At 34.9% G+C, this 61,029-nt stretch overlaps 2 protein-coding genes across 3 annotated transcripts; one reads left to right on the top strand and one right to left on the bottom strand.

Moving 5' to 3' along the window:
* The first annotated feature begins 3,036 nt into the window (after nt 1–3,036).
* LOC146160308 (uncharacterized) lies at nt 3,037–28,102 on the top strand. 2 transcript variants are annotated; one of them, XM_083385444.1, is made up of 8 exons: nt 3,037–5,472; nt 5,561–5,773; nt 6,322–6,606; nt 8,551–8,648; nt 8,813–8,914; nt 13,305–13,394; nt 25,700–25,864; nt 26,692–28,102. In XM_083385444.1, the coding sequence occupies exons 1-8, from the start codon at nt 3,267–3,269 to the stop codon at nt 26,902–26,904; spliced, it is 3,372 nt and encodes a 1,123-aa protein (XP_083241570.1). In that variant the 5' UTR covers nt 3,037–3,266; the 3' UTR covers nt 26,905–28,102. The 2 variants fall into 2 exon arrangements, with proteins under 2 accessions (XP_083241570.1, XP_083241569.1); XM_083385443.1 differs by having other exon boundaries at nt 5,552–5,773.
* A 13,757-nt stretch (nt 28,103–41,859) lies between these two features.
* Nucleotides 41,860–57,223, bottom strand: LOC146160307 (glutamate dehydrogenase, mitochondrial-like). Its single transcript, XM_083385903.1, has 16 exons — nt 57,097–57,223; nt 56,751–56,870; nt 54,675–54,783; nt 54,325–54,418; nt 50,411–50,491; nt 50,106–50,225; nt 49,804–49,979; nt 49,591–49,627; nt 48,380–48,485; nt 48,148–48,241; nt 47,899–48,039; nt 46,195–46,275; nt 45,969–46,092; nt 45,158–45,249; nt 45,020–45,082; nt 41,860–42,747 (listed from the first exon to the last, which is right to left on the bottom strand). Exons 1-16 carry the CDS (start codon nt 57,168–57,170, stop codon nt 42,628–42,630), a joined length of 1,632 nt encoding a protein of 543 aa, XP_083242029.1. The 5' UTR covers nt 57,171–57,223; the 3' UTR covers nt 41,860–42,627.
* Nucleotides 57,224–61,029: the final 3,806 nt, after the last annotated feature.

The following is a 61,029-nucleotide window of genomic DNA, read 5'->3' as shown; positions in this document are numbered from 1 at the left end:
AAGTTAAGACTTTTATGCGAGTATTTTCAAAACAGTCTGAAAGTATAAAGTGTAATCAGTAAATTTGCGGGTTAGTTTGTAAGTATTTTAAGGCTTATAATAGTTGGCTTGAGAAAACTTACTCTGGATTTTTTTGTTTGATGAAATAATAATATTACTTTTATTTTTTGTTAATATCGGGATCTAAGCCTGCTCCGACATTTCTAGATGTTGATCTTTTTGACATATCGTAAGATCAAAGCAAAACCACAAAGGTTGTAAAAAAGATCCAAAACAACTTTATTCAGCAAAAGCAGAATACTATATAGTTACGCAAATAGAATTGTCAGTTCTGCTAAGATTTTGCAAACACAACCAAACACCAAAATGATATATAAATAAAACTATTTACAAGTCTTAAATGATAAGACCAGAATTACTATATATTTCAGTCCAGATGTAAACCAACACGGAAGTCAAAAATGCAAAAGAAAGAACAACCATAATAAAAGGAATCGCAATGCCTGAAGCAAAACACCGCCAAGAAATCGCAAATAAATTATGAGGTCACGCAAAAAGTAGGTCAAGTAAAAGAGATAAAAACGGAATATAATATGTTGAATATTGATGGTAGCTCCTATATTGTTTAAACAAATATCTTCGTGAAAATCCTGTTGGGCCATTTCGGGTTGTGCAAGTATATTACTGTGATGTTTGGCGTAGTGTCGTAGAAGGGCAGCTTGGTCGTTGTTGCCTGAAAAGTGGAACTCTGGAATGATGTGGAACTTTGGAATTTCCATTTACCGAGCGTGTATTGCTATAGCTCAACTTTAAGGGCGGCATATGCTAAAGGCTGTTTGCGTTACCCCCTCTTTATGAAACCTATCCGATAATAACGTAATATGCCATACGTCCGCCCGGCATTACTATACCTGATAAGCTTAACGTTTATGACTCAAAAGGGTAATAAAAGATTTGTTTTCTAAAAATAAGCCATCAGTCACATGTAGGTAAATTATAAAATAGTAATTTTTTTGCTATACTTAAAAAAATATTTCTTTTTTGGCTAAGTTTGCCATAAGATTTAATCAAGGCATTTCCAACATTTGAATTTAAGTTACTAGTTGCAAAGAAATGATAATACCTCAAGTTGAAAATAGATCGGGTCGCCACAATGTAGTGATAATTATCCCCTCGGCGCAACAGCTGTCAAAGTGTCACTTAACGAGATGACGTCTGCGGTAAAATGTTTAAGATACTGTACAAGGTCTGGTCTATGTTTTAAATGCAATGGTCAGACTACACTATGACGGTTTCTTTTAGAAAATACAGTAGAAAGCCTAATTGCAAACCTAAGTCTGTAAGGAAAGACACACTTTTGCACTCAGTTTTGCTTAGTTAGAATTATCGTCGAAAAAACGTAGTGTGTTAGCCAGGCAGCTGTACAACCTGAGAACATAACAGCCTACTAAAGTTTATAAAATACAGAAGTTTGCGCTGAAAATGCCTAAACTGTACTTGCTGCTTTTACTACAAGCTAAGGTTAAGAATATTGATGACTGGGTACTTTTTTGCGTTTTTATAACGTATAACGTAGAAAATGTTAGTAAATTTACACGATGATCAATGGTTTAAAAAAAATTTGAAACGGGCCTTAAAATATAACATTATGATGTTTTTACAGAATTATATAGAAAAATAAAAACTTTATTAAGCTTTAAAAGTTGAAATTTAATACATCTTTACCGGTAGAGATTTACCTCAACAAAAGTTAAACTTCAAACGCTAGGCCTATATGTTTTTTCGCTGCCAACTAAATTTCTTTCTTTATTTAACGCAGTATACAGTAGATCCTCCTCGCTTTTACCCTCGCTTTAACGCAGTATGGATCATTACCTCTCCCAAATTAAATCATACATGATATATGTACTTCCATTCTTTCTTTTGTGTATAGAATTTTAAGTAAAACATACAAAATATGTAAAGGTTTAAAACATTTTGTGATAACGACTGTTGAGCAGTGGCGGACCTAGTATTTTTTTGTAGCCAAAAAATGCGTCTAACTACACTTAAAAAGGCGACAAATGCGTTCAAAAAACTTTGATGTAACATGTAAAAATGATACACTCGTGCCAAATATGTAAAGAAGTGGCGGGCAATTTACATAAGCGGAAATGATTTACAAAGGCGGGCCGAATATGGCGTAGGCTGCCGACCCCTGGTCTAAATATAATTTTATCTTTTTTGTTTAAACGCAAATGTTTTGTCCCGTTAGGCAAAATCAAAATCAATCGACCAGCTGCTGTTGCATTTCCCTGCGTATATCGTAGAGAATTCCTTGGTGCTTTTTAGAATTGTCACAGTATTCCTTTATACACGAACATTTACGGGTAGGGCAAAATTATGGTACTAAGAACTTCGGTTTGGTATTTCTAATTTTCTTTGTTGGGTACTGAATGAGCTTCGGCTTACGGAAATTTGTAAATATTGGCATGAACGATTTGAATCAAAAACTCTTTATATACCATGTACGTTCCGGGGCATTTTTTTATATCCGAAAAACGGATAGTCCACTAATTGAAACCATTTAGCCTGTTTGTAGTAATAGTTGAACAAAATATTTACATTGAACATGATCCAAATGTAAAAAACAATAATATTATATATTAAATATTTGGGACACAAAGATATTTAAAGTTTCCTAAAATTTTCTTTCTTTTCCTAAAATTTTCTTTTCTAAAGAAAACAGTACTTTTAAGTGATTTGCACACGTCAAGGTAAACCCCGCCTGAAGTATAAACCCAGGTATACAAATAAGTGATCTAATGTCGTATAGGCTAACAATGACAAAATAGCGAGACTTGGTGTTCTATATTACCTAGCTTTCTATGAGAACAATTTGAAGATTTTGATGTAGGCTAGCTATGATAAATTGTTTCAATTTGCTAGGATTAATATAGCCGTGCGCAAAGTTTAAGAAATAAACTTCTAAACAATTAAACGCCCCGAACAAATTCGTTTATAGGTCTAAATATGTTTCAGAATTTTGTAGTTATTGATAAAATTAATTAATATAAAAAGCAAGCAGTACAAAACAAATAAATAATAGACTATGTCACAAAAACAACATTTGTTGTTGACAGAAAACGGTGTTTAGATGGTTATATAAAAAATATGAACAATATCACTACCGACAGCCTATATGTAGTGAACCTAATTGAGTCAGTTTGACTTTTAACTTCTTTAAATATATATCAGTTGAATAAAAAATAAACGCTATACCTGAAATGTCAACTAACCGCAACCAAACTAAGGACAATATTTCTGGTTACATTTGGGATGGAAAAGGTGTCATTAGTATGGACCCAAAGAATGAAGATCGATGTTCTCATACAACTATCCCTCCATCAAAGATGATGGCGCTCGCAATGGAACTTCAGTTATCCAACAGGGGAAACGCGTCGAAAATATTTCGAAAAGCAAAAGAGAAAGATTCGTACTTTCATGTAGGCGCAACAAAACATGATCATGAAGAAGCAACTTCCAAACTACCAGAACTATTAGTTGTTTCTAGCGCAAGGATTGAGAAACAAGAGCCAACTACAGCATCGCATTTGCAACCAGATTTAGTAAATGCTGACTTTGTATTCCGTCAAAACGTCGTTCCTCCAGTTGAACCTGATGATATTGCTTTGGGCTCGCTAAATCAGCAAGAAAAAAAACTTATCCAAGACATTGATGTAGCTAGTTTAGTAGGTGCGAAAGACAATGTTGTTACGTATTTAGAAACAGACGAATCTGATGATGACGAACAAAATGACGACGTGTGTATTGATAAACAAAGTTCAAGTAGGGATATTCAGACTTCCAACAGCTGCACTGATACTATGAAGGGCAGCCGTGAAATCAACCAAGATCAAACTTTAAATAATACAATATCACACATCAATGACCTATCGTCAAGTGAAAAGTCATTGGTACTTGCATCATCTGACGTAATAGGTCAAACTCATGTGCCTTCTCAGGTTTACCATCAACATGAGACTAACAATGTTCCAAAGAAGATAAACGACAGTTTGAGGATTAATCAAGGTGAACTTCAACATTCAGATAAGCAAAGATCAGGTAAGTTTATGAACAAAGAAAGCATTCCACCATGTCGTGAACGAACTCAAAGCCTGTCGGGTGTGCAGCAAAAGAACCCAGATTTTACAAGAACCATCTCTCAAGACAGTGAAGCAACAGCTATGACGACTTCAACTCCGACTTTATCGTCATCATTATTTTCGCTTTCATCTCTAAAGTCTGTTTCATCAACGTCTTTGAATTTAAATTCAACAGCTGAAAGTTCAAGAAAAGTGAGCGTTGCCTCCAATGTAAATGTTGATGGTATTGACACACAGTTTGATTCCCCAAATAGGTCAGTAGATACGGCTTTAGTGAGAAGAAATGTAAAAGGAGATTCAAATATATATAATCCTACAAGTAAATGTCCTGAGAGTAATAACAAAGCGCAAGACTGTCAGATATCTACAGAACACCCAAAAGTGCAGTTGGGAAACGTGCTATTAAGATCTAATGCTCGTAATGCTCAAGGAGTCGACGAGTCTACAGATTACTTAAACGTATGTCGACTAGGTGGATCACGACCTTCCAGTCCGTCCCGGAGAGTGTTGTGCGAGTATGTTACCGACAACACGACAAAAGATGGAACAGATAGCGTTAAACCAGAAAAAATCGTGTCGAAAGCAGTTTTTCCGGATTCTAAAAAAGGATTTGCCAGTCCAGTGTTACATTTTCAACGACGTTCAAAGAAGGTTGTTTGCTCTGGTTGTTTTGTAGAACATCAGCCAGTTACATGTGGTAAAAAAACTGCGTGCGATTGTTCAAGCACCAAGTTTGAGGGCGACAAAAATAATAATATTCCAACTTTGTATAACGATTTAAGTCAATCTTGTTTAGACGATGAAACCTGTCACCGTACTTCACATCGAATTAATACAATAAAAAAAGAAAATAACAATGAACGCAATGTAAAAGAAACACCAAAGAAGAAAAGTATTTGTGGGTTCTCCGAAAGTTGTACGCACAAAAACTCTATTGTTGAGTCAGTCGCGTCTAAGTCAGCCCATGTTCTTCTAAATCACCACAACATCTCCAATGAACACAGCACATCACGCAAATTATCTTCTGCATTGTTACAGGAAAACAACAGCTATCAAAAAGCAGGATATCAAAAAGAATCAACAAATATCCAACAAGGAAGAGTAACAGTTGTTAATGGATCAAAGATCACCCTAAGCAAATGTGATAAAACTGGTTCTACTGAACCACGAAAGGCCAACGCCATGCCTTCCTCAACATCATGCCGTGACAATACGCCTCAGCAAAGATTGCATTCTGGTGGGCTATCATCTGTGCCTCCGACGTTTCAAGATAACTTTGATTGTGCAATAAAAAAGACTGGACATGATGCTGGTGTCAACAGACAAAGTAAGTATGGTATTCTCATCGTTTTTTATCGTTACTTTAAAAACTGTTGAACTTCTATTCAACCTAACTGTTGTATAAGAATATGTAGGCCTGGTTCCAACAGCAGCCAATGAAACGCAGGAAAGCAAAAACTTAAGTGGCGCTCCCTCACATCTTTACACAACAGATGTTGCAAAGAAGCGGCTTGCAGCCACAAAATGCAATTCAGTTCACAGTCAAACTTCAGTTAATCAATTTTCCTGTGGGAATCATGCCTCACAAAACATTCAGTATTCACCAAATAAAGAAACTACATCACTTGGTAAGAACACAAAATAAAAAAAGTATATTACAATTAAAACATTTGCTGGGTTTTATACGAAAATCTAAAAATCGGAATGCTCAATTGCTATGTGTTAAATTTGTAGATTAAAAGAGACGTATAAATACAGCTATAGACGTATTAATACAACCTTTACCGCTCTACTCAGTTATTTTCTGTCATTTTTGTGTAGCGACCAATTTTTAAAGTGTAGCGTAAATGGTCCATTTGGAATAGGATTTAATATATAGCAAACATCCAAATTGTCAACTAAGTCAAGCAATATATCCAATGATTATATCCTCTAGGGCTAGACTATGCGCCTCGTTATATACATCCGTTTTATCGCACGAGAGCTTGCTTTTCTTAGTAAGAACATGGAGATTATATAGTTAGCTCAAATTAAAATGGTTGAAATACCTGGTAATGTATAGGAAGATGCACTGTTTGTACACCACAGGTTATACCACATAGGCGTATATTACATATCACCAATATAGAAAATATTCACATAGCTATGTAATAAATTGCCTTGATGTCGGTTTTAGAAAAACGTGGAATGTATTCAACTACTGTTACCTTATCACTCCGGCCACCGGAATTTAAACAAAAGAAGCAATCCCTTTCTCAACCATTGATTTTTACAAAAGCGGAGAAGTCAGAAGCTTCTTTAGCAGGAAATCGACACGACAACTCTACTGAACAACCGGTTGTTAAACCAATAAGAATAAGAAAATGTTCAAGTACAACGCCCAACCAAAACAACAGAGAAATATTGGAGAAGCACTTCACTAAAGACAGTAACTATTTGAAAAACACTGATAGAAAGAAATGTAAGTTGAGCCTCAATATGAATACCGTCTTACATTTACAATTGATTTAACTACCAGTAAATCGATATAGAAAGCTCAATGGTCTTAAAAATGAAAAAAAACTCTTTTTAGCAACATTCGATTGGAAGTGTGGATATGTGAAACAAGATTTTCAGATGCGAAAACTTAAATAGCTACAATTAGATAATTTATCTACAAAAAAAAATACTTGAGTACCGATAGCTGTAATATTTACTTTCTAAATGTTGGTCAAACATTTTAGGAAGGCTATTAATTGTCAATAAACCGATATTTTCTGCCAGGTGTACACATCGTATGAAGTATAGACTCTACAATTAACACTAAGTTGTAATGACGAAATATGGTGAAATATTTCACACTGACGTTATCGAAGATTTTGTAGGGTTTAACTAAACAAAATCAAATAAGATTCTAAACGAATTTGAAACGCTACTGAATTTATCCCACTCGATTAGTTAGTTAAACTTCCCGTCAGCGTCATTCATCATATTATAGACGATAGTACATAGCCACAATTACCTGAAAGCGAGCCAAAGGTTGTTTGGGGATTAGCAATAAAATTAGATTAAGAGCAATAACTTGCTATTCGAAATCGAGCTAGTTTAAAATTAACAAATATTGCATATTTCCATAGATGTAAACCTGGGAACAGCTTGTCAGTGTAACTATAGGTATCTGAAGAAGCAATACATTGCAAGAATTCAAGGTTAATGTAAATCCAGACATAGCTCGTGTAGATAATCGTATTTAACGTAGCATTTAATGAAATGGCAACTGTGCAAGCGTAAATGCAAAAATTAGGCGAAAGCATTTAACGGCATTGTTTGCTAAGCTGCGCGAGTGTTTGCATAGTGCGTTAGATATTGACTGGTTTTGTCGGTCGATGTCGTTGAATGCATTTGTGAGAAGTGGCTTTATTTTACGCGTCCGAAGTTTGTTTTCGACGAATCTGCGGATTAGCTTTACCTCGAAGTAATCTCTTATCGTGCTGCGCTGGTTTGTACTGTTTTCACGTAAAGCTTATTACAGATTTTAACATCGGTTTGGTGAGAAATATTACGAAAGCTAGCAAGCAGATCGTAAAACTGCCATGCCTGGCCTTAAACAATCAGTAACATATCACTGCTAAACTTAAAGGCGGCGTAAATCCGTAGCATAAAACATAGTGTTGTTTGTTTAGTGATTTGAGTCGGATGGACTTATTGAAATTGTTTCGGGTTTGTGCCGCACTTTTGTAGGTAAAGTTGTTGTAGGCCTTGTTTCAAAATGTTACAAGAGAGAACTTCAAATGTTAAGTTGTTGAAGGTAAAGTGTTTGCGTAAGTTCCAATAGGTTTAGAGTATCTATTGTGGGTGTCCACTGACCAGTGACATTTTGCCACTCGTGCCTATTGAACTCAACACAAACCATATTCACGCAATACGCACAAAGGTAGCCTACTCAGAAATCGTCCAAGGTAGAAAATTGTTATTGGTCAACCTGCTGTAGAAATCAACCATTGGTAATGAAAGCCCAGACATGACAGAAAAGCCCAGATATACGTGTTTGGAATTCTTAGGCCGATTTAGAAAATAAAGAAATTACGCACATAACCCACATTTTTACCTAATTACTATACACATTGGAACTGTTTAAGTATTAATGGTTAATTCTTATGCACTTTCGAAATGTTGTGATGTATTATTTTAACCCTATTATTAAAGTGGAAACCTCGATTGTTTTTGACACGAAAATTAAGTAGATTGATAAGCAGATCTTAGTAGTAGATTTAGCCTTGCAAAGACCGAAAACAGGCAGAAATATAACTTACGTTACAAAACCTTATTCTAACATCTGTTCGTTCCCGATTTTTCATCTACGACATTATTTAGGAACTTTTAAACACATAGGATGAAGTAAAAACCATTTGTTCTGCGAAAATAGATATGGTTGGAAACAAAGATGAGCATCTGGAAAAGCGTGAACTTTGTCAAGTTTCAACCGAAGAAACTAGTGGAGTGGTTGAACCACCACCCGTCAAGGTATTATTGTATTGTTTATGGGTATATGCTATATGCAATACAACATATATATATTTTAAAACGTATTTCTAGATATTAGATACTTTTTAAATCAAATAACTCATATGACCGAAATATTTTATTTCTTCAATGTCTAAAAACTACAAAGGTTTATTTCTTTATAGGTAAAAGACATCCGTGCAATGTTCAAACGTGGACCAGATTATGAAAATTACGCGAAACCCAGAAGTGCAAGCTCAAATCTGTTGGGGCGCAAAAACAGTAATGTAAGTTCAAAAGACAATTTTAGTTTATTTTATCCAAATCTACGCCTATCAAAGGCTTAAAACGCGCTGATTTGATGAAATATGGGAGGCATTTTTTTCAGATGTGACGTCACGCCACATTTCAAGATAATTTATAAAAATAAATTGTGAGGGTTGTTGATCCCACAGCTGTCACAAAGGTATAAGCAAAGCGCAAAAATATCCATTGCGTTAAGCCTATTAAACTTTCAATTTGAAGAGATTTAACGTATGATACAATGGTGACGATCATATCCGAAAGACGTCATAGATTCAAAAAGTCACAGTCAACGCGGCGCTAGCTCATCACGGTTACAAGAAAATATGTAATTGAAAAAGTATCCCGGTAAATTCTATCAGTTATTCAGTTGGAGTTTCTTCAAATAGTTAACAGAGGGAGAGAGAGAGAGTGCCATGTTGTGCATAGCTCAGTTAGGCTAAAATATTTCTTTAAACGGGTTTAACACTCTACAAAGATAGGCTAAATAGGATTCAAGCAAAGCCTTTCAAATAGGCAACAAATATGACTGAGGGCTGCACATGCCCGTGTTTTGTTTGTTTTAGGTAATAGTTGCTCATGCAAGGAATTAAAGAGTTAATAATACCCCACATTCATAAATTTTGGTTAAAACATAATAGTAGACCTAAATATAGGCGAATACATTTTGCGAATGCTCTTGCAGCTCAGCTGCTGTACGTCTTCAAAAAGCATGCGAGTTGCATCAATAATTTGTGATTGTCACATTTAGTCATGACTCATAAGGAATCAGAGTTGGATCAATTACATTAATTAAGTTCAATTACAATGACAATTACTATTACAATTGCTCCCTTAAATGTTTCAATTACATTAAAAACGGTAATTCATTACATCAATTACAATTTCCGGCATTGAAACTTCAATTTTTTCAATATCAATGTATTGAGCTAAACTTAATTACAATTACACAGAATGAAAATGCCTCAATTACAACCTGTAAGTAATTACATCAATTACATTTACAAATTACAATAGATCCAACTCTGCAAGGAATAATTTCGAAGATCAGTGGTTCTTAAATATTTTAGCAAGTGGCACACTAACGAAATAAAGCTTTGCATACATGTCGATTTGTTATATAATAACTAGGGCGATTATTTTTTGAACTAAAAAATAAGAAATTTTGACCTACAAATATATTTTTTTGACCTTGGAAAATATAAATCTTTAAACACGACGTTGTTGTTTGAAGTACTGCATTACTGTCTTGGCGTCTTAAACCACACGTTTTATATGTTTTACTGACTACCGGTCGAACGCAAATCAGTTATTTTTTATGCAAAACTGATGAAAATCCTTAGTTGATATTTTTGTCATTTGAAAAAGACAAACAAACAAGACGCTAATTATTTTAGAAAAATGTTGTGTAAACAGTTAAAATACAGCATAAAAATTATTTCATAAAATTAACAAAGACCTAGTTATCGAAATAGGAAATGGAATAATTGCAAATCACAAGCGAAAAAAGACAGCAAATACTGTTCAATACATTTGTCCAAATCAGAGATAAACAACAATATAATGCAAAAACTAAGTTCAAGCTGAGCCTAATGTGACAAACTAGGCTTAGGTGGCAGGGGCGCCCGCAGAAAATTTTTCAGGGGGGGCAATCAGGGGCGTAACCAGAAAATCAAAAAGGGGGGTACTGAATTTTCAACTTAGGGAATTACCCTATTTTTCGTCTGACGTTATTGAATAATGACGTCATAAAACAGTGACAGTATGACGTCATAGAATGGTGATTGCAAGACGTGAGAAAAAAACTAATCAGAAACAACCAAACACGTCCAGCAAATGCGACTACGTGCGTCATCGACAATCCTGTCAGGCGCCAGCTGCGAAATCACGGTGTGCAATCGTTAACTTCAGGCAAAAAAAAAAAAACAAGACCGTGAAATATGTGTGAATAATTCTGGTAGAATCATACATAATTCGACTATCAGCAGCGCAGTTTTCAAGTTCCATGAACGGAACGAGCGCTAAATTACAAGCACGTCTTTCACCACCTGCAATACTAAACAAAGATCGTTTTTTCCGGGTGTTATTATGCCACGATTAGCGCAACATCTGCGCCGCGCTGTGTGAAAGTCAGCTAAATTACAAGCTGCGGTTGAGGGGAAATAAGTTGTGTCCATTGCACACTTGACACGTGGTCTTAGAGTATGCTTAAAGAGCATACTTTTGCGTTAACCATCATTACTTAAAAATGGAGACTTTGAAACGCGCACGACATTCACCATTATACCTCCTTTTAAGAATCTGCTTCTGTTAAACAAATGTCGATGTTACACCAACATCGTATATTAGCGCAGAGACCGAACAGCGAGGAACATTACTGGGTATAACTCGACGTTTTTTAGCGAGAAAAAAAGAAAGAAGGCGCACTGCTACTACACGTTTTCATTATTTGTAAAAAAACGCTTTTATTATAAGAAAGAATTATATTACTAAACCTTGGCACGGGAAGAAGTTATAGGATAAAAATTGGCACGCCGGCATGTTTGAGTTGGACACCCCTGACCTAAACAAATAACGAAAGAGAAAAACTTCCAGCGGTTACGGTCGACCAAACAAAAGACGAAAAACGGCGTTTTGCGCTCGATTTTGGTTTCGCATTAGATTAAGACGCGTGATCCAATTACTTAAAAAGCACGCCGCTTCGAACAGTTTGTTACGATGACAACGATCAAAAACGATAATATCACTTACAAAAAGGGGGTAAGAACTCCCGCCCCCCTGGATACGCTACTGGGGGGAATGGATAATGTATAATAATTTTAAACTTCATAAGTAATACATATTACACTTATAAATAATACTAAAATTCGCATTTTGAAATTCCAGGGGGGGCAAGTGTCCCCCCTTTCCCCCCCCCCCCGTGCGGGCGCCCATGCTAGGTGGTTAATTTTTCAGGCTCTTATATAGGCTACCGTATATTGCTCTAATGAAGACATAATACAGTTAAAATGACGTTGAATATAACTCAAAACTAAGTAAACGATTTATATGCATTTTTGATTGATTTTGACGAATTTTGACCGAACGTGTAAATTTTGACAAAATTTGACTTTTTTTGACAAGTCAAAAAATAATCGCCCTAGTAATAAAAAGTTTACTTTAGTTGGTACGGTAAATCAAACAATTTAAATCTTAATTTTGCATTGGGGCTACGCACGCTCTGGGGCATGGCACCGGTGGTAATTACGGCTCTATTTGTAGGCCTACCATATGTCTTCTTTTAGGAGGATTTGTCCTCTTTTCTGAAGAAAAGTGAATGGTCCTCCGAGGACGCTCAAAAATGCCCAAATGTCCTATTGTTTCGCATTTTGAGTTAATTGCTTATAGTTTTATATTTTCAACAAAACTTTTAGGCGAGACGTTGTATTTATTTCCAAAAATTACTGTAGCCATGAATCATGTTGAATTGCTGGTTTGAAAAGGGTTTTCCAACAAATAGTTTAACAGCCCAAACTAGCGCAATTTTACTTTAGTATTATGGTCTATAATGCAAATGCTCAACCCATTTTTTCTTTGATGCAGCCACAATGGTGCAAAGAAATTAACACCCCATTAGTTGGATCAGTTTCGAGGATTTTTTAGGCCACGGTTTTATATACTTTCAATGATATTTCGTGTAAACAATTTCACGATATCGTTAAAAATGATCATTCCTTATTGGCGAAAGTTAAGGGAACTGCAAAATATATCATGGGCTGAATCTGAAAAATAAATTTGATTTGTTGTTGTATCCGTTTTTGTAACTTTTGCTTTACTTTGTTTTTGTAACTTTTGTCTGCAACACCAAGCAAATGTAAAACATCATCAAACTCAAACGTAACAATTCTACTTTCGTTTTTCTTGCCGGCAAATAAATGTCCTTTTTTCGTGTGCTGAAAATATGGTAGCCCTACCTATTTGTATCACTTGATCTTATCGCTTCAACAATTTATTAAGTTTAGGAGACTGGGTCGTGGAGACGTGGACGGTATGAAAATGTATAGTTATATTTACTTAAAAGTAATACACAACAATTGGGGCACCGAGCCAATGGCAAAGCTTTTGTGTCTTTATTTTAATTTTTAAGACATGTTAGTCTATTGCGAGAAAAAAGAAAAAGAGGAACAGAACAAAATAATTTAAAATTAAAAAACAAATTAGGAAAGTTGTTGTTTTAACCGCTATATAAGAATGTTAGGCTTGCTGATCTGTTTGCAATTTTTACCTAATGTTTTAGTGCAGTGACGAAATATATAGGATACGCAGAATTGTTGATATTCTCGAAAAACATATATTTAAACAAAGATTAACCTTTAATTAATATTTTTGTCGCAGAGTGAACTGATTCACCCGCGGGACAGAAGTTTACCGTCAAATCCAGGCACGCCTAGGCCTAGCCAAGACACTTTGACATATGATAATCAGGTATGTTTCGATTTGTTTTCATGGGGGAGAACAGGCTGAAAATTTTAGGGTGTGTTTAACTTATAACAAGTGGATAAGTAATCGTTCTTTTATTTGGCTTTTCAAAAACGATACCTTAAAATTATCAGCCGCGAGGTAAACAGCAGTGCATGTTGCAAAATCGAAAACCAAGTCAGGTCATTTGCAAACAGAAAGTCCAAGTCAATCACTTTTTTCGCAAGCAAAGCACAACAGGTTGTCAGGTCGTGTACTTTTAATCAAACGAAAATTTAACTAGCGAAAAACAACAATTTGAACTAAAGATTTAGCAGTAGAAGTAGTAAAATCCACCTCCAGTCCGCCAGTCTAACGTTAACTGTTAATGAATTTGCCTTAAAACCGGTCGTATTTATGACTCACATTTTCTCTTGATTTGAATGAATGGCCGAAGCTCCAGTTTAACAGCCTACATAATAAATACAGAGAACAAATGCACAAACATATTTATAAATATACTACAATTGTGTAGTTCGCGCAAGCTTTCAAACACTGGAAATGGGGTAAAAGAGCCACCGCCTTTAACCAAAATTTAACAAGAACACTTTAAACATAAGCAATTTTCTGCAAAATAAAATAAGTCGACTTTACTCAAATATTAATAAACATAAACAAGTCACGTATTTTGTTTGAATCAAATGTCCGCAAATACTTTGTCAAACCTTAAAAAACGCTATGATGTCTTAAAAACCTTTATTAAAAAAATAACTTTTGTTCACTTGAACTACAAGACGTTCACTGTTTGCTCAGTTTATCGTGCAAACTTAACGGTCAACATTGGGGTGAATCTAGCCTTTTTGTGTAAATGACACTGAAAAGTATTATTAAAGTCAAATTATCTCAAAACGCGAAGTAATAGTTCAAGTAACTTCAAAAATCTTGCTAAAGATTCTTGCATTTATATCTACAGTATCTAGAGATTTAAACTATACGTTCAAATTAATTACGACAAGTTTATTTTTTCGCTTCTCAATTAAACCAATTTTATTTTGACGTTAGTATCTATTCTAATTTATAAGGTCACTTTACCGCCTAAATATACCCTGAAATATATTGCAGAATGGCGCAAGGTCATATCTGCCCTCAAACTATTCATAGTTTGATTCCTTTAAAAATACCTAAGTGCTTTTTTCATCATACACTAGGCTATATGTTTTAACCTGTTAAACAAGTACGTTTACGCAAACAGATATTACACAATAAGAAGAAACCGCCATAATATTTTGGTATAGCTTACGAGCAAATACAAGTTACTTTTGTGAAGGTTTCTGGTTAACGCAATTTCGCCAAAACACCTAGTTATTTGTACAGTTGTGAACAAGTATGAATCGACTATATGATATCGATAGTTCGTTTTTCTAAAACTTGTGAATTTTTAGTTATAATCGAATCAAGACAAACTGAAAAAATTCTAATTTTAATCCAATTTTTTTTTTTCGATGGTTTCATTATTACTACAATATTTTAGGTTTTTTTCTAATATTTCAACTTTACATGCATACTCTCAAAAGGGCATTCCTTGGTCAATATGAAAATCTATAACTTCTGTAGCGTCTACTTCTGCGTCCAGGCCTACGCAGACGCCCAAACGGGTACTTTAGGTTTGACGATTCAAAAACGCGCCCTCTTACACAGTTCTCTCCCCCAAAGATTAAGCATCTAACCAAAACTTTATTATTGACACGCTTTAAAGGCTTGAAATGGTAGGACGAGCAATTATGTAGGCGAGTGAGCGGTTTTCTAAAATCAACGAATAGGCAAATTATATATACATATTTCAACACAAAACAACAAATAGCACAAATCTCACCGAAACGTTTGTGCCTGGGTCTTCAATTAAATATGTGTCGGTACGAAGCCAAACTGTAATAATAACATGATATTTAGGTTAGTTATTGTTGGCACAATGAAAACAATTGCCGTAACAATGAACAATAATGACAATTCTTACAATTACTACACACTGAGTTATGTTTACATGTACACTTACAACAGTCAAGACAACACTTACCAAAATATCAGCTTGCGTTCAAATACACAGAAAACGTAACTTCCCACAGTTAGGTCAAATTTAGGTTTTAAATTACTTCTGCAAAGGCATTAACAATAAAACATTAGCAGCTTAAAAACTCAGCAAACAAAACGGCTACGTTTCCAACAAAAAACGAGGCGACATCGTGACCGCATGAGGCGGTGTTTTTAACCATTTAAATTACACGGAAAGGGGAACAGTTTACAAAAATGTAGATTTGCGATGTAACATTCTCCCCCCTAAATGTTCGACACAGGACAGTACATTTCAATTGACATCGAAAAAACGGCGCAAATCAACGCAAAGTCGAAAGACCGAAGCCTCTCTGTATGTACATTCGCAATCGCGATAGTCACGCCTGTATTTGAGCAAGCGTGAACCAGCAGAGCGTTCGTTTCCATATCATCCTTCTTTTGTGCACCACACTCCGATCTAGTAATCGACGACTAGTTGTCGGAGCGTGTCGGATGCACGCCGGTGCGCGCCTTTACGATGAGGCATAATTTTGCAATCGATCGCTTTACGACACTCGATTGCGTTTTTAGATCCACATGTCGGACAACTCCATGTTTGTCCGGATAGGTTTTGATCACACGACCCATGTCCCAGCCACGGCGGGGCATGGATTCGCTTACGATGAGAACGATATCTCCTTCTTCGAGGTTTCTTCTTTTGTCAGGCACAGTGGTCGCGAGTTGAGGATATTCTCAACTTCTATCATCAGCGTGTGAAGAGTGTCCTCGCTGATGCTAGGTGCTTTATGCAACATTCCGATCAAAATCTTTTTAATTGAACGGATCATCCTTTCCCATATTCCGCCCATATGGCTGGCTGCAGGCGGATTGAACGACCACTTGATTCCTTGTTGCTGAAGGTGCGTTTCCAGTCCCTTTTCATCTATTCGTTCCAGTAGTTCGCGCAAAACACGTTCAGTGCCAACGAAATTGGTTCCATTGTCGCTGTATATCTCAATTGGCTTTCCTCGTCTTGCAATGAATCTTCGTAAGGCATTAATAAATGCGTCAGTTGATAAATCCTCAGCGATTTCAATGTGCACTGCGCGCATAGTCATACAAGTGAAAATGCAGCCGTATCTTTTCACATCGCTGCGGCCACGTTTTACAATAAACGGGCCAAAATAATCAATTCCAGTGTGCGCAAACGGTGGTTCGCTGTTCTTCAAACGAGCCACGGGTAGATCTGCCAGTTGCTGGCCGCGCGGCGCATTGCGCTTGCGACATAGTATGCAATGGGCCAGAGTGCTCCGAACTGCGGCACCGCCTTTAATAATCCAATACTTTTGGCGAATTAACGTCCAGGTGTGCGCAGTTCCGGAATGACCTGCTTCTTTGTGATAATAGGTTATTATCAGCTTCGTAAGGTGATGGTAGCTGGGCAGAATAATCGGATGCTTGGACTCAAATGGTATAGGTGCATTGTCCAATCTTCCTCCAAGTCTTATGACACCATTCATTAGTAGGGGATTCAGTTTATTTAAACACTTCGTTTGGTCGCACTTCTTAAGACAACGACGAGTCTGCCTATCAGCGTTTGAATTTGACTCTAATAGTGCCTTGAATGCAGCTGGAAAAGCGAAGCGTTGAACAAACTTCACAATTTCCAACTCTGCTTCATTAATCTCTTGAACTGTAAGTCTTCCTTGTGAAACTCCTCCTTTCTTGAAACGTAGGAAACGTTTGTAGCGCAACAGCCACGCTACTGCCCTTTTTAGGCGATTCAGAGATGAATATCTTTGAACAAAGGTTTCCAATGGCGTTATAGAACCGCAGCAGGTTGCCATTGACGTTTTTGCTTCTATGGGCTTGAATTCGTCCGGTATCTTTTCTTCTGAGCTAGAAGTGCATGGCCAAAACTCTTTGCTTTTCCATAAATATGCTGGACCTTTTAGCCATGTACTGGATCCTAGCAACCTCTTCACGGTGACCCCACGTGATGCTTCATCAGCAGGGTTTAGCTTAGTCCTCACGTGCCTCCACTGAAATGGAGTAGTTTGCTGGTGAATTTTTGACAATCGATTTGCCACAAAAGTTGAAAATCGCTTTCGCTCATTGCGAATGCTGAATAAAACAGCGTTTGAGTCTGTCCAGAAAACAGATTCACACTCAAAGACATCCAAATTGTTTCTTAACCACTTGTCAGCCTTGATTGCAAGAACAGCTGCAACAAGTTCCAACCTTGGAATGCTTTCACTCTTTGGTGGCGTGACCTTGGCTTTTCCACACAGAAATGAACAATAAACATCATGAGCATCATTTTCTTGACGAAGATAAGCAACAAAACCATAGCCGTTAACAGATGCGTCGCAGAAGTAATGTATTTGACGGTTTATCACTTTGCCGAAATTGGGTGGAGTAAAGCACCTTGGCAATGTCAGGTGTTTTAGCTCTGGAAGTTGACAACACCATTCCTTCCACTTTACTAAGAGAGGCGTTGGGATTGCATCATCCCAGCCTAGTTTCATCTGAATGACCTCTTGCTGGATTTTCTTGGCGGCAAGAATAACAGGTGCTGCAAAACCAAGTGGGTCATACAGCGAATTGATGACTGATAGCATTTTCCTTCTGGTAAGCGTAGTTTCCTCTTTAGTTTCCTTTGTACGAAATCCAAATGTGTCTCGAAAAACATCCCAGAACACACCAAGCACACGCTCTTGAATTCCCTCCTGTGGAAATATTTCCTTCATTGATATTGCCCTTTCTGTTTCAGGTATGGTATCCAAAACTGCTTGACTGTTTGAAATCCACTTTGTTAGATGGAACCCACCTTTTTGTAACAACTGACTCAGTTGGGATATAGTGCTTATGGCTTCCTTTTCTGTGGAAGCAGATGCTAAACAATCATCTACGTAGAAATTGTTTTTCACTATGTCAGACACATGCTTGTCGAACTCGTGTCCGAACATGTCGGCTGTGTGCTTCATGCAAAATGTGGCACAGCATGGAGACGATGTGGCTCCGAAAATATGAACTAACATTTGGTGAACAGTGGGTCTTCTTTCCATGTTGCCTTCTGGCCACCATAAAAACCTAAGCGAATTGGCATCACTCTCTTTGACTCGAACTTGGTGGAACATCGCTTCCACATCACCGACAATCGCAATCGGATTTTGTCGGAATCGGGTCAAAACACTGATCAAACTATTAACGAGATTAGGGCCTTGCATGAGGGCATCGTTTAAAGACAGGCCCTTGTACTTCGCTGTGCAGTCAAATACAATTCTGACTTTGCCCGGCTTCTGTGGATGGTAAACTGGGTGGTGAGGAAGATACCGCTCCTGTCCTGTGACAGGCTCGTGGGACGGCACTTCGCGGGCATATCCCTTTTCAATGTACTCTTGGATTTTATCCACATAGTTATTGCGAAGCGCTTCGTCTCTTTGCAGGCGCTTCTTTAAATACTGCAGTCTTCTTTCTGCCATAATAAAATTGCTCTCTAGTTCCTTCATGTCTGGCCTCCATGGTAGAGGAAGGTAGTAGTGTCCATTGACATGCTGGACTTCTTCCTTCATCAACTTTAAAACTTCTCTGTCCTCCTTGGAAGTTGGGATTTCTAGTTCTCCAGGTTCCTTTTGAAAATCTTGATACCACGATCTTTGTATTTGGTGATCAAGCTCCACTGTCTGAATTCGGTTTGCTTTAATGTATCCCTTGTCTGGAGAAGGACCGATCAGAGACCAACCTAGAGGTGTTCGAGCTGCAAATGGCTCCTTCTTTCTTCCAGTTCTAATTTCTAAGGTTCGGTGAGCATATGGCGTATCGGTGCCAATTAACAACATTATTTCCTGGCTATCAACTCTTGACATATCCAGTCCCTTTAAATGAGGTAAATGCTGTAATTGCTCTTCAGTAGGATAGGTGTATGAACAAACTGGAATATGGTCCACTGACATTGCGTCTTCTATATCAATGACTTCCTTTCCATGGCAAAACGTTGAATCTGAACCAATATCAAGGAAAGCATAGGACTCCACTTCCTTGCCATTGGCGAGAAACCTGACAGGGACAACACTTATATAGGCGCTGTGTCCGTCCTTTACTCTGTTACAACTCACTTTGGATGTCGAAGGCACATCATTTTCAGGTGGGTGCCTTTCTCTCAGCTTCTCTACAGAGTCTTGCAATGTGCCCACTCTGTAAACAATTAAAGCACAGATTCTTTTCACGTAGCCAGCCGGCTCTTTCCGCAACTGTCTTTGCCTTTAAACATGGACAATTCACAAATAAATGTCCTTGACTGCAAAACAAGCATCTTGGTACTGGCCTAACAAAAACGGGCTGGGTTGGCGCTCTGTTCACCTTTGTTACAACGGTGTGAACAGAGCTCTTTTTCGTTTGTCTTTCTGTCCGCTTCTTTTCTTCTCTTTTGCGAGGAACCAACAGCTTTCCAAAAACAGTATTGGCAACCTCGGATTCTTCTTCAACAAATTCCACCAGATGCTGGAAATTTGCTTCTTTGCCAGACTCCCTGAGAATGGTAGCCACACGTCGCTTCCACAGATTCTGTGAACTGTAGGGTAGTTTGAGTACTAACTCTACAAGGCGATCAGCAGTATTTAGGTCACTGAAATTTCCTAAACCTTTCAAAATTAAAAGGCATTTTCGCAATGAAGTAGCAAAATGCTGCAAGCCATCTGAATCATCAGGTTTAAGGTTAGGTCCGCTGGTAAGTTGGCGAACAAACGCCCTCGAAACAATAAAAGGTTTACCAAAATTATCATATAATATGGATCGAGCCTCATTGTATCCATCACTTGGGGGTAAAACTGTACAATGCTCTATAAGAGAATATGCTTTTCCTTTACAATGGCCCAACAGATAATTTAATTTCACCTGGTCAGATGGTGCCTTCTTCTCTATCATTGTTTCAAAACTTCTGATGAATGGCCAATATTCCATTGGTTCTCCATTAAACTTTACAGCATCCGTTTTGGGGGTGTACATTGCTTCTCCAACTGCAGTCATAATTCCACGAACTACAGCATTACTTTCCCTTTGTGTCACTTCCTCCTTAGCTGGGGGATCATAATCATGTTTGTGCTCCTGTGTAACGGTAGACTGAGGCAGAACCAGTTTAAATGGAGAACGGACTTCCTCTTCAGAAACGATTTTATTAGGTGGTTCTAAAACAGGAAGATCACAAGTATTAACATGTGTTACAACATGATCTTCTACAGACAGCCTTGACGCTGTCTCCCACACTTTAACTTCAGCTTCTGCTTCTTCAACTTCCTTTTGTGCTGCTAGTTTCCGACTTTCGTTTTCAAGTTTCAGCTTTTCGTTTTCAAGTTTCTGCTCCTTTGCAACATGTGATGATCTTACGCGTGCCTTCTCAAGTCTAACTTTAGCTTCCAGTCTCTTTGTACTGGATGAGGTACTTGACAGGGTCTTTGCAACACTTCCAGAACGACGCGTAGACTTTAAAGAGTGTGAGCTTTCACTTGCAACAGGTAAATGCTTCACAGCTGAAATTGTTCGTTGAGCAACAGGAGATGTTAGACATGTCAAGGAACTCGAAGTAAGGTCATGTCCAATGTTATCTATCAGCTTTTGTTCAAACTGCGTAATTCTATTTTCCATTTCCATCTTGCCATGAATGACTCCATCTAATTGCTGCTGGAAATCATCACGTTTTTCGCCAGGTGGTAACCAGTCCGATAACTTTGAATATTAGACGCACTGAAACTTCTTCAATACGTTTACTAACTAATTTAACCAATGATGCATCCTTATACATCATTGCATTTTCGGCCGCTCTGTACCAGTCATTTAACAGATCTTTATCATGCTTAAGAAGGTACAGCATGTTTAGTTAGCTGTACTGTTCTCCTATGCATAGGAGAAGATCTATAGGAATGTCCACTCTCACTTCCGGGCATTGTGGGCAATATGGCCTGTTCTTCAGTTCAAAACGTTTACAAAAAACGTTTAAAAATCTTCGGTGCAAAACGTTTACAAAAAAACGTTTCGAAAACTTCGAATGTAGCGTCTACTTCTGCGTCCAGGCCTACGCAGACGCCCAAACGGGTACTTCAGGTTTGACGATTCAAAAACGCGCCCTCCTACACAGTTCTCTCCCCCAAAGATTCCACAAAAGCATCTAACCAAAACTTTATTATTGACACGCTTTAAAGGCTTGAAATGGCAGGACGAGCAATTATGTAGGCGAGTGAGCGTTTTTCTAAAATCAACAAATAGGCAAATTATATATACATATTTCAACACAAAACAACAAATAGCACAAATCTCACCGAAACGTTTGTGCCTGGGTCTTCAATTAAATATGTGTCGGTACGAAGCCAAACTGTAATAATAACATGATATTTAGGTTAGTTATTGTTGGCACAATGAAAACAATTGCCGTAACAACGAACAATAATGACAATTCTTACAATTACTACACACTGAGTTATGTTTACATGTACACTTACAACAGTCAACACAACACTTACCAAAATATCAGCTTGCGTTCAAATACACAGAAAACGTAACTTCACACAGTTAGGTCAAATTTAGGTTTTAAATTACTTCTGCAAAGGCATTAACAATAAAACATTAGCAGCTTAAAAACTCAGCAAACCAAACGGCTACGTTTCCAACAAAAAACGAGGCGACATCGTGACCGCATGAGGCGGTGTTTTTAACCATTTAAATTACACGGAAAGGGGAACAGTTTACAAAAATGTAGATTTGCGATGTAACAACTTCTAACGGTTATTCAGAGATTCTAACAAAACAAAATCAGAGTAGCCTATAAAACAGGTTGTTTTTACGATGGTAACAAATTTAATGCAGTGCTTTCAGGAACATAATTGTAAATACGAGACAATATATATGCTCGTAGTTTAAATGATCGATTTATAGTTTTTTATGGGGTTCTTTTGTGGTGGACAAATTGAACTGGTGGGCTGATTATTTAGGCCAAGGTTCGTCAACCTTTGATCATAAGCGGTACCAAGCGAAACTCATAAAGGTCTCGACGGCCCGAAATAAATTCTAACTGACAATTTTGTTGTTCAAACGAGCAATTTTTAGGCATTTTATGCAAACAAATGTAACTGAATTTTAAAGTTTCAATTTGCAAATTTAAAATGGGTCGCAAACAATGCCTTTGTTTGGTTTAAATTTGAGTCTTCAGGGCGTCGTCATCCATGTGATCACAATGAAGGTGTAATAAAAAATACTTAAAGGAAATGCGATCAATGTAATTGTTAATCTATAGTTTATTAAGTAATTTAAATAGGGCCGTTACACTATTGATGGTATGTTATTATTTAAAACAAAAGGAATTCGTGCGAAGCGCATTAATATAAGAAAACAAGTTGGCGAAATTTTCATTGTTGATAGTTTCACTTTCAGGGTGAACGAAGCTTTTAGGCTGAAAAGATCCCTTCAAAACGTAAACATACAGCATGTATAGAGCTACCATTTTTTAAAGCTTAAAATCGGGATGCTTTTACATATCCATTAGGATTAGATGAAGCATTTGTTTGTGGTTATATAAGTATTACGTCACAAAATACGCCATATCGATGTGCAAGTAAAAGTAGAACCGATTGTTTGTGACGAATTAAATGTTGGTTTTCTATCAAAAAGTTTCTTAAAAATATGAAGTTAAAAAATTATTTTTAATAGTTAAAAAATTATTTAATTTTTTTATGTGATAATTTTTTAAAAACCTCTCGTGGACCATATCTAGATGGGAGCTTTTAAAATCATCTGTTCTGTGAATTTTGTTGGTAAGGGTTTGAAAGTGATTGGGTTTGTAAGGAAGCAACGTACAAAAAACATAAACCACTATAACGACTTATTTTCAATCTATTAAAATGACGCCACAACTTGAACTTTGTTGGGGAGATGCTTATTTACAAAACACATTTGCGTTAAGCTGAAAATTAATAAACCAAACAAAAAATGTATAATCCATCAGGTTTACGTTTGATTAAACTTGACAACACTGCCTGTTTAAAACACAAATCATTTTAAGTTAAAATTTCTAGTAATATGTGATAGAAGGCACAACAAAAATCACATTATTTTCTTAAAACAACGGAGAACATGTCCTCTGAAAGAACGTATGACAGCCGCGTTGTTCGTACATATCCAACGGATTTTACCATAAGACAGATGCGAAAACCGCATATCACGATGACGTTTTTTAACGGCTAATTCACAAATCGTGCGTGTCACTACCGTTAACGTAAATTGGCCTTTTGGGTCTTTGAATGCAGAAATTTGTCAGACAGTATTGCTGCTATGTTTTTTATTAGCGAAACCTAATGTTTATACAGGAAGTGCTTCGACGAAACTATTGTTAACATTAAACAAAAAACGTTTTTTATGGGTAGGTCCTAACCAGTTAGAGAAAACAGCGTGCATTAATGCATGTAATATCATATCGCAATTGTTGCTGTAAGTTTCTGCTGATAACGAATTGAGTATTTTTGACGTTATTATGACGTAATCGTATTTAAGGTAATGATTTATTGTGGCTGTCGCGGTACTGTAAGACAGGAGCAGGGCCGGATTAAGGGTACTGTAGGCCTAAGGCTGTTTACTAGAGAAGGGCTTAATTTTGCAAACCAAGCTACAAAAAGTAATAAAAAACATACATGAAAAATTGAAATTATACGATAATAAAGATGTGAGATAAAAGTAAATAAGTCGTATGTATATGATACAGAGAATAGGCAGCATAAATAATAGTCATTCAATTTTTAGGCAAAACTGTAGGCCTACTGTACTGGTACTGGATCTGTAGTAAAATGGATGAACGTACGCCCAAAGCGCTAAAATTTTGGAATATTTGCATAATAAAAGTTGGAACAAAAATATAGTTTGGTTCGGAGCATGGCCTGAATGCCCCCTTCATCCGACAAAAAATTGGAAACCACAATAATGTTAAATAATAGCGTACGTTGGCTTTATTATGCTTGACATTATTATAGTTGCTCTCTAGAAGAAAAAAAAACTTACAAGAAACAAAGCGGCCAGTTTTACACTTGATTTAAATAACATTAGCAAAACCATTTTTATAAATATCGCGAAATACTTTCTTATGATTTTTATCTAAATTAGGTCTATTATAACAACTGTATCATAAAATTTATAATACTCAACCCTGACATGGCACACAAAGGCCTGCGCCTGACGTACAATATCATGAAGACACACTCTATCTACTGTATACAAGCTACTACGCTGTGGGCTGTAATGTACAATAGAACAAATAATCCATTTTTATTACGAGTTAAAATACATTCTATTCCTAACCAGGTCAAAAAATTATTACAATAAATAAATGAATAAAGGATGATGGATAATGTTTTTAACCTCTTGGTCGTAAGTCGTAAAATTTATATTCCAACTAACCCTCTGTGAAACGCTGTATTCCCTGGTATTTTCGAGAAAGAAAATTTTTAAGATGGATTACTATACGACTGAACAAAAATAAAAGGAAATCAGTTAGTATGGCACAGATCTAGAGAAATGAAAACACCAACGCATTTGAAAAAGGTTCATTTGGTGTAGCATGCTTGAAAAAAATATATAAATATAAGTTAAACAAAGTTTCCATAAAAGTTATGTGTGATGTTTAAAAACTAAAGTGGAATAGTAAGACACCAAATAGACACTAATATTTTTGGTCTTCGAACATAAATACGTTGAGACTATGTTTAAAAGAAAATACGCTCTATTAAATATGTTCAGTACAACTAGTTTGCAAAGTACATTTGTGGTTAGGACGCGTAAAATCGTGCATGTTATCCTGAAAAGGCAGGCCCATCAAACAGAGATAGCACAATATTTGAATGAAAGGAACATCCAAAAAAAGATAAATAAAATGTTTTTCATTTTATGATGTCTACAGTAACTAGTAACTTAGGAAATGGAATAAACATAATAACAAATAAGGAATTTGACAACCTTACCTCAGTGTTAGCAGGCTTGGCTAGTGCACCACTAAATTACAGCAGTGGTTTGGGATTGTCAAATTTCATTTTTACGTTATGATGTTTTAATACGAGTGAAATACATTTAAATTTTTATCTTAGCAGACTGATTTTTGGTTTGTAAATTTGTGTTTTTATTTTAATCGTACATGTTGGTGTAAATTTCGTATGTAGACTATTTTTTCCCCCAAAATACATAATTTTAACTTGCGATGAGAAATGAATAACTCTGATGCAATCTCCGATCAGCTGTCTCCACAATCTCAGGTCACCAAAAACGTGATGAAACTCTTTCAAGGAGCCCTGGAAATCGAAAAGGAATCTAACTTTAAAGCGGAAGAAGACTTACGTCAACAAACAGACTTCGTAGATGAATCGTCTACCAATATGAAAACAACGACCCAATATGATTCTAATATCATTAAGTATAACGTAAGTCAATATGTTAAAAAATAGCTAGTATTTTAGTTAGAATGTATTTTTCTAAACACTAATATTTATTGCATGTTTGACACACCCATTTAATGTAAGAAAAAGTTATAGGGCGGTAAAACTCGATGTTCATTTTTTAAAATGATGCGATGTTCATATTTCAAAATCGAAACAAACTGGAGCAAAGCGTGATAGAATACCTAAGTGGGTGAATCATTCGAACTAAGATACTTAGCTCGTACGAATGAAACATATTTATGGTAAAACTACCTAGTTTGTCTTTTATTTGTGCTAATGCTTCTGTTTTTATCAATGATCACAATATCGAGAGTATAAAATCTCTATTTAAATTACGCTGTGCGCGAATTTATAAAGTCTTAACGCAATATTGGCAGGAGTTTACAGCGTCGTAAAATATTGTTTTTCAATAATTCCACAAAAACAATCTTTCAGGTTGTTACGCGGCCCACCTAAAACTTTTGCTATACAGTACTTTGTTGTGATTCGTGCTTAAAATAAAAACTCATTTTCGTTTGTTTTGGTTTTCGTGATAGATGGCCTCTCTATCACCTTCCGTTAGAATAGACTACAAACGTCGACTTGCTAGAAGGTTATTTATATGCTAAGCTTTTAAAATGGGTTGTTCTTAAACCATGTGGTACGCGATCACTAAAGTTTGAGAACCCTGCGTAAGAGTGCCACAAATACGTAGAAGTATCATAGGAGCCATTTTCCACCCTATCATCTACCAGTAGAGGGTAATCGGGCAAAAATATATAGATCAGATATAGCAGTCAATAGTCATACACTTGTTTATTTATTTGCAGTCTGGTAAAAATGAAATCGTCAACAAACCTTCCACAACTAAAAGAAAGTCGTTGACTTTGGACTCGAAGAACAGTGTTATTTCTCCTGCTTCTACGCCAAGCGACTTTAAGCAGCACATTGCCCAGATAAAAGACGAGAGTCAAGAAGTTGAATCTTTCGATGAATCTTTGGATAAATTTTACGACGTTTTAAATGACTTAAGTAGCATTTAATAGTCATCTCATTTAATAAAAAGACAAGCGGATTTGTAAATTAAGGTCAAACAAAAGATTTTTGGTAGTTCTCATGTTTGTCATTGTTTAAATTGCTATAGTACGCAAAAATTATTTATACATTGGCAATAGTTTCTGCTCAACAAAGTGTTGAATAACTCTTAAGCATCCAAGTTTGCTACTGTTTAGTCGATTGTATTGTGACGTCAGGCCTTGTAGTCCCAATTCAGTCTCTGCTTCGATAAATCGTTATAGTCTTCACTTTTGAAGTAATTATGGTACATTTTCGAGTGAGTTTTATATGCTGTTAATCATCTGTCAGAAAAACGAGTTTAGTACCCTGTGCCCCTCTACGAATCGTAGAACCTTTTTGTGGAACACGCGTGTTATTTTGTATTTATTAAATGTATATTCACAAGCCCTGTTGAGCAAATATGTTGTTATGCCACACAAGCAAACAACGCATTCTTTCAGCCAGTAAATCAAAAAATATAATTACGAACTCCCGCTAATGTAATTTATTCTCGTGATTTTTTCAACCCCTTCGTAAAAATTCCAAATTTGAATATATGAAACGTTTACTTTTTTGCAACTTTGTATTAAAATGACAAAAGTCGTGTACTATTTACTTTCATTTTTGCGTTGGCATTGACGATTATTCTTGCATAAACCGATGGCCAGTGCTAAAAATGTTTTTATTTTGTACAGGAAATAACAGGCAGCACAGGAAAATAAAAACAGTAGAATAACTTCGGTTTTAAGTGAAACATAATTGCTTCCGTTTTACTTTCAATTGTTGTTTTGTTGTTATCGAATGTTAAGAATGCGTTACACTGTTATAAATTTTTGACCTGCCTAGAAAAGTCAAAATGTTGTCAAAATTTACACGTTAGGTCAAAATTGTTTCTAGTCAAAATCGGTTAAAAATACACATAAATCGTTTACAAAATTAAAAAAACTATATTTTCGAAATTGTCGTTCAATTAACATTTTATTAAACAAAATAGCAACGACATTGTAACTGTATTATATCTTCATTAGAGCATTATAAGTATACGCGAGCCGTTAGAATTAAACACCCAGACCTATTGCATTACGTTGAGCTCAAACTTCGTTTTTGCATTATATAAGTATGTATCTCTGATTTGGACAAATGTATTATTCACATTTTGGTATTTCAACCTTTTATACCTTGTATTTCAACTGTTTACACAACATTTTTTTTTAAATACTGGTAACCAGCTTCTTTGTTGCTTTTATATATATATATATTATTTTTAAAAGACAAAAATATCAATAACGCATTCCCAGGAGTTGCATAAACCCGAAAAAATAACTGAATTATGTTTCACCGGTAGTCAGTAAAACATCAAAAACGAGTGGGTTGACAACTTCAAGATAATAATGCAGCAGGCCTATTTTAAACAACTACTTCTTATTTAAATTAATTTATTTCTAAAAGGTTAAAATTTTGTCAAAAAAATATATTTTTAGGTCATAAATGTATAATTTTTTAGGTGAAAAAATAATCGTCCTACCTAAAAGATGTAAGGTGGTAGAGTGTCGGAACTCGTCTGATCCTAGGAGGGTGGTATCGGAAACAAAATCAATTTGATGTACGTATTTCTGTCATGGTTTACAGTCCAACATAGCGATTTTTAGTTTGAAAGGCTGTGTTCAATTCTGCCTGTTTGAGAATAGTAATAACGTCAATTGGTTAGGGATCGCGATACTGTTTTTTTTAATAGCTGATATAGGTAAAACAGCAGTGTTGTAATGACTTAAGTCAATGACTTGACTTAAGTGCACTTAAGTCACTGTTTTTAAATGACTTGACTTGACTTAAGTCATTTGGGCAAAATGACTTGACTTGACTTGACTTCAGTCTTTCGGACAAATGACTTGACTTGACTTAAGTCTTTTGAACAAATGACTTGGGTTTGAAATAAAGTATTTTTTTATAAAATTAAGCTATTTGTCAAATTTTTGCACAAAAAACAAATTGCTTGCTATATGTCCGTTTTCCTTATTTTTTAGTTCAGTTATTGTTCATAGTCATACGAGTTTAAAAATTATAACAGTTTAACGTTTTATTTTTATGACATGACTTGAAGTTGACTTGATTCAATTATGACTTGACTGGGACTTGACTTACGCAATCTGATGACTTGGACCGGGACTTGACTTGGACTTAAGTTATTTTACCAATAAATTGACTGGGACTTAAGTCATTTCAAAATGACTTGTTTACAACACTGTTAAACAGATAATGCATTAAAATAATCTTGCCGGGCCCCAAACGTAAGTTTATATATGCGGTAAATAAACAAAACAACAACTTATTAGTCCACCATATAACGTTTTTAAAATTTGATGAGGTCAACCAAATCCTGAAACCAAAGTTTTGGAAAAATAAGCGTAGGTTTAGCAAGCGCCTTTACAAAAAAAAAACAGAAAAATATCCATACCTTCCAAAAAAAGAGTAAAAAAGAGCCAGATTTCTAAATTTGGTGTTTAAATATTTTATTAAAACACAATGTCCTACACTACACTCGTGGCAGGGCTGTGGAGTCAGTTGATAACAAGCTAAGTCAGACTCCGGCCAAAAAATGAACACGAGTTTGGCCCGGGAGTGTCGAATCCGACAGTGCAGCCTGTACTTTTAAGGATTACAAATAAATTATTGTTTTCTTAATCATAATTATTTGCCCGGTTAATGTTTTTCAGCTAGCCTACATCGAAAAAATCCCATAATATAGGCTGATTACCAACACAGTTTGGCATTTGACGTTATCGCTATTAAACAAGCGATACGAAATTATCGAAAAAATAGGTTTAAAACGTTACATTATGTAATATGTATATATTTGTCGAGAATTTTTGGCCAGTCGATCGGTCTGTCAGACGTTCGCAATGAGAATATAATTTATCCCTGAAAAACAGAAAAAGGCGATTTCATATGGCACAATCTTGATAGTATGATTGTCGTGCTTAGCCAAGTGAAGCGCATTGTAGCGGAGTATTTATTCTATCCAATTCAGACACAAAATTGTATTTTAGTTGCATATTAAATTGGCACAATCATTTTTTTAAATTATCCCTGGTCAACAAATTTTAACTTTTTTCTCTAAACGAAATTGTGAGTATTTCATCTTTTTTTCCGAAAAAACGCATTGAAAACAACGCACAGCTGTGATAAATGTCCCTTTAAAATGTCTGATATAAAACTTTTTTATACACATAACAAGGTTTTTAGGTTTGGTTTTGGTGACCGCTAAGTAGTTTTAAGAGACCGCAAGTGTTTCATTTAAATACCAAAAAGTTGCAAGTCCACAATTTGGGAAACCGCTGGAGAAATTTGGGGGACCGTTTCGGTCCCCCAAAACACCTTAAAAAAATACTGCACATAACTCAAGTCATCACCATGGAACTTCTATGATGGAATTTTCAAGTATTTTCCTCTTTTAAAATCCTTTGTGATGGGGTTTTATTTCCTAAAATGTCGATTTTTTGTCACTAACTGATATCAGCCACTACGGTTCTTATAGGCTTATAGTCACTAGACAGTCTCTTAGTAATGCAGTTGGTAGGACAACTGTTGTAGCAAAAAGACCACCTACTGTAGGCTGTCTGAGTTTTATTTCCGTTATGTATTAATACTACATCAATCTCGGCAAGTGGTTTTATTTAAATATCTTATACAAGCAGTTCTCACTTTTCGTTTGAAAAAAAAAACATGCATCTACACTCTACAGCAGGGGCGGGCAACGTGCCGCATGAGGCCCTTAGCCATTTTTTGTGCGGCCCTCGCCTTCTTCCAGATATTTTTCCGTAAATAAGGGCATTTTGTGTTCACCAATGTTGGAACTTTTGCTCTTTCAGTTTCCTGTTTAAAAGTGCAATGTAACCCATAGGCTACACCGGCCGCGCTACACTAATGCAGTTGTTGAACTCGAATGGGAAGCATCTATTACAAAACAATCTTTATTCATAAAGTTTTACTTGCGTCACGTTGGTATGATAAAGAATTGTTTTGCAACAATTACACTTGTCTGCCGCGACTTTTGCCGCGCTTATTGACTGAGATGTTATGTTTAACAGCTGGTTTTGAATTATTGCTGTTAAATAGTTTGCGTCTATGCACATCTGGCCTGGAACCAAACATTGACAAGTTGGTTCAAAATATCCAACATCAGCTTTCTCACTAACTTCTATTCGAACATCCACATGTGTGTTTGCTATGATATTTCATATTCGCTTGTACTTGTGTTTTTCTAGTAAAAGCTGAAAATAGCAATTAGTGTGTATTTGATGTGCGGCCCTCCTGTAAGCATTAAATTTCCTAACTGGCCCTTGTGTTGAAAAGGTTGCCCGCCCCTGCTCTACAGTAAGGCTGTTTAAATCTGTCTGGCTTTTGTTTTGTTCTTAAATACTCGAGAAATCTTTAACTTTATCAGGTAGAATTCATGACTTTCATGAGAAAAAAAGTGAAACACGCATTGGGGGCATTATGTAGTATAGGTTTCCTTGCTTAATCTAACAGCTTAAGTAGGCTACAATTGTCCAACTTAATGATATCTGAAGTGATTCATTGCTTGTCGTTGGTCACTGAAATTTAAAAAGGTATATGTAACAACATTTCTGATTAAAATCTGGCATTTCCGAACATTTATTCATTTTGACTTTTTCTGCTGTAGGGCTACGAGAATTTATTTAAACAACATACTTAGCTCGGATGCTATTTTTACATCTGGAAATTAACTACTTAATTACAAAATTCGTTGATAAAAATCCTTTTCTATATGTTTTTTTTGAGATATCAGCAAAAAATACACAGATGAAATGGTGTGTGAGTCACATTACAGATGGATTATGTCACGGTGCGTAATTTGCCCATGTTAATAATACAGCAATACATTAAAAAATTAAAATGCGAATATCTAAAAAACCTAATGTGCTAGAAAAAAAAAAGGGCATTTTCAGAATCAGTGACGAAAACACATTAAGGATCAATTGATCACATATCGATGCAAACCGAATATTTGAAAAAGAAGATATCTCCTCGCCCTAATGCACGTTAGTGACGACAATGACTTCGAATGGTAGCAAAACAGTATAGACTTTCTTGTCTCAGTCAAAATCAGTCACTATAGGTTCTAGTTTATAAAAGAGAAATATATTTCGCCAATCACGGCATCATCAGTCTCTAAAAAACGAATACAAAATAATGTTAACACGTAAACCAGGTGGTAGAATTTAAAAATAATAGGAAAATAATCATAAAACCTAGAGCAACAAACTACGCGACCAGGTTAAAAATATAAAAATATAGAAGATAAAAGTTATAGGTATAGGGCTATAGAAAACCGGACCATCCTGTTACCCAAGTCTAGGGAAAAACAACAACCAGCTGTGTTGGTAAAGCGAAAAGAAAATAAAAAAGGAAAAAAGGGGTGGCAAGAGGTGACAACAAAGACGATAAGGCAAACGGTAGAGGCCCATTGCAACTAAAATAAAAGATAAAACAATGCAAAATAAAAAGCAAAACCAAGGAGACAAATAGTTATTTAATACCGGGTAAAACCATTTTTGTATATTAATCCAATGTGACAGTGGCCTACAAAAGACCGACTGCGCTATCCAACATATTAACACTTTACAGACGGCTCGCCCATGGGCCTAATGAATATATTACACGCACTAAACCTGGTTCGTATCCGTGTGGGCATTGCGCACTTTGTGGTAATTTTGGGAAACATTCCAGTATGGTTAAATATACCTCTTTAATAAAGACCAAGCATGGTTCATTTAGACTTAACGAGTCTCTTTCTTGTCGTAACTATGGTATTTATATCGCCACATGTCGTCTCTGTAAAAACAGTATGTTGGCCAAACGAAAAATAAGTTTTCTGCGCGTTGGACGGCCCATCGCTCGGTTTGGAACTCGTTTAAGTCCGACGGCAACTCGGAAAAGGCTGCTTTGCAACACCATTATGTTATGTATCATAAAAGTTATTTATTAAACAAACCGTTGCTTCCCGAGTGTTTTTACGTTCAATTTGTTGCCCAACCTCCGTATTATCTGTTGGATATAGCAGAAGATAAATGGCACAATAAAGTTCATGCCAGTATTAATATACAAAAAATGGTTTTACCCGGTATTAAATAACTATTTGTCTCCTTGGTTTTGCTTTTTATTTTGCATTGTTTTATCTTTTATTTTAGTTGCAATGGGCCTCTACCGTTTGCCTTATCGTCTTTGTTGTCACCTCTTGCCACCCCTTTTTTCCTTTTTTCTTTTCTTTTCGCTTTACCAACACAGCTGGTTGTTGTTTTTCCCTAGACTTGGGTAACAGGATGGTCCGATTTTCTATAGCCCCATACCTATAACTTTTATGTTCTATATTTTTAACCTGGTCGCGTAGTTTGTTGCTCTAGGTTTTATGATTATTTTTAAATTCTACCACCTGGTTTACGTGTTAACATTATTTTGTATTCGTTTTTTTTGGGACTGATGATGCCGTGATTGGCGAAATATATTTCTCTTTTATAAACTAGAACCTATAGTGACTGATTTTGACTGAGACAAGAAAGTCTATACTGTTTTGATCACATATCCGTTTAAAATTCGCTGTTGACCAGTGTTATCGGCCATAACACGTGAATTAAGCATACTTACACAGTTCTGGTACAACACGAAATAACCCAGCAAACACGTAACGTTGTTACGACATTCGAAACGTTGTAATAAGGTTGTCTGTTGGTTATTGCTAGAAAAATAATGAAGTAAATGTTTTAAATAGGTCAAATTTTAACGTATTAAATATAACGTCAAAATAATGTTATAAAAGTCGTACAATAAACGTTTTCATGATAACCTTAACATTCATACGTTTTCAAGACGTTTTTTAGACAAAAAAATATAACTTGAAAAAAAAACGTTTTTGTTACGTGAAACCCAGCCCATATTTTGATGTTAACAAACAACGTTTTTTAAACGTTTGACTGAAACGTTGTAAGAAAGTTGTCCACTAGTTAAGGCTTGAAAATAATAGAGTAAATGTTATATCAGGGTAAAAATCTAACGTATTATATATGACGTTTAAATACCGTTACAAAAGTCGTAAAATAGACGTTGTCGTAATAATCGTAACATGCCGACGCTCGCAGGACGTTTTCAGTCAAAAAATGTGGGTTGTTGTTTCTTGAAAATATATAACGTTTTGAAAGAACGTTTTTGTTGCGTGAAACCGAAACCATATATTGATGTTAACAAACAACATTTTTTAAACATTTGACTGAAACGTTGTAAGAAAAATGTCTTTTAGTTAAGGCTTAAAATGGGTAGAGTAAATGTTATACAAATGTAAAATTCTAACGTATTATATAAAACGTTTAAAAACGTTTGATGAAACAATGTAAAAAAGTTATCTAATAGTTAAAAAAACAGATTTGTTTTTTTCTTCGAACAAGTTTTTTAAACCAGACCTTAAAATCCCATTTCCAAAACTATACATTGCACATAGAGTTACGTTAATATTAACGATAAAACACAACATCTACAGAAGCTGGAATAAGTTTAAAATTCTACATTGTGTAAGGACATAAAAAAGTACCGCATAAAATTTGTTTTTACATCAAACCTAACCCATATTGTGACGTTCAAGGTCTATCATACTTGTCGAACATTAAAACAATCGGAAAGAACATTTGTGTTTCGTATGACCCCTTATGTTAGCATCGGCGTTCCCAGTTTATGCGAGTTTAGTTTGCGATAATGAAGGCTCAGAAAACGTGCTTTTTTGCGTGCAACTGCAGCGTTGCGCGTGCGTTTTAGGGCTTTAATTAAATTTCGAACTAATATCGTTAAATGCTATAAAAGTAAACTGTATAACCAAGAAATGTGCAGACTCGTCTTGGCGCTGGTCTAGAATCCTACAATAACGCACATTATTTACGTGTGGGTGGGTCAGGTATTTTATTAAATAATAAATGTAGTTTTACTTGACCCAACCACACCCTAACTGAAATTGTGCAAGGATTTAATAATTGTTTAAACGCTGTGGTATAGGATTCTAGAGACCAGCGCCAATATTGAATATTACTATTTGGTGTACGCTGATGTTTTTGCTATGCAGGGGATTTTAAACATAAATTTCGAGTTACATGGATAATTATAGAAAGATATATAAGCGTCGTTGGATCAAATTACGAAGAGAAAAGAACCGCAAAAAGTTAGAAAAAGAGTACTATCGTAAATTTATTTCTAGTAGTGACAGTGAACCAGAAGTTGTTATTTCGGCGCTCTTTCACTGTTGTACGTAAAAATTAATTAATAAACAAAATATTACTTGACCCACCCTTACCCAAACGCTAACCCGCACCCTAACCCAAACAATATGCGTTGTGGTAAGCGGTATTATTATTATTTTTTTTTGCATAACTTTTCACGTACAATAGTGAAAGAGCGCCGTTATTTCTTACTTGCCATCCAGTTGTCATACACTACTAGCAACTCCAAAAACTGTTAATTTGGAACAAAGGTCCTCAATGGAGTATTTTTACTTTTCCTTGCAAACTCAGCTATTTAATCATTTATCTGAACTTTCCAAATTTTATGAGCGCTTTCCAGACATCCTACATATATGGTTGAATATTGATGGGTTGCCACTTTTTAAAAGTTCAAATAAATGTTTGTGGCCTATTCTATGCAGTATTAATAATTTACAGCCATCATGTGTGTTTCCTATTGCTCTATTTTATGGATGTTCAAAACCTGCTAATCTAGATTTTCTTAAAGACACTGTAGAAGATATAAAAGCATTGTTTCAAAATAAACTTGTGTGGAAAAGTCAGAAAATTTATATCTCTTATGTGGAAAAGTCAGAAAATTTATATCAAGCTTCAAAGCATTATATGTGATGCCCCTGCCCGATCAATAGTAAAATCAACAAAATCATTTAATGGGTATTATGGTTGTGATTTTTGTACACAAAAGGGTCTATGGTTAGGAAGAATCACCTTGGCGGGCCGTAGGTTGCCGACCCCTGATTTAAATAATGTATTGTTTTATCATTCATTTGGGACACTTTTGGGTAAAATCACTAACAGAATGACTCTTTTTTTAGGATTTATTTTTGTTAAAAGGTAATACATTTATATTTTACATAGTAACAAAAGTGGATACAAGGTAAGGTACACATTAGTTTGTAAATAAACAGTTACATTTATATATTGAAAAGAAGCTTTTCTGAATTAAATGGATCACATGGTTGCCATGTGAAACAGCTTTGGTATAGTAGTTTGCCAGTTTTTTCTGTATTCTTTTGGAATATTTTCAACTTCTTATTAAAGCTTTCTTGCATTTATAAGATGAAAATGTACTATTCAAATTTTTATTTTTTCCCATAAATAGTTATCTTGTACTGTACTTAGATGTCCTTTGCAATTGTTGAATTTCTGGATGAAGAAACGGTAGAAGTTGTGTGCAATTCATGGATTTTTACAACGGATGATGTAAATATATTTTTTGTTGGATGAAATTCTTAATTGCTTTTAATACCTATCACAGTTAACATCTTTGTCACACTTTTGCATTCCCAGAAAAGTCTCACTTTGTAAAACTTGATTAAATGCAGTGGCGTAACCAGGGGGTGTATAGGCACAATATTTTTTTAATGTAATTCAGTCATATGAAGCTAATGCAAAGCCAAAATCGATAAACGTTGACTTCGTCTCTTGTTTCCTCCTGGGCCTACCATAAACACTGGACTTTTTTCTCTGTCACCTTTCTCTATTCGTTCAGGTTGGCTGATCGGCAATTGTTTATTCGACACTTCAGCAAATACAATAGTTCATTTGTACTCCAAAAAAATTTGCTATGAAGAAGGTGTATTCATTTTTTCGATCTTGTTTCACTTGGACGCTCACTGCCAGGCGTACCACTTCTTGCAGAGCAATTATTTGAAATAATTAATGCCCACTGTCCCACAGCGTTGTATGGCTTTTCAAAGCAATCATTAGCATCAGACGGAAAATGGGGAACTTGCTTAGTTGAAAATCCGAGACCCTCTTTATTAGATTTCTGTATACACACCTAATTCAATGTATGTTTATTGTTAATGGTTGGGTACATTAGGTTTTTTAATAATTTTGTATAGAGTGATTTGCACAGTGTATATATATTTTATATTTTACAGAAGAAAAAGAAATGTTATTGGCCACATAATCATCCAAAACAAAAAGCAAAAAAAAATCAATTACCAGACAAAGACAATTGGAGTATATATAATGTGAGAGTATTTGGTTATTCAGGTGAGATTGCATTACCAAACAGACAGCTAGTTATTTATTTTGGAAAGCTGATAAACAATGCCTTTCAGATGACTATAGTGATGCTTTAGTGAAGTGTAACAAAGCTCTTGAAACATCAAATATTGAGGGTTGTGAGTTGCATGAAGGTATAAGGCCAAAAAAGCGCCCAAGAAGATATTTAGATGAGGAAGGTATGATGCTAATGTTTGTTTACTAGGAGATTATCAAAAGTTGAGTTTAGGTTGTTTGACAGACTGGAGGAGATGTTTATTAACAAATAATATTATAGCAATGGGGTACTTTTCATCAAATTAACGTATATACATTTTAACCAATATTTTGAATACCATTTTATCTTTAAAATAAGTAAACAACTAATATGTATTTTTTATGTGATGTTTTGTTTTTGAGATAAAGGGTCTTCATTGAACGATGTTCATACTGAAAAAGTCCTTGGAGATATATCATTTGATGAAGGTATTTATTTGTATTTATATTAAATAAATGTGCCAAACAGTGTAACCTTTAAAACAGTGGTTCTCCAACCATTTTCTTCTTGTGGCCCCTTTTAAGTCTTCGTTAACTTGCCCGACCCCCAATTATAGTGTATAATACATAAACCAGAGTCAATAAAAAAACACATTTTAAAAATGGCAAAATTCACATTGTAAAAAAATCTAGACAGATTGTATCAAAATTTGGCTAAAATGTCCAGATTTAAGTGTGCACATTGCACAATGAGTTAAAGTTACAGTTTGAGCGTCCATTCATTTTTATTACACATTGTTTGACTGAAGCTATGCTTAATTTATTAATTGAAAAGTGTAATGGTTGCTTTTTCTTCTACAATGCGAAACTTTTAGTTCATATTGCTTATTTCTTGTTAATTTTTTTTTATCAAATACTGCATGGCGACCCCCAAAAAAACACTTGCGACACCCAGGTTGGTAACCACAGCTTCAAAATATACATTCAAATTCCCTAAGATGTATCCAGTGGTTCCCAGCCGGGATGCAATTTCTAACACTCAAGGGTGCCATGAGACATTTCAAATTACTTTGGATTCCCATTTTTGCTTTATTAAGTTTCTGGTTACAATTTTTTATACGATTAGAGTGCAACAAATCAACAAGGTTTTTCAATCTTGTTTATTGTGATGTTACAGTAATCCAAGCTAAAAATACTAGTAGGGGTGATGCAAGCCAAAACAGGTTGAGAATCACTGATGTAAGCCTTGTGTAAAAGTACCTTAAACATTACTTTAAATATTACTTTGCAATGAAGTTTCCTTATTTCTTCAGATTTAAATATATATGTTAAATCAAATGTGTTAAAATAAAAAAAAAGTGTAATTTGTGTATAAGTTTTGTAAGTGGTACTCTTTAAGTAGTGTGAATTAAGTTAGTTGCACTATAAATCTAGACCTTGTTGTTATTTAAGGAGCCAAATAGTGCACTTGAGCCTTTTACACCTTTACAATTTCCAGTTGGCGCCATTTGAGTTTTAAAATTTGGTACTCCGTATGTGCATGTCGGACTCGGGACCCGGGTAGTTTTACGTGGTCTTACTGGAGTCCCTAGTCCATCTCCAGCAAAACAAGGTGACTCCTTGAGTCCTGAGTCCGACTCTGCAGCCCTGTTAATGAATATCAATAAAATTGTAAGATATTTTTGTATATATTTGTTTTTTTAGGTACTACAAGCAGTCAAGAATTCATCGAATCTACAATGACAGGTTGTTTTTTAAAACAATTAGGTTATATGTGTTATTATAGAACAGAACTTTTATAGGATTTTGTAAATCGCTTCAGCATATAAAAATATTTTTACTTTGCTTTTAAATCCTTTCATGTTTGCTCTTACTATTGTTGTTTTTGCAACAAGTTGTTTAAACAATAATTCTGCCAAGATAAAAAAATATTTTCATTGTTTTTAGTTCAAATAGGAAAGATTTTGGGCAACCAAAACAAAATTTTAAAACTACTGGAAACTAAGAGTTCCGCTAGTGATGCGGAAAACAATTTTTTTGAGATGGTGCCACTGGACAATGAAATCGAATTTTCTGAATTGGAAGAAAATTTAAAAAACAAGACAACTAGGAGATATTTAGTAAGTTTTTTTGTTTTCACCATAGAATGTTTATTTTGATAATATGTTGTAGTATTATTTATCAGAGTTGCCTGCCATATTAATAATTGTTGAGTATAATCGTTATCCAGGGGACAAAATCTTGATGTATATATTGTAGGCACAGTTATAAAAGCTCATGATACTACAATTAAAGCTGTAGAAGACGAAGTGTCAGCTTTTCTGAAGCATGCGCCCAACAAACCGGGTGGATCAAATTTTTCGGTAAGTTGATGGGAAAAAAAACTTACACAAAAAAATGTACAATTTAATTGTATTATATTATGTTTTGTCCAAAAAATGATCTTAGCAACCAGTGCTGCGGAGTCGGCCTCGGGCCTCGACAAAGTCGGTTTGTTTTGCTAGAGTGCGACCTGTTCTTGCGCAGTACCAATTTAAGAAACTGATTAATCTGTTAAAAGTTGTAATAGCATATGGTTGAATATTTTCCAACCATGTATTGTTGGTTTTGAATCATATGACACCGCTATGAGCGGATTGCTAAATATCCAACTTACAGCTGGAGTCAGACTCGGGTTAGTTTTAGCCGACTCCGCAGCCCTGTTAAGCAACCATATTGAATTTGTCAATTAAGAATTAAAAATTATTGTTGTTGTTAATTCTTATCGTTACAGAAACAAAACAAGACTTGTGACAGCAGCAACACCTCTATCAGCAGTGGAAGCGGAACTTTTCCATATCTTTCTTCTGACTCTGAGGAGTGAGGAGCAATAACGTGCATATATTTGATGTTTTTTGGTTTGTCCGCGTATAACTTTTCATATCGTGTGCTCCTAATTTTAATAAATAAAGACCTTGAGTACTACGCTGTATTGTGATTAATTGAATATTATCCATGGCGTAATATTGCAGACATTTTTAGTAATGAACGTAAATTATTATGTTTTTCGCATAGGCAATGTTTTTACTTACATTTACATTGTCACCATAATAACGCGTTGATGACTGTTTGTTTATGCAGGCAAAAATCCTTCTCATGTAACTTAAAAATGTTGTTTACACATTTACGGAAAAAATACGTGTGTTTGGAAGTTATTAAAAACGTTTCTTGCGCAACAATTTAACGTAATGGCGACATAGTTAAATAAAGCTATTAAGGACGTTTACCACACAACGTTAGTTTGACGTTTCTGGCTGTCTACACGTTTACGTAAAAACAACGTTTGTTTTGAATGTCATAAAAACGTTTCGACTGGCATTAGGTAACGTTACGAGGACGTATATAAAAAAGTTATTAGGACGTTGAGGGAACGTTAACAGTGACGTTTACCACAACGTTATTTTAACGTTTCTGGCTGTCTACACATTTACGTTAAAACAACGAACCAGAATAACGTGACTACAACTTTTTTTTGATGTGAATATAACGTTTAAACAACGTCAAATTGTTTGCTGGGAAGGATTAGGAGGCCATAGTTGGATAGTGAAAAATGTTTAAAATTTGATCGTGCGGGCTTGCATCTTCCCGGTTTAAAAATTCATTAATTGAGGCAGTTTATCGTGTCCTCCAGCGTCATGGCGCTATTCTGTACTGATGTCGTTAACACTTTCCAACGTGCCATGACGGTTCTTACCGTTTTTTAAAACCTTTTCGATCACGATTTTGCACAGGTATGTCGTAATTGTTTTAAATATCGCGCCAGTCGATTTTCCTCACAGGCCGTATCCTTATAAAGTGTTACTCTTTATTCTGGAAAAGTGTTAAACAACCGGCGCCTTTGCTGTTTTTTAAAGTAGGCAATACATGCAGATCACTGGAAACCTAAACAGGTGCAACGTTTAGGGCAAAGTATAAACGTTAAGCCACTTTGAACATTACGCTATCCGCAACCGGACTTCTTCGTTATATGTTAAATCAGTGTTCTCAACCGGGGTGCCATTTCGAATGCTCAAGGGTGCCGGAGATAAATGAGAATCTTTAAGAATCTGATTTTTGCTCAACTCTTAAATTTTTGTGTAAGATTAGAGTGGAATAAATCCAATTATAACTTCCAACGTTGTGTATGTGTGTTGTTCCAGTTTTGTTTATTGCGACATTCTAGTGAATTACTAAGGAAAAATGTGGTAAGGGTGCCGCAATCTATTTATTATTTCTTAAGGGTGCCGCTAGCCATAAAATGGCCGAGAAACACTGTGTTAAATCGACACATTCCTCTTTCATTTAATTTTTTTTTAATTACACGGAGATGACACAAAACAATATGGAATGGCGATTAGGAGGCCAAAGCTTTATGCGTTCTAATATTTATTTCACTTAAAATATCTCGTTTACTGCAAAAGTTATTAGTTTACACTGCCAGTACCCAAAGCATATTTTCACATTTCACGTTTAAGGTTTACCCTACGGGGAAACGCCGTACTATGGCTAGTATTCTTACTAAAATTAGGCGTATTGGCCAAAATATACTATGTAAAACAACTTTAACTTTTGTTTGGTCCTACGACATTAGAATGCATATTGTAGACCCAGTTTGCGTACATGCGGCAATGAATCTCAAATCTTATAGATGCCTTTATTTTGTTTTTTAAATTAACAACAATTCTGGGAAAATTGATGTTTAAAGCTAGACACGAGAAAACCTAGTTTAATGTTTGCTGCTGCCATGAAAACATCCACCAACAGACAACCTACATGTATAAGAAAAGTGTCCAACGTATGTCTTTACTTAACAGCATTTCTTTAGTATTCTTTACAGCATTCCATTGATGTTTCACACAGAACGCAAAAAACAATCCAAGTATGAGGCATTACAAACCTTTACGTCATATAGGAAGGGTACACTATAAGCTATATCGTAAGATCTATGAAAAATTTAAAAATCATTCTATCATGATATTAAACAAACATAAGATTTGAAAAAAAAATCTTTTCACAAAAAAAATTAAAATACAAAATATTTTCAATTATACGTATTCATACACATAAATAATCTCAAAAATATTTTTTTAATACATTTATTTAGTGATGGGTGAAAAAATCAAAGTTTGATGTATAAGTGTACAATTTCTATAGAAGTCAACAACAACAATGTTTGCTTGAAAAGAAAAGCTAGAATAAAACAACTCCTTAATGCAACAGAGGGCTTGTGATACATACATAAAATTCAGTTTTATGCAATAAACAATTTTATGCAAAAAACAAGCAAAAAATAAATTTTAATCTGAAGTAGTGCCAAATATCTACTCTAACCTTAAGGTTATAAACAATAATACAGTATTGCCCATCAGACAACAAATGCTATAAGGTAGAATGGCAAAAAGTCTAAGTAAATGTAAATCCTGCTTCATTGTAAACTTTAAATACTTTGTTGATTGCATTGACGTAAGCCGCAGTACGAAGATCAAGGCCCAAATCGTAGCTTCGAGAGGTTGCAATGATTTGCTAAAGTGAAAGAAAAACTATTCAATGTGTTTGGTTTAACAAGAGCCATTATAAATATAATCGATGGCTAACTCTTGTTTTTATTGTTTACAAAGAATTTTTTTTTAATTTTAATTTCTGAAATAAAACTTGTTCCAGTGGGGAATTGGGGAAGAAACTGGAAATAAAATACCCTTGAGTTTTTAATTCGTTTTTTTTTTTGCAACCAGTTTAAACAGCAACGACTGGGGTTAAAATGTCTGATTGGTTCATTATAGTATAATAAATTTTCCTAGACCACAGGTGCGCATTAAATGTACTGCAAAAACATACTAGATGTGTCTCGATGTCACCGGATTTTTTACTTGGCACGTTTAGTCGAACAATATGTAAAATATGTAAGAGAAATGTAGAGCAAGGTAGACAATTTTACCGTACGTACCAAATGAAAACTTTTGTTACGTTTAATCGCCCAAATTATTTTTTAAATTATTTTTTTAAATATATTTAGAACTTCCGAGACGATTTAGATTTTAGAGCATCTGAATTCCGAACTATTTACAAATAGTTTCTAATTTACACAATAATAAATAATCCGCGGGCATTAAATAAACATTGGACACTTTGCTTTCATCATGAACGCCCTAGATTGCATTGTGCATAGTTCAAGTTTACCTCCGTTAGTGAAAACGATAGTTAACCCGAAGTACAAATTACATTTTCAGGCTTATTTTTCTGAATGCTAGTGCAGTTAAAAGCCCCTCAACGTCTTCCTAACATCGTAAAAGACAACGGATGTAATAAAACGGGATTAAATAAGCTTGTTTCTTTTAAGAAAGGACATAACCGCAAAACTAACATGAGGTAATATAAAATATTCAAAACATAATAAGACGCGAAAGACCTAAAACTAAACAGGCTGATCTAGCGTCGTTTACTTTTTTGTAAGCAAATTACGAAAAGTTAAAGGAACGTGCAGTCCTTGCATTGTGTGAATTTTTTTATAATATACTTGTTATTTTGCAGTATTTTAAATTAATCTCTTAAATAAATCTAAAAACTACTTCCACAAACATATCCGGTAGGGATGTTCCTAGTAGAATCCAAGGGAATTCTCTTATATAAGGTTTCGACTTTCGAATTTACAATAACGAATCGTAGTATATTTTTAATAATTTTTAAACTTTGATTTTTTCTTTGCAGAGGGGGGAATTTATACAACTGTCATTCGAAGCAGTTCTGTAAACTGTAATGTATAAATATATACAACAAAACACAAACATGAAACATAATGCAAACACCAGGTTGTTGCCAAAATTTTATACTTTGCCGATGCAATGAGTGTAATGCAACACAATTAACCCTTCAGCAATTCAGCCCGTTTTATAAAACATAGCTGTGTTTTAGTCTCTACTGTAAACGTGGTCTGTTATGCGGTCAAATATTGTACTGCAAGTAATAGAACTTTAGTATTGCCAGTGAGGCGTTATTTTACTTGATAATTTACTTTGATAATACACTGTGCGTAACCTTGCTCAATATTGAAACGCATTTAAGAAAACCTGGCATTACACGTTGTTCACTCGCCCAATAACGCTTGACTTACATTTGATTACTAGGTAAAGTTATCGCAGACGCGAAGTAATTGGTCGCCCGAAAAAGCGTTTATGCTGCACTAAAAGGCTACATTTAAAGTAAGCACAATAAAAGTGTCGCTACAGCTACAGGAATATATCCAAACTTGCCATTCGCGTATGTACAAGTAGGGGCAACCATCCCCAGAAAACCGAAGAAATTTTATCGGTTCCAATTACCCGAAATAAACGTCAGAATTGGATAAGAGTTCAATTTGGATTCTTATCTAAGGATTCGATATTCTACTTTTATTATCACTAATATCCAGGTAAGACTGAAACTATCCCCAATATTCAGGTAGTATTCAAATTTTGCAATCAACTTTTATTACCTTTTTAAAATGAATTAGCTTAGTTTGTTAGGGTTTATAAGGCATGAAGAGAAGGAATATATCATACCATAACCAATAAATATGCTGTTGCTACCAGGCATAGCCAACATGGGCTCTGTGTGTTAGTCCCCGACGAAGACTTGCCGGATAGTAAGCCGAAACGTGGGTTAAAGAAATATATGCCAGAGGAACCTATTTTAAATATACCATAACCAATTTGAGGAATTGTTATTTACGATTTGTAGCCTACATATTAGCTTATAAAAACTGAGGTCTGGCGATAGACAACTTTATAAATATGCAAAAAAATATGCATCGTTAACTTACCCTTGCTGACCGCTCCATAGTATAAGACAAGCCAGAATGAACAATATCTTTCTCAGAGGCACCCTGATAAAAGGATTTTAGTATAAAACGCGATAAAAGTTTATACAAGTGAGAAAATTAAAAAAAATATATACTCACCATGATTTTTTTTGCAAAATCGTCAGTAGGAGTAACGGGAATTTTTCCTCCGTGTTTTCCGAATTTTCTCTCTAAACTCGACTGTACGCTATCTATAAAAAAAGTATTTATTGTTTACGTACTTAACTCTGACAATACTGAACATTGTCTAATAATACCGGTATATTATGCATTTGTGATTGTTGGAAATACAGTACACTAAATCGCCTCTCACATATGTTAATCATGTTGTTTTCAAAAACAAATATTGGTATGAAATTATATAAATGAAAACCATATAGGACATTTAACCTTCACTGGCACAATTGGTTAGCGCGATTCTAACAAGGGATGGATTAAGGGAGGTAGCTTCGAAAATTCGGTGAAAACTGCTTTCTTTAGGTTAGCTTCCATAGTTAGCGCCCCTTACAAAAACTTTCTCTGGCGACTGTCATAGCGTGTTCTAATTTAAGTTTCTTCTATAATTTTGCTATTCTGTCGCCACATGTGTTTTACAAAACAAAACTGAACAATCATTCTTAAGATGCAATATAGCTAAAACAAGGCCAGAAATCACTTTAACACGAATTTCTTCAATTTTCAAGGCCAATGCCACATAATGCAAAGCAGAGTACTAACATTTCTCTAGTCAATTTAAGTAATTAGATCAAATATCGAGATCCCGCGTCTTATACGATCAAACAATAGTAAAAAGCTTTCAGATGGATACATAGTCACTACGCAATTGGAATATCATAGGTAGTTATTGTTGTGCTATAAATAAACTTCTAAAAATGTTATTAGGCAAATGAGCCAATTCCGACAAACTAACCAAGAAGGTCGTAGTTGGCTTCACGTTCGTACTTGAATGTGAGTCTTCCATAACTGACGTGGTTAAGATTCTTCAACCATTCAAAATAGGAAACTGTCACACCACCAGCGTTCAGGTATAGATCCTTTAACAAATAGATAGTAAGGCAAAATAGTCTGCTTTCCAGACAAGAATTAATTATTATTATTTTTTCTCCGTTAAAAAAAGGTTTTTTAAAAGTACTTACCGGGATAACAAGTTTGTTGTTTTCTTGCAAGATTTTGTCTGCTGCGGGCGTTGTAGGACCGTTGGCACCTTCGGCAATTATCTGCAAGACGGAAAAGCTTATATGAAACAAATTATATTGTAAAATACCAACGTATATAGTTTTTTGTCTTGTTTGTTTTGTTATGCTTTGAATTAGGTTTAATCGAACATTTAAGACAAATCGAAATGGTTACAAAATTTTATGTTTACACTGATAGTAGCCACCTATCACCTCTGGGTGTTTGGGCGCCGCAAAAGTACACGAGCTACGAGTGAAGTTAGGCCATTTATTTATTAAAACAAAAATGGTATAGGTTCAAGGACCGTAAGTACCTTTCTGAAAGTTTAGGATAGCAAATTATAAAATATATTTAAGCGAGTTGATTCAAACTGTTTAATGTACGTTTCACGAACCGTGTACAATAGCTATTACGCTGTTGCGGTTATCTAAAAGTTAAATAAAAATATTTGGAGCAACGAATAAGTTTCGGCTTAAATTAACTCGAGTACTGCAAATTAATTGCATGCCGGCAAAAAATGAAACAGTTTAACTAAATTCCTAGGATATTCTATATTTGACGCCACCTTAAACAAAATATTTTGTTAAAATCACAAAAAATAAAATTTACTTTCAGAAATAAACCTTAGCAATAAATATTTTTTGGACCACGGACCACTATTTGTAAGTCTGTTTTTTCGCGGACCGCAATACAAAGCAAAAAATAAATAAAACCTAATTTTATTAATTTACAAAACTGACAACATCAATTGGACGTATGCAATTGCTTCTTTCAGCACAAATAATCAATTCTCGGAGTTATATGTGAAAGGCAAACTCGTAAGTCAGAGTCCACGGAAAGTCCGGACCTGTATTTTCCCGAATGGCGATAAGAATATATTATTACGTCATAGACGAGGAATACGGTATTTTTTCGTAAACAACTTTTTGACTACAACGAAGGCGCAACAAGTAAGATTTACGATGCTGAATAGCAAAAGCTTTCGAAATCTTTAGGTTGTGAATAACTGTGGCAATTATCTTTGAAACGTAGACGTGTGACTTTTTAATTTCTTGTCATATCGCCACAGACCACCTGTGCAGTCGTCGCGGACCACAGTTTGGGAAACCCTGGCTTGTGCACGTGCAAGTGCAACAACTCCCATTTAACAGTAAAATTCAACTTTTTTTATTTTTGTAAAAAAATCTATTTTAATACACGAAAGGGAACTTGAAGGAGCCTATTGCTTTCACGGACCCCTTAAAACTAGTTCCCGTACCCCCAAGGGGTCTATGGACCCCAGTTTAAGAACCCCTGTGTTACAGCAACGAGCTAAACTAGTTTATTACGTGTATGTATTAAAAGTGCCAGAATTGCCAATAATTGTTTGCCTTGTTACACACTTAAATTAGTCGGTAGAAACCATACTTGGAGAACTGAACAATTCTATTTGTCTAATTCGACAAATTAGCGTGTTATGCCGCTAAATCTAATTCTTATCTAATTTCGAAATTACTTGTCCGTCCATTACTTTAGTTCTAATCTCGAATCTTGGTGGATTGTTTTCAAGTGCATTTCTGGCCGCTCAGGTTCAAACATTGTATTCCAGTCTAAGCTAGCAATTTAATATTCCTCAGCGGTCCCGTTAGAGAATTGTACCCCTTATTAGGGCCTACGCTACTTACCCTTGCTTTTATTCGCGGTGCATTGTCAGCCGTAATAACCTTTTCAATAGCACAGGGAAGTAAAATGTCGCATTCTTCCTCAAGAAGGCTGGGCCCTTGGTAGGGTTCTGCTCCAGGAAAGCCAGATATTGTTCCGTTTGCCTGGTGGTAACAATTGTTGCACTTAAATAACTTCAGTAAATTTTTAAAAAAAGAAAAGAAAGGTAAATGATAAAATATTTAATAAATGAGTTTAAACAGGTTTCTCACCAGCTTATAGTCTTCAAGCTCGATCGGATCTATACCTTCCTGATTGTAAATGCTAGCATCATGTTCAATCACACCAACGCACCTTGCGCCATGCCTGGATCATACAAAACAATACATCGTTTTAAATATATTTTACACGAGAGCTTCTCAACGTTTTTACGTCGCGGTGTACTTTCATTAGGCCCTCTTTCACCGTAAACAGCGAATAATTCAGGATACTTTAAATACTGACCTATGCAGGTAGCGCATTGAGTGAAGACCAACGTTGCCAAACCCCTGGATTATGAAGGTTTTATCAAGAAAGCCTGGGGTCGTTCCGATTGCACTCATAAAAGAAGCTGAAACAAAATGTAAACTTTCTTACCTGCCATCACTAGTGGAATAAGCCACTTGTAATTTTATGTGAATGTGGCCATATGAACATGCTAAAAAAAGTATTATGTGAACAAGCTATTGGTTTATTTTTTTATTTGTACTATTTTAAGTAAATTTCGTATTAGTTAGGAAATTTAAGTTGGACTGGGGCAATTTTCTGTCAATAGGCTATTGTTTTATTTTTCTGAACTTTGAAGAAATTTTTGCAGTTTATCATGAACAAAGATAAATTTACCAACAACATGTTTCTGCAATATGACCCTGCGGACCACCAACCGAAACCCCTTAAATCTGCGTTTTTTGAGCTTAGCATTACAGATGTGGATATAATGGCTAATGTAAAAATGCCATTATATTGAGCATTGTGTAAATATTTTTGTGCGCCCAATGTGTCGTGAGACCTTTTAAATTCAAAGCTATTTTTTTAAGTTAAACCAAAAAAATATTTCATTTAATAAAACACAATTTTTAAACAAGAAAATTTTGAGAACTAACATAAGTAGTTTGGTAGTGTTTGAGTATACTGCTAAAGACCGAATCCAATAATGAAACAAAGTTATAGCCAATAATAAAATTAATATGTAGTGCCTGTTTAGCAACATATTAACCATCCAGGTAAATACCGGAGTCCAGTAGTATTACATATGTTTATGTGGAAAATCAAATCCTTAAAATCCCGATAAAGTCCAACTAACCCTGGTAAATGTTCATGCGATAACATTATTTGTCAAAGGACAACAACCCAATTGGCAAATAAAATAATACGGCAACTAAATATTCCTATTTCTAATAGTTCGATATAATAATTATGTATACCCTTTCTGTGTCAAAGGATACCGTTTTGTACTGAGCGTTTCTTTAAACGGAATTTAGTTTATTTAGGTGTAAATTGTTAAAAATTAATTAGATCACTTGCGCGCTTTTAAATGCGATGGGATTTATAGCTTGTTCATTTCGTTGTCCACTATAAAAATGTGGATCAACACAAAAAAACACCAGGCGCATTATTGTGCTTAATCAATGAGTTTACCAGCTGCCATTATAGAGTTTAAATCTATTTTGATTTACCTTCGTTAATGAAATTCTCGATTCCGTGAAAAACTCCCTGCAAACAATAAAAACAATAACTTTCGAACCTACGTATGTGTTACCAATTTGAGTAAAGTTAAACACTTCACTCAATAATACGAAAGGACTTTGAATTTTTCATACTATTGAGTTACAATCATATAAGTCCATCCTTCACTCGAAAGTATACAAAAAAACACCAAGAATTCTTACGCGTCCAGTGGCAGATATCCTGCCGTGTATTCCACCCTGTGCAATTGGCTTTCCTGTAACACAGGCATGCGCATTAATATCACCATGACCATATGTCATCGAATAAGTGTCAGCCATCCAGGACATTTCCCGGGGACCGGTGTTCATATCTGGAGCTGGTACGTCAATTCCCGGACCTGAAACACAGGCCTGTTAGGAATCGTTCATTCTACTTCACAAGTCCGACATGTGTTTCATTTTGACAATACGATGGCTTAAAATGGTCCTGTGTGCAAAATGAGGGCGAAACCGAAAACACATACCCAAAAAACCTTTCTTTGCCAATTCAATTGCAAATCGACGCGTTATTTTTTCCAGTTCGCGTTCTGAATACTGTCTTGGGTCAATCTTTATTCCAGCTTTCGCACCTCCAAATGGAACATCTAGAAATAATCGTTTAGACACTTATTGAGTTATCAACATTTTGTTAAAAAAATAGAGGTAACAAATTCAATTTCACAGTATTTTTATTGCAGTAATATTCGTATCATAAATATACACGATAAAAACACTATTTCTAACAGTATATTTATTGCGCGATGTTCTCTTCTCGCTTATGGGTACAAACCTACAACTGCACATTTCCAAGTCATAAGGGAAGCCAATGCCCGAACTTCATCTACATTTACATCGGGGGCATAGCGAATACCTGAAACCAGAACCAACGGATAATTTAATAGATTAATAATATACGAGTATTGGTTTAATCAAGAGATCCTCAAATTGTGTAACGTTTTATTTCGTCCCACAATAATTTCATTTCGCAATCCAAACTCAATTGCGGTACTAAAATGCTTACAGATACCATTACACCAAGGCATGTGCATTCGATCTCATTGTTGCGAAAAACATGAATCAATTCATTAAGATTTCCTAAGCGAACAAATACATGAATAAATTAGCTTTGTTGCAATAAAGTTAGTAAAATAAGTGAAATTCCTTTGGTTTGTTGTGTCGAAAGTTCAAGTTTCTCAAAAGCGTCGCAAAAACGCATGAGATCCACTGGTTTAAACTAATTTTGGTTTCGGTGAATCGGTATATTCGGTCAGGCGTCATTTGCATGGCATCCAAAATCATAAAGTGATTGGCACACCGCCAGACTCACGTTAACAATTAAAAGAAAAAAATGCTATCTGCCAATGCTTTAAAAGTGGGTCAATAAACTTTTTAATTTTTTTGTGTGTTTTTGTACATACCAGCAAGACAGCGACAACTATTAATTAATTGCTATACGATATTTAAAGTATCTGTTTCCGTATAGGTAAAAATAGCAACTTGTGATGGAACAAAAGATTTATTATTCTTGTTCCACGGGTTTTTACGGTAAATGACAGTACGATTTTTTGTTAATCAGTTGTTTTACACTTTTCATACGACTTTGGGGATTAAATATTGCTATTAACGTTTTATGTCCTTCGGTAGCAGCTGATTTAGAAGACACAAAGTTGGGAAAGGAGCTCTTGTCGGAAAATACATTTTTCTACAACAATATAATCTTTTGATAGCCTATGCAGCTATTTGTGACAGAAGTGCTTACAAAAAGATACTGTAAACCAATCAAGCCATTTGGTTTTAATGTTAAAGCAGTGGTTCCCAACAGGATGGTCGCAAGGGCTAACTGGGGTGTCGCCGTGTCATATTTGCTAAAGAATTGATCAATATTGTCTAGGAGAAAAAAACTACATTGTCCTGGTTAACCGCCATTCGTTTAGTTTATTTCACAGGAAATTCTTTAATTTACTTTATTTTACGTGAAGCGAAGAGAAAAACGTTATATATCGCATTCAGTTTGTTTCAACTGGCGTTACTAACAAATTGCTATATTGCAAACACATTTTCCGGAAAGGCTGAATAAGCATTTCCGGAAGTCTGAATAATTTGCTCTTATATGCAAAAATTGTAATTTGAATTGGGCCGTTATATTTCGATCATATATTTATTAAGACCAAAACATACAATGCTATGCTTCGAGGCGTTTAGCTGAAATATGTATACAAATTAGAACAAAACAAAGCTGTTCGAAGCAAGATTCGAGCGTAGCGCGAAAAAGTTTGCATTTACATATTTTAGGTGGCAAAATAATAGTACTCTTGAGAGCCATGGCCTGGTGTCCGACCGCAATGCACAACTTAGATTCCTGTCAACTGTACCACACTGATGTGACCAAACACGGTGCCAATCGGTCGTGAAAGCAGAAAATATAATCTAAATAGGCCTAGACACGTATAACTTTAAAAATCGGTGCTCAAAAACTTGAAAATCACAAAATCGCGAACCGTAGTTCGCAGTTACTAATTTGCAGAGTGAGCAATTTTAATTTAAAGCATAAGACTGCATAAGGCAAAATGAACACCAAGCGTAACATATAGCCATAAAATTACTACACAAAAAATTAAACATTGTAGCATTACTCGCGCCCTTGATATTTGGCTGACCGGAACAGGAAACCTGACGGAGTTTGTTTGTTTTGTTGGAGTCGGGACTCGAGATACGGAAAACTACCCAAATCTCTTGTCTAATGTGCGCATACTAAGTGCGAAAACAGATAAGAACGCAAACTGTAAACTGCAAAAGCAAATGGTGCAATATTTTCAAACCGCGTATTGTGGGTGGATATGAGTTGTGAGTTAATTATTGTATATATTTATCCTGTTTGAGTTTTGTAAATAGGTGAAAAACAAGCTGTAGAGTTGGAAGTATTCAGGACTCAACTGAATCGGCAAATTTAGCTGGAGTCGGACTCCGGTTGTTTTAACCAATTCGCTGTTCTCGTGCTTATTTACATTCTTGCAAAATAAAGAATAGCTAGATCTTGACACTGAATATAATTGTAACTGACCCTCTTTATGTTTAATATACCAACATTAAATTGGGATCGCATAGGTTTCTCATAAAACAAAAGGAGGTCCAAAAGCAAAAAGGTTGTAAACCACCAATTTAAAGGCTGGGAGAATTATACATTCTCCCAGGTGTGGACTCAAAAACATTTTACGCGACTTAATGATGCATCAAATTTATTCAAAGATCATAACATTTAATAGCATTAACCTAACACTAAAGTTATTTTTATTTTGCCACGAAAAAAAAGACCAACAAAGCATGATTTTGGCTTAAATCTCATCTAATCACTTGGTCTATGTTAATTTACAGAGGCGGCAAAATGCATTATAATTGGGCAATTTGACTCGTTTTTAATAAACTGAGAAATTTATGCAAGTCAAATATTGAAATTTTGAACTTTCAAGGGGATATTGGGTATTTATACATGAGTGCTGATATAATTTTTCTTTTAATGTCTTAATCACAAAATTGGCATGCAAGTCGTAAGCACCCCCAAAATACTAAATTTGTTATTGTCAAAAAATACTAAATTTGTTATACAGCCAATTGCCATTGTTTAATCACAATATAAACCAATTGCGCAATCACTACAACTAACAATTGTTTCTGATATTATAACATTATAACTGTAGTGGAGGTGTGAAGAAGCAAAACACAGCCATCCAACGGACACTTAGATGCAGTAATGCGCATTTCTACTACACAGCTTTAGGCCAATCTATCTTCAGAGTTTGGCTAAAAACAAACGTTTGCAAAGAAGCAGTTTTGGTCAAAAAATTAATGGTTTGCTTAATTAAATAAACAAATGTTTTTATGTGTATTTTATTTTTTGTAAAAAGCGCTTTTGAGATTAAAAAGAATCGACTTTGGCACAGAAAGCAGATAAGAGAAAAATTGGCATGCCGGCTTGTACACCCCTGACATAAGTAGACTGAATTCAAAACTTTCCTACATATCAAATACCTGTTTTTAAAACTTCAACACTCCAATTTTAAAATGAACAAAAACGATTAGCCCATCCAAACATGCAGCAGTTGTATTTAACTTTTATATCAGGACTCCCAAGAGTTATTAAAATGTTTAGTGTTGTTTGTTACCCCTGAACCTAAAGGATTTCATAAACAACATTATCCTTTTCATAAACTATTAAGGTATGATATGCAACCAATGAAAAATAAACAACCTAAAAGTTCCAGCATTGTAATATATCATCCCATATGAACTTGTCAAAATTACCTGTATAAAATGGTCAAAGGCACATGCCATTTTATGCGGTCATGTAGCAATTGGGCTAAGAGTTATTCAGCACTAGGCAATTTTTTAATTGTGAATTCTCCATTAAACTTTATAAATACTAAGTTATATTATATTTGGGCAAATTGTTATTTTATTAAGCTCAATGCAAATATATGTATCATATCTTTACTTTGAAAGTTTTTCAACTTGAATATTAGTTTATCATCTGTAAACAACTGGACACAAAACAATTCTTTAAACATTTTACGACACAAACAACAAGATACACTTAAATTAAATCATGTTTAACTATTAACAAACATTCTTCATATAATTTTGTATTTTTGTTGCTAAACATCCGTACAATTAGTGTTAAGTTTACGGTTTTGCTGTTAGACTACATACCTCCTTTTGAAGGTACACGGTGCTGGCTATGCTGGGCCCTGTACCCTGTAATGATTTCATACTCCCCATTATCCCGCTTCAATGGAAATGTGACCTAATGAAATATATTAAAAACGCGTTTTAAAATTAACTTAACTAATACACAATAATATATAAATGTTTAGTCTTTAGTTGTATCAATTATATTATCTTGCTATATAAAAATATATAAATATTTATAAAAGGGGACCTTTACTGAAAACAGTGGCCAGTGTGTCTATTAAGTAATCTCAACCCACGAAAAAACACCATAACTAAAGGCTTATGGTTAAAACAAACAAGCAAATCTGAAAACAAAATTGAATAAAAACCTGAAGGACATGATTGCATGGCCTCATTATTTTGAAAATTCCCTGGACACGTTTTCGTTGATCATCAAGGCTGACTGAACGCATACCAGTACGAGACTTCCGATCAACCCTAAAATATTTTAAAGCACATATATAAGCAGCTAAACCCTGCAGCAGAAAGTATTTTTACTGCTTCGTGTAATTTTTGTGCAAGTGTGCTCTAAATTTTAGAGAAGTAATTTCCAAACTTTGTGCCACGGCAGACAAGTGTGCCTCAATAGATTGTCAAGTTTGCCGCGAAACTTTTTGTAATTTTGGAAAAGAGAGTATTTGTATTACCATTAGGCATACAGTCCAGCATTTTTAGACTTAAATACGTACTATTCATCAAGTTTTGTTAAGTGTGCCGCGAAATAGTTTAGAATTTTTTGGTGTGCCGCGAGCCAAAAAGTTTAGGAACCTCTGCTATAGAGACTTGTAAACATTTTTTCACATGTATGAAAGCGTGGAGATTTTGCACTTGCCGCTCACCAAAGCAAGTGCAATTCACTGCAGAAGAGTGCCGATTGACACCCACTTAACTTTGAGCAAAAAATTGGTTGGTAATACTAAAGATAGACAGATATATTGGCTTACAGATATTATGAACCAACATTCGCTTCTACCGATATATCGCTATCAGTAAATTTGGGTTGATATTTTGGCCGGTATTATACTATGAAAATAAGGTCAAGGTTTCTAGTATTTTGACAAAAATATATGGTTTTGCATTATGCCAAGCTAAGATGCAAAATAAAAAATTTAAAAATATAAAAGGGTAAATAAACTGAATTGTTATTTTTATTTTACTTTTAATCAATTTAATTTTAACTACATTTAAATCTGTATTGGGTATCTGATGGCAAAAACATAAAAAAATGGTTATTGGTATCGGTCTATATAGGTTATTGCACTGTTTGCGGCTTTGGTGCAACTTTTTGTTGACTAATTTACTTTTCAATGGCTTTGTTTATCACCTAAACATAGTATGGTTGATACATTCTTTAGGCAAACATAGCAGTTAACTTTGGGGGCACAACAAAAAAAAACAAAGAATTTAGAAATAAAAATACTTGTCACCAGAAGGCTGGCAAGATTCTGCTAGCCTGTTAAAAATATTGGTTGCACCTCAATAAAAATGTCCAAAAAATAATGTTGTCTGAACTACCTATAGAGGTAATTCATTTTAAAGCAATAAATAGAATTACATTCTTGTGATCAAACTGAAAAAACTGTTCAAATGGTCTTAGAAAATCCTTTACAAACATAATTGGGCTTGTAAACTGTAGAGCAGTGGTAACTTTCTCAGCTTGTAGCAAACAAGAAAAATTAAAACAAATTCGTGGCACAATTTATACCAAATCATTCTACTATTTAATAAGCCGAAGTACACATCAAGATAGTAAATTAACATCATAATATTGTCGGTTGTTTTATGCAGGGTTGGGATTTCACCCTCGCCCATTTGCCAATGTAAGATCCCTTGAGCACAAATTGGTTGTTTTTGGCTCATGAAGAATTATTGAGAAGTATCCTTTATAGAGTGTTAATGGCATGATGGCAGCACTATGACTAGAATTGTCACATGAAAATTAAACCTTCCTAACTTTGTCCAGAATGTTTGTGTTGACCATAATGTATGAGATTGATCAATAGCAATTGATAAATTACGGTGTCTTTAACTTAGACAACTTGTTTACATGTATGCATGAGGATTTCCCATAAAAACATTAGTTAGTGTTGAGAACACATTTTAATTAACTACATTTCATTTGACCATTCATGAGTGTAAGTAAACACTCTGATTTGCTGTTTTTAAACTATGCATATACACCAAAATAGTAAGGCAGGTTAAATCATTGAAAAACACTTTGGTAGGACTGAAATTCGCGGACAGCTTGTCAGCATGTATTATCAAGTTCCAAAAATATTTTTTACTTTTCATCAAGTGTAAAATTAGACACTTGTACACATACTTTGCTTCAAAATAAAATTTTAAACACCAAAAACATTTAAAAAATAAGGAATACTTCATGTTATAAAAAAGAAAAAGCTTACGGTTCAGAAAGTTGTTCCACAAGCTTGTCTTCAACAAGGCGAGCTCCTTTCTCAAAGAAATTCCCAACCATCTTGTAAAAATTAGGGTCATCTTCTTCAGTTGTTGTTGAATAAAATACACTTAAATAAAAATCAATAATTAATTTTTAGTTTGTCCGTAACATAGAAAAACAAATTATAGTTTGTTTGTAACATACAAAAACACAGACCTTATAACAACAAACAAACACTTTTAAATAACTGTTTTTAACCTATCCAAACCTGTAGATTGTTTCTATATTTACAGGATCTTAAAAATATATTTACAACATTAATTTACATTTAATATATGTTGTTAAATACCAACCTGCCAGAATTGCAAATTCTTGCATCAGTGTTTATAATGTTGCGCAGAATTGGTGAACGAAATATTCTAATCATGCTGTATGTGTGCCTAAAATAATTAGCTGATCACGTTAATTAGTAAAGTTCCTGCAACAAACAAAAATAAACTATTAGGTCTTTCAATTCTATTGAAATAGGCCCCATTACCTTGTTTTTCAAACTTGGTAATCTACTATTGTACAAATTGTAGCAATTTCCCAAGATTTATACCAACTAAAATTTACCTGAGATTAGTGGGAACCTCATAAGACTTTTTATTTCCATTTTCTTTTGAAATTTACTAAAAAGCCGATAATGTTCAGCAGAGACATAACATACTATTATGTTGTTGGTAGGGATGTTCAAAGTAGAATCCCAGGGGATTCCAGAACTTTAGGTTTAAATCTAGGATAACGAATCCAGAATAGCGAATCCTAGTATATTTTTTCTAATTATTTAACCTTGATTTTGTTTGGATTAATCTTAATATACCCTACTACAGGGCCAAGTCTAAGTAATTAATCGCAAAACAATTTGCTAACATGTGTATATTGTAACATTCTCCCAAATGTTTTAAATTCTTAACAACTGACATTCAAAGCAGTTGTGTGTAAACTGTACTACACTACAACATGTCCAGGTTGTTGCCAGAACTTATTTATTTTGCCAATATATTAAGTACAAGGCAACACTACACAATGAAATCTTTTCAGCCGTTCAGCAATTCAGTCCTGTTTTTAAAACATTGTTGTGCGTCAGTTCTATTTTTTGACTAATGTTATGTGTTATGTAGTTAAATAAAGTAGTGCAAAGAATACAACCTTACTATATTACCATAACCAATACGCTGTACATAACCTTGCTGAACAGTGGCCTAAAGTCGACCATAAGTAACCCTGTACCGCAATTTGTCTATTAAAGCAAGCCTGTTTTACAAGGAAATATTACTTCAACTTAACACAGTTAAGGAAAGTGAGAACTCCATACATGGCCCGAGAACGCTTGATTAACACTTTTAATCGAAGGTAAAAAGATAATATAATTGGTATGCCAAAAGCTTTGCTGTTATACTTAGGCTTGGTCTTTGGGTCAAGCAAAAAATAGGTTAAGAAACACTGCTTCAAAAAAATTACATAAAAGCTTGCATTAAATTATTATGGGTGGTAAACTACTACAGCATTACATATCTGTGTGCTTATTTTTTAGACTCTATGATAACCCACTTGTACAAAAATGTTTTTGTTTCATCACAGAGCTAACCACACATTTTTCTTATGAAATTCAGTTATAAATTACAGTGCATTTATTAAGTTGATAAAACTTCTAATCTTATTGTGATACAAGATATTTTAAGCATGGTCAGCTGCCTAATATTGTTTGTAACTTGCTTGGCATTGCGAAACTTCTAGAATTAAAACAGTAGGGTAATACTAATTTACGGAATGATGAATGATCGGAATGGTCGGAACGCCCACTAATTTAAGTATTACCCGGTTAAAACAATTATTAAACCAACGCAAAATATTTGAGTTAGGGTGGGGGTTAGCGTTTGGGTGAAGGTGGGTCAAGTGTTATTATATTTAATAATAATACTGCAAGCGTTCCGACCATTCCGACCATTCATCATTCCGTAAATTAGTGTTACCCAAACAGTACACTGCATTTGAAGACTACTATTTAAAAAATACTTGTTTGATAACGGCTAAGGTTTGTTTCTAATCATTTAAACTATAAGTTAAGTATTAAAACTGCCTATTTTTATGAATGATCAAAAAATTATCACATACAATAAAATTCGTATTACAAATTTATTAAATGGTGTTGTTTACATTGACAAACAAGGAATTTACCGCTCTATTACCTGTTTTTTGTTTTGCTATGCTAATTTCTTAAATTTAAGATCGCTTTTAGGGAGACCTGCCCGAAGGTCGTTCACCACATACGCACAAGATATTTTCCATATGATTCGTTTGTATCAAGAGAGGGTCGCGCTGATAGGGCAGCAGGGCAGCCCACCAATCGACCAGAAGCTACACAGCACCAAAGACCAGAAGCTACACAGCACCAAAGCGCTAGCACAAAAACGATAAAGTAAAAATAAACGTATTTACGACCAAAATTTTGAAAAAAAAATTATACCACAATACTAATACTGGCCTATACTTTCTGAATATAAAAAAAAATATAAAAATTATGAAAAATATTAATATTCAATATTAATATTCGTCATAAATGACAAGATGAAAAAATTTCCGCACCGTTTAATTAACAAATTGTTGTAGACCTTGATTGCACCTTTCCAGTGATACCACACTCGATGCCACTAGTATGGGGCATAAGGGTTTAAATCGACGATAACCGATATTAATATTCATAACATATCGCGATAATTTTTAAACGTCTGTAGCATCCTCAATTCGAGATGGAATCGAACGAAATTTCGCCATGGCGCTTTAGACTATCCTACCTGCCCAAAGAAAGAAAAATTTTCAAAAAATTCAAAGATTAAAAAATTCCATATTTATCACTGAATATGAACAATATCGCGATTTTTGCTCCCAGCAAAGCACCCCCCAAAAAAGATTAAATTTTCAATTCCGCACCGTTTAATTAACAAATTGTTGTAGACCTTGATCGCACCTTTCCAGTGATACCACACTCGATGCCACTAGTATGGGGCATAAGGGTTTAAATCGACGATAACCGATATTAATATTCATAACATATCGCGATAATTTTTAAACGTCTGTAGCATCCTCAATTCGAGATGGAATCGAACGAAATTTCGCCATGGCGCTTTAGACTATCCTACCTGCCCAAAGAAAGAAAAATTTTCAAAAAATTCAAAGATTAAAAAATTCCATATTTATCACTGAATATGAACAATATCGCGATTTTTGCTCCCAGCAAAGCACCCCCCAAAAAAGATTAAATTTTCAATTCCGCACCGTTTAATTAACAAATTGTTTTAGACCTTGATCGCACCTTTCCAGTGATACCACACTCGATGCCACTAGTATGGGGCATAAGGGTTTAAATCGACGATAACCGATATTAATATTCATAACATATCGCGATAATTTTTAAACGTCTGTAGCATCCTCAATTCGAGATGGAATCGAACGAAATTTCGCCATGGCGCTTTAGACTATCCTACCTGCCCAAAGAAAGAAAAATTTTCAAAAAATTCAAAGATTAAAAAATTCCATATTTATCACTGAATATGAACAATATCGCGATTTTTGCTCCCAGCAAAGCACCCCCCAAAAAGATTAAATTTTCAATTCCGCACCGTTTAATTAACAAATTGTTGTAGACCTTGATCGCACCTTTCCAGTGATACCACACTCGATGCCACTAGTATGGGGCATAAGGGTTTAAATCGACGATAACCGATATTAATATTCATAACATATCGCGATAATTTTTAAACGTCTGTAGCATCCTCAATTCGAGATGGAATCGAACGAAATTTCGCCATGGCGCTTTAGACTATCCTACCTGCCCAAAGAAAGAAAAATTTTCAAAAAATTCAAAGATTAAAAAATTCCATATTTATCACTGAATATGAACAATATCGCGATTTTTGCTCCCAGCAAAGCACCCCCCAAAAAAGATTAAATTTTCAATTCCGCACCGTTTAATTAACAAATTGTTGTAGACCTTGATCGCACCTTTCCAGTGATACTACACTCGATGCCACTAGTATGGGGCATAAGGGTTTAAATCGACGATAACCGATATTAATATTCATAACATATCGCGATAATTTTTAAACGTCTGTAGCATCCTCAATTCGAGATGGAATCGAACGAAATTTCGCCATGGCGCTTTAGACTATCCTACCTGCCCAAAGAAAGAAAAATTTTCAAAAAATTCAAAGATTAAAAAATTCCATATTTATCACTGAATATGA

The sequence above is a fragment of the Ascidiella aspersa genome, chromosome 3, assembly GCF_963924565.1.
Source record: "Ascidiella aspersa chromosome 3, kaAscAspe10.2, whole genome shotgun sequence".
Taxonomy (NCBI): Eukaryota; Metazoa; Chordata; class Ascidiacea; order Phlebobranchia; family Ascidiidae; genus Ascidiella; species Ascidiella aspersa.
This window is presented reverse-complemented; position numbering and strand designations above follow the sequence as displayed.

Bases quoted from the DNA above. Each gene is read 5' to 3' on its own strand.
- LOC146160308 (XM_083385443.1), top strand. From the start codon at position 3,267: ATGTCAACTAACCGCAACCAAACTAAGGACAATATTTCTGGTTACATT. The intron at 5,473-5,551 runs GTAAGTATGGTA...CTGTTGTATAAG, and splicing joins TGCTGGTGTCAACAGACAAA to AATATGTAGGCCTGGTTCCA. The intron at 25,865-26,691 runs GTAAGTCAATAT...ATTTATTTGCAG, and splicing joins CTAATATCATTAAGTATAAC to TCTGGTAAAAATGAAATCGT.
- LOC146160307 (XM_083385903.1), bottom strand. From the start codon at position 57,170: ATGATTAGAATATTTCGTTCACCAATTCTGCGCAACATTATAAACACT. The intron at 56,871-57,096 runs GTTGGTATTTAA...TTTTTATTTAAG, and splicing joins AGAATTTGCAATTCTGGCAG to TGTATTTTATTCAACAACAA. The intron at 48,040-48,147 runs GTGAGAAACCTG...TGTTACCACCAG, and splicing joins AGCTTGAAGACTATAAGCTG to GCAAACGGAACAATATCTGG.